At 38.8% G+C, this 72,089-nt stretch overlaps 2 protein-coding genes across 3 annotated transcripts; both read left to right on the top strand.

The window, feature by feature from the left end:
• The first annotated feature begins 20,170 nt into the window (after positions 1–20,170).
• LOC118856132 (myosin regulatory light polypeptide 9) lies at positions 20,171–31,793 on the top strand. Of its 2 annotated transcripts, none has more exons than XM_036766240.1 (4): positions 20,171–20,333; positions 27,999–28,197; positions 28,870–29,031; positions 30,075–31,793. In XM_036766240.1, exons 2-4 carry the CDS (start codon positions 28,014–28,016, stop codon positions 30,245–30,247), a joined length of 519 nt encoding a protein of 172 aa, XP_036622135.1. In that variant the 5' UTR covers positions 20,171–20,333; positions 27,999–28,013; the 3' UTR covers positions 30,248–31,793. The 2 variants fall into 2 exon arrangements, with proteins under 2 accessions (XP_036622135.1, XP_036622144.1); XM_036766249.1 differs by lacking the exon at positions 20,171–20,333 and adding an exon at positions 26,161–26,315.
• Positions 31,794–40,498: 8,705 nt separating this feature from the next.
• On the top strand, positions 40,499–69,684 carry LOC118856125 (myosin regulatory light chain 12B). The gene is made up of 4 exons (XM_036766227.1): positions 40,499–40,649; positions 53,638–53,836; positions 57,695–57,856; positions 68,994–69,684. The coding sequence occupies exons 2-4, from the start codon at positions 53,653–53,655 to the stop codon at positions 69,164–69,166; spliced, it is 519 nt and encodes a 172-aa protein (XP_036622122.1). The 5' UTR covers positions 40,499–40,649; positions 53,638–53,652; the 3' UTR covers positions 69,167–69,684.
• Positions 69,685–72,089: the final 2,405 nt, after the last annotated feature.

Below are 72,089 nucleotides of genomic sequence, written 5' to 3'. Positions count from 1 at the left end.
ACCATAAGGAAATCCAAAAGGCTCAGAGCTGATGTTTTCAAATTGTGGTGCTGGAGAAGACTTTTGAGAGTCTATTGGACAGCAAAGAGATAAAATCAGTAAATACTAAAAGAAATTAATTTAGACTATTCTTTGGAAGGACACATATTGATGCTGAAGCTTACATACTTTGGCCACAGGAGAAGACAGGATTAATTGGAAAAGACTCTCATGTTGAGAAAGATTCAAGGCAAAAGAAGGGGGACGGCGGAGGATAAGATGGACAGATAGTGTCATGGAAGCAACAAATATGAGCTTGGATAGACTTCAGGAGGTAGTGAAGGATAGAAAGGCCTGGCATGCTATTGTCCATAGGGGTCATGAAGAGTTGTATGCTAAATGACTGGACAGCAACAATAGATTCCCTTGTTTGATTCAAGAACACTGTATACTTGCCTAATAGCCAACTCTGTGTGTGTGTCTCTGTGTGTGTCTCGCTGTCTGTCTCTCTCTCTCTCTCTGTGTGTGTGTGTGTGTGTGTGTGTGTGTGTGTGTGTGTGTGTGTGTGATCTTCATCTTCACATGTGTCTGGAGTACTTCCTCCCTGCAATCTCTGCTCTCCTCCAATCAATGCCTGTGCCTCGTGTCCATGATATGAGAAATCTATTCTTATCTATGGGGGTATATCTGCTTTTTCAAGTTGGGTTATATAGATTCTAAGTTCCTTAGGGGTTCAGAGAAATGAAAAATGGTAAATAAATATAAAATTGAGGAGTGGCCTCCTAAAGGCAGACATTTCACCAGAGTCTTGAAAGATGACTATGATCTGGAATGGCAGAAAGGAGAGAGAGAGAGAGAGAGACAGAGAGAGAGAGAGAGAGAGAGAGACAGACAGACAGAGAGAGACAGAGAGAGAGAGAGAGAGAGAGAGAGAGAGAGAGAGAGAGAGAGAATATGCCAAAGAGAGCAGAAGGAATAAATCCAAATAAATCCAAAAAATTTCAGGTGATAATATGACAATCAGGTAGAACTGAGGTATTACGTTGGGGATTAATGAAAAATAGCTCATATACATTAAGCGGGGCTGATTATAGAAGGACTTTGAAAATCAGGCTAGGGAGTTTGAACTTGATTTTATAGGCAAGACTGAATCACATTAGGTCTTTTAGTCTAAGGAAAATTAATTTAGCAATTTAGGTTAATAAAAAATCTTTTGTAATCAAAATAATAGCAAAAATATTTTTCAAAAAAATAGTATCAAAGGAGATTGGAAGAGAAAATATATGACACCTGTGCATTCCATTGGTGACACTTGAGATCTTATAGTAGTGACATGGTATTAGCTATTGGTGTATATGGAACCTTCCTTAAGTCTATAGATTATAACATGTTACTGTATTAATTATCTATGCAGGGAATGTGATATGTGAACTATCTACCTAATGTGTAAGTGCCAGCTAGTGGTGTTTCTCTTAAACCACCTGCCCGACAGCCATCTTAGTGCCTTTATGGTATAGGCACATCTCAGAGATATTGTGGGTTCAGTTCCAGACCACTGCAATAAAGCAAATATCACAATAAAGCAAGTTGAATGAATTTGGGGGCTTTCTCAGTGCATATAAAAGTTATGTTTGCGTTGTACTGTAGTCTATTAAGTGCGCAACAGTATTGTCTAAAAATATATACATGCCTTAATCAAAAAATACTTTACTGCTAAAAAAGTGCTAACCATCATCTGAGCCTTAAGTGAGTCATAATCTTTTTGCTGGTGGAGGTTCTTGCTTTGATTTTGATGGCTGCTGTCTCATCAGGGTGGTGGTTGCTGAAGGTTGGGATGGCTGTGGCAATTTCTTAAATTAGAGAAGTTTGCCACATTGACTCTTCTTTTCACAAAAGATTTCTCCATAATATGTAATGCTATTTGACAGTATTTTACCCATAGTAGAACTTCTTTGAGAATTGGAATCAATCCTCTCAAATCCTGCCACTGCTTTATCAACTAAGTTTATATAATATTCTTCAATATTGTTGTGTCTCAAAGAATAGGGAGGCCCCAGGAGAGGGAGACAGGAAACGACTGGTTGGTGGAGTAGTCAGAACATCCACAATATTTATCAATTAAGTTCACTGCTGTATATGGGTACTTTTGTGCTAAATCATTTACAAAAGTAACATTAAAGATCACTAATCACAAAAAAGTTTGAAATACTGTAAGAACTATCAAAATGTGACAGAGACATGACATGAGCACATGTTGTTGGAAAAAATGGCACTGATAGACTTGCTCAATACAGGCTTGCCACAAACCTTCAAGTTCTTAAAATTTTAAGAAAAAGCAATATCTGCAAAGTACAATAAAATCAGGCATGCCTGTGCACATGTGGGATAGCCTCCCAAAAGGCTGGTGTCTTCTTTGGCCGCCAGAGAATATGCCACATGTTGCCAGACACCAAGGTTGTTTTCTACCCTTCCCTTCCCATCCTTTGCTGGATATGTAACTTTAACTCAGTACTGGTCAAGTCCAAAATTTAGGTAGGTCATGATATGGAACACTGCTCAAATAATAGAAAATATGAAAGTTATAGCTTTTGGAACCCTGTCTCATATCTGGATTCTCCCCTCTATGGTCACAACTTCAGCATCCACAAGACTCAGACACCAAACATATTGTGGCTACAAAATGTATTGCAAATAATAAAAATGTTGGGAAGAAAAGTTAAGCTCTCCTATGTAGAGACATATGCTTATAGTTATCCACCCAAACCTATTCTTTCTTAACCTTTCAGTTTTTGAGGAAGGTGAGAATGACCAAACTACCCACACCTGCACCTTCTGGGAAAGGGAATAGGAGGGAAGTAGTTGTGTATAGGGCCTTAGCTCCAGGTATTTGACTATACCTGGGAGAGAATGATGAGAAAACAGTTCTCAGTTTCACTCTTTCAACGACATAATTCTCAACAATTGATGGTTTCAAAATAAGTTCCCCTTGAGTCCTTTTGCTCTGATTACCCCCCCTTTGTCCTGGGGTCTAGGTTGTCTCCACAGAGACATACCCAGACAGACTCAGCTAACAGGTAGTTCCTCCCTGCTCCCTTTCTCTCAGATGGTATACTTGAAATATGACTCACAAAGTCAATGGCTTCTCACTCACAGTAATCAATGCCTGCTCTAACAACAGCTGCTAATTGCTGCTATCCCTGTATGGTGGTCAAGAAATACAAAAATGTGATTCCATAAATACAAAGATATAAAAGATATAGTCTGTCCTTGCCCTCAAGGAGCTTTCAATGTAGAAAAACAGTTGTCTCCACAAACAAGTAAGATATAAAGTAGCTTTTGGTAGGTGCTTTTATTGGGGGAGGAAAGTGGGAATCAGGATCTATAATTTTTGGGGGGATTTTTTGGCAGGGCAATTGGGGTTAAGTGACTTGCCCAAGGTCACACAGCTAGTACATGTGTCAAGTGTCACCTCCGCTTCACCTCAGAGCATATATGCCCTATTTAGGGGCCTGGGGCTTAGCACCTACTTAGCAAAAAGGTGTAGGCTGAGGCTTAGTATCTACTTAGCAAAAGGGTGTGGGAAAAATCTTTAATCATGACTAGCTCCACATCATATGTATATATATAATATATATCTACATACACACACACACACAATATATCTATATCTATATCTATAGATATAGATATAGATATATATGTATAGTTTCCAATCAATGACTCTTGATTCAAAGGCAAGGCTTATCAAAGGAATTGATTGCCTTAGTGCTGAGAAGCACTCCAAAACAAAAGACAACAAAAAGTCCCACTTTGCTTGCCATTACAGAGAGTTGCCTGGTGGGCAGGGGAAGGGGAACGGAAAAGTTGTAACTAGCCCAAGAGCAAATATATGTCAGATATGGGACTTGAATCATAGGTTCCCAAAGTGGGCAATACTGCCCCCTGGGGGGTGCTGAAATGATCCAGGACAGGGTGGTAGTAGTTTGAAATAATGCAAATTTAAAAAACAAAAAAAACCCAAAATCATTAAAGAGTTAAAGAAAGTAGATTTCCAGGGAGGTTCTGAGTAATTTTTTTTTTTGAAAAGGGGATGGTAGGCCAAATAAGTTTGGAAATTGCTAGGCTTTCCTGACTTCAAGACTAGTTCTTTATCCACTATAAAACACTCCCATACTTGGGATAAAAATGATATTTTAGAGGTTACAATGGGAAGAGTTACTTCTGACCAAAATGATCAGGAGAGGCTCCAGCGAACAATTATTCCTGTTCTATATTTCATCTTCTAAATTCCATGCAATCTGTTTTTACCACACCTTTCCCCAACTTGTTCCCACCATCCACCAACTTCTAGGTCATTTTTTCAATTTTCTTAATTACCTGTCTTAGGCTTCCAATCCAGTCCAACCCCTGATATCATTCTTAGAATCATGATTTTGATGACAACTCTAAGAACCTGACCTCAATTCATCAAAATCTTCAATTCTAGTGATGTCCTTTTCCAACCCACTTTAATCATACACTAGCATGATAACACATTGGAAATTCTACTCTCTAACCCCCAACTTCATGCTCTCCTACTCTTTCTCTCACGTTAAACCACTTCTTCACCTTGATGACCTCTGGTCCTTTGACCCATATATATTATCCCAGTTTGTATTCTCAACTCTAGTATAGCTGGCCTCCACATCTAGGATCTCCAGATCCTTGATCTCTTCTATTTTAATTTTCTACTAGCTACTACACCTAGAATCACTTAACCCTTTAATCTTCCATTTCCAACCTGCAAAAATCCTCGTCACTGGACAATCCTCACAATTCAATTTCTCTGATTCTGCCCCAGAGCTACTAAGTGGTCACTGGACAAGATTGTAAAATCAAGTTCATTTCACCAACTTCAAATTTATGCTTCCCAACCTCAGCTGAGCCCTCTCTGTTGATGACAAATTTTCCAACTCCCTGTCTCATTACCCACAGCAACTGTTCCTAACCTGCTCCCTCTCCCCTTGATGCCAACTCTGCTCCCTTCTGCCATACACAGCAGATGACTTACTTTTCTACTTCATTAAGATAGAGAAACCATATGTCATGAGCTCCCCAGATTCATCTCTCCTATTCCTCAAAAATTTTCAGCAGTATCATCTACTTTTCCCTCCCATCTCCTCATATGATCAGTTATCCCAACTACTCACTAAGGGTAATCCCTCTACCTTGATTCTATCTCTTCCCATCGCTGCAAGTACTTCTCTCATGTATATTTAATTTCTTTTCACCTGCTGGTTCCTTTCCATCTTCATAGAAACTCTTCTCCTCAGTTCTAAAAAAGGCTTTTCCTGGCTCTTCCAGCCCACTTAGATATTGTTCTATCTCTTTCCTCCCCTTCACTGCTACACCCCTTGAAAAAGTTGTCTACTACCAAGCCCCTCACTTCCTCATTGACCACTCCTTTATATTTCCTTGCAGTTTGATTTGTTTCTTACAATCTTATTAAAGTTGTTCTATCAAAACTCAGATTCTAATCACCAAATTCACTCCTAATGCTCCTTGACCTCTGTGTAGGCTTAGACACTATTGACTACTCCATACTGTTGTATCTCTTTCTTCCCTTGGTTTCAAAGACATGACACTCTTTGTTTTATTCCTACCCCAAGACTCCTTTTGTTTACACTCTAAATGTAGATTTTTTTTTCTTAAGGATTTGTCTTCAGGCTTTCTTTTTATTTGCCTCTTTACCAATCTCATTCACTTTCATGGCTTTGATCTTCACCACTATGTGTATAACTCTCAAATTTTTATCTCTGGACCAGTTCTCTTCTCTGAATTTGTGCTTATATCTCTAGCTGCCTACAGGACTCCTTCAGTTGGATGTCTAACTGGCACTTCACACTCAACATGTCCAAAACTGAAATCATTATCTTTCACCCATAAACTCTGAATTCACTACTTCTACTTACAGCACCAACATATGCTATCTCTTATGTTCATAACTCCGAAGTTGACTTTTCTTACTCTCTCACCTCTGATAGTTGATCATTTATCAAATACAATTAATTCCAGCTGCACAACATTTTTCACATTTATCCCCTCTACTTTATTCTCACTGACACCACCCTGGTATAAGCTTTAATTATCATCCATCTGGATGATTTTAATAGTCTGTTTCCTGCCTCTCCCCTCTCCTCTTTCCAAACTCTCTTGCATCCTGAAGCTGGAATAATTTATCTAGTCAAGTCACTCCCCAACTCAAAAATCTTCACGTTTCATCCTGATTAAAGTCTAAACTCCTTTGCCTGACATTTAAGGCTCTATGCAATCTGGCATCACCCCACCTTTCCAGTCTAATCACATATTACTCTGTACATTTTATACTCCAATCAAACTGAACTAGTCACTTTTCAAATATACTCCATGTTTTCCCATATCTTCCTTCTGCTTGGAATAACTTCCCTTTACTTATCCCTTTTTTAATTCCTAGGTATTCTTTACAACCGAATATAAATGCCATCTTTTTCTTGAAACCTCTCCTTGTCCCCTCAGTAGAATCCCCTGTGACCTTTAATAGCTTCCTCCCCCCCATTAACCAATGCACTTATAATGTTATGTTGCTAATTATAGCCATCTATGTTGGCATCGTATTTGCCTGATAAACTAGAGCCAGAAAAGTAGAGATTGTGTTTTATCTCAATTTCATATTTCTCCCAGAGCCAGCACATAATAGGCACATAATAAATGTTTCTTGGATGTTGAGCATTGAAAGAATAAGGTGAATTTGATTTGGGATCTTGAAATATTAATGTGATTTCAAGACAGAGATGAGAGGAAAGACAAGGAAACAAAAGGAGGGAACTTAAGGTATTCTAAGAATGAAAACTTATGAGGAATAGCAAATGGGTTAAACTGTTTTGTCTAGGTTTATATATGGAAGTAATAAGTAGTAAAGCCAATATAACCTGGCTTCCATCCAAGCCTGGAACAGTTTCGTGTATTGTCGCATATGTGGAGGGAGACATGATTTCTGATTAGTAGAGAGAATGTTGAATGTGACACTATGTAAGGGACTTCCTGAGTTGGTTCTTCATATTCTATGAAAAGGGTGAATATACTTCTAATGAAAATGAAGCCAAAGCAATTATAAGGAATTATTTTGCCCAATTATATGCCAATAAATTTAACAATTTAAGTGAAACAGAAGAAAATTTACAAAAAATAAACTGCCTGTATTAGCAGAAGAGGAAATAGATTATCTAAACAGACCATTTTAGAAAAAAGAAATTGAACAGGCCATAAATGAATTTCCCAAGAAAAAAGTACCAGGACCAGATGGATTTACAAGTGAATTCTATCAAACATTTAAAGACCAATGCCTTAAACCCAAATCACTCTGGCTCTCATTGATTGACCAACAATAGGTCCCAGGCCACGCCCTGCTTGGTCATCTTTGGGCCTTGATTGGCTCAGAGTGAATGTAAATAGCAATTGTTTCTGTTTTGGCCAGAAATCCTGTGGGTCTTCCCCTCCCAGGTTGATTTTTTTTTTTTTGACTAGGTAAGGAGGCCATTCTCTGCTTCGTTTCTTATCTAGCCTTAATTATTGAATGGGCATAGCCTCAGTCTAACTGAGACCTGTCAAAGATCTTAGCTTAACAGGCCAACGTTTCCCACTGCATCCAGAGCCATCTCCAGTCGTCCTGATCTATATCTTGACACTGGACCCAGATGGCTCTGGAGGAGAAAGTGAGGCTGGTGATTTTTCACAGCCCTGTCTCACTTAAATCCAATTCACTTGCATGTCATGGCATCACCTCCTTGACGTCATGGTCCTCTATGAGAATGAAGGACAAACAACGAAACAACAAACTCCTTAGAGGTGAACCAGACCTCAGATCATATCTATCCATTGTACCTATAAGCTGCAATGACTTATTTAGAAAACTCATGTGGGCACTTATATGAAACAAAAAAAGTAAGTATGGACCAGATTGGGGAGGTCCTTTAATGCTAGACTAAATAGTGTCTACTTTATAGGCAATGTTGTACAATGGAATGGATGCTAGATCTTGAGTTAGGAGAAATATAGATTCAAATCTTACCTCCAAAACTTATACTCAGGGTATAATTTTTCTCTATGCTTCCATTTCCTTATCCCCAAAATGAAAACAACAATTCCTGTCCTAGATCTCTTTTAGAATTGTAAGCATCAAATGAGGTAATATAAGGCTTTACAAACCCCAAGATGCTACGTAAATGTTATCTATCATTATTAGTATATTATTTACTTGTAACACAAACTACCCTGGCCCCCTCTACCTGAAGGCCAGGTAGATTAGATTTCTTTGCTCCCCAAGGGTTCTTCAGTACCCTTAAGGGGATTGGGGCATATCTAGGCTCTCAGCAAATGGTTCCAGCTCCCACTGATGGTGTTACACCAAGTTTAGACCATGAGTCCCCTGTACCCCAGTTCCATTTAGCTACTAACCTTCATAGCTTTTACACAGATATATTTACTTCAGAAGGTATGGTCACAAATATACAAACTTAATCTTTCCAATACATGGGAGGCAAAATCCTTCTCTGCCTCAGCACCAGTTTAGTTTCTGCAGAGGGGAAGGTTCACAGTTTAGCTCAGTTCCCATATTGTACAGTCCCAGTTTCAAGTTCAAAACCCACCTTAGAGATCCTGGTTTCTCAGTACTTTGTTGTCAGGCTGCTTGGTGCAGCACCACCCCACCCCCTCATCCAGACTCCAAGATCATCATGGTCAAACTCCTAGTTCCATGAAGATCACTTCCAGCACATAAAACTGAAGACAACACAAATATAAACAAATACCCCCAGACCTATTTCTCAGTGCCTGGTAAAAGAGAGTAAGAGGGTGGAAGAGAAGAGCAGAGCCAAAAAGATATTGAACAGCTTAGTCTCACTAGTTTTAAAGACAAAGGCAGCTATTCAACCACATGGCAGGTGATGAAGAGACCTCCATTTTAGGCAATATAGACATGCTCCAAAGGCCCCTCAAGGGCACCTACCTCCATGAGTTGATCTTGGCATGCCCAGATTGGCTCAGGTTATATATGTCATGTGGAATGAGGGAGACTTTGAAAAGCTTTTCAGTTGGAAAGTGTCTTGTTCAAAGAAAACTAATTCAGGAAAACTAATCTGGTGGCACTCTGTAGGATGGATTGGAGTGAGAAAGAGTCTGAAGACAGGGAACCTAGCTAGAGGGCTACTTAAATTTAATCTTCATGGGTATTCAATATATACTAAAAATAGTTTTTATAATTATGTGTTTTATAAGTTATTTAACAAAACTAATTTCAACATGGTAGAATGCTTACCTGTTTGATGAGAATTTCTCTTATCTGATTAAAAGAAAGCAAGGAGTCTCTCCTGCTATCCTCTTGATGTTAGTTGTTATATTATGTTTCATATATAATACAGTAAAACTCGATTTGTTTATCCAAACATAGCACAATTATAATGACCTATGATTGCCTTCATGTAGGTACGCTTTCATTGATGCAGATCACAAGAAGAAAGACAGAACTCCTAGGCAAGATGGCTCTCTGAATAAAGGGCAAGCTGCATAGTTCTCTCTGAAAAAAAACCTTAAATTCCCACCAGACCAAATAATGATTTTTAAAAATCCCAAAGCAAACTAAAATAAGTTACTTATTTCACCCCAGAACTGCACAGTCAGTCAGAAGCTGGACAGCAATAGGAAAGGGAGTCACCAGCAAAGACAATATCAGCTCAAGGCAGCCTCCCAGCATGACTGAATCTGCAGAGCTCTGTGTCCAAAGGCAGCAACAGTGGAGGATCCCTCAAGAAATCCCCAAAGGGTCAGAAGGACTTATAACAACTAAAGGCAAAGATTAAAAAAAAAAAGGACTTTCCAAGAACTATATAAATTCATAGGAAAAATTAAGTAAACGATAAAAAAATGAAATAAATGCCCTGAAGTAAAGAATTAGGAGAAAAAATAGCTTAGAAGAGAAAGTGGTAACAAACTCTGAAAATCAAAATAGACAAAACAAAAATCAGTGGCTCAATGAGACATCAAGAAATATTAGAACAAAATCAAAGACTGAAAAATAGAGGAAAAGTAGGCTCTCTGCTATTAGAAAGAACTGACCTGGAAAATAAGTTATGGAGAAATAATTCAAGAATCATTAAATTCCCTGAAAACTATAATTTTTTAAAAACCCAAGATACCATATTTTAATAAATCTTAAAAGAACACCATCCATATTTATAAGAATAATAGAGAAAAAGTGGTAATAAAAGGAACACACTGATCACTTCCTGAAAGATGCACCAAAAGGAAAAGTCCTAGGAATATCATAGCCAGAGCTCCCACATTAAAGTTAAAACTCTGCAAGCATTCAGACGTAAGAAGTTCAAGTATCAAGGGACTATAGTCAAGATCATAAAAGATTTGTAAGTTTTTACTATACTGAGAAGAGTTTTTGAAATACAGTTTTCTAAAAGGCAAAGGATAATAGGCTTAAAACCAAGAATATTTTGCCCTGCAAGGATGCATATAATTCAAGAAAGAAAGGAGGGGAGGAAGAATGGAAATGGACCTTTAATGGAATGAAACACTTTCAAGCATTTCTGATGAAATGACTGAAATACAGATATATGAATATAATTAATTAAATATAAATAATATCATTTATATTATATAATAAATATAACAGTATATGATAAATTTAAATTATATGAAACCTAGAAAAATAAGTTTATTTGGGCAGTTGGGAAGAGCTATATAATTTTAGGGCTAACATTAGTAGGACTAACATTCCAGTAAGAGGAAAAGAAATGTGTCCATTCTGAACTTTAATATCTACAAAGGGCATTTAGGGAGTTTTATAAGAAAACAGAGGTCCTGGGAGTAGATTGGTTCTGTTCTTAAAGCCTGAAGAGGGGAAAGAAAAGGGAGGGCAAAAGGAACACACTCGTGTAGAAAGGATAAAGATGTGATTAGATCTCATAATTGGGATGAATGAGAAGAATATTTAAATGTAGAGGAAGGGGTAGGGGAATGGAGAGCCAATGAATCTTACTCTTACCTGAAACAAGACAGTTCAACATGCACACATACATACATATACAAACCCAAAAAGTTTGGTATAGAACTACATCAAACTCAACAGGAAAATAAGTGAGGATGAGGTTTAGACAGATTAAAAAGGTGGATAATCCTGGAGAGGGAAGAGCTACAAGAAAACAAATTTCCCGGTCCTAAAGAGGTGAGTAAAAAGGGAAACAAAGGAATTAGAATTCAAGAAGAGGTCTGAGATTGGCTCTTAGATAATTAGGGAATGACAGAACAAATTCTAATATATGAAAGTAATGGAATATTATTGTACTGTATGAAATGACAAAAGATGATTTTAGAGGAATCCGAGTAGTAAGAACTGATTCAGAATTAAGTTGAACCAGGAGGACAGTTTATACAAGGTAAGAACATTGTAAAGAAAAACAACTTTGACAGACTTAAGAAATCTGATCAAAGCAATGACCATGTCTCCAAAGGACCTATGATAAAGCATGTAACCCACCTCTTAGATTTATTTTTTGCTTGACTGTTTATTTTAATAATTTTAAAAATCTAGTCCCTGGCTTTTGATGGGAGGAGGTTAAGGACCAGGGGTTAGCCATAGTGATGCCCTCCAAAAAGAGAAGACAATTGAAAAATTTTATAAAACATATAAAAGAGAACAGAAGGAAACACAGCCAAGAAGGATAGTTTTGAAAGTAATATATATGCATATCTATATGTATCTATATATATAATTTGTTATGTACTTAAAAAACCAAGCAGTATGAAAAAGAGATCACAATTTCATAGAGAATCTTCTTTATGTGTTCTGCTGTGTGCATGGAAATGTTCTTTTTTGTGTGTGTTTAAGTTCAGAATTAAAAAAAAAAATCCCAACCCTTCTGAGACTTCTTAGCCTCTGGTACTCTAATCTGTAGATCTTTCATGGAAGATCTATCCAATGTGCTGAAAGCTTTCCTCCATTCTTTTATAGCTTAAGACTTCCATTTACCATACCAGTGATCCACCTCTTCTCTCTCATTCTCAATCCAACTGCTTATCCATTCCTCAAGTGTCTTTTACCAGGTGTCTCACATGCGAATCATCACTGATAGTGTGCCTTAGCTCGCTCTTTTCCTTTGCCCCTTGAGCTGTCTGGATCTTAGTTCTTCTACATTCATTATGTTCCATGACTCACATTCATACAGTGTTCCCAGGAGAATGCTGGTGTTAAAGAGATGGGCTTTTGAGCAGCTTGGGAATATTAAAGGGATTGAATAATTTCCCAAAGGAAATCTAGCTGGACATCTTTCCACATATGCTTCTTCAAGATAACATATGTATTGATGAGCTAATTCAACAGGTTGCTCATCCAGTTGCCTGTCACAATCTAGATATGATATGTTCATTGTTACATGCACATCCACAAAAGCTGGTCTTGGATTCTTATCTACTCAAATTAATGCTCTGAACTCTTATTTCTTCTGTGTTTCTTCCCTATAAGCCACTAATAGCTGAGGCAGTTTGGGGTGGTCTTGGAGTCAGGAAGACCTGAGTTCAAATCCTGCCATAGACACTTATTAGCTGTGTGATCCCTGGGCAAACTTCACTTCTGTCTACCTCAGTTTCCTCAACTGTAAAATGGGGGTCATAATAGCACCTATTTCCTAGAATTGTTGTAAGGATTAAAAGAGATAATATTTGTAAAGCATTTAACAGAGAGCGTAGCACATATTAGGTGCTTAATAAAGGCCTGTTTTCTTCCTTCTATTATATTAATAATAGATATATTACACTGTAGTAATAAAAAAGAACAATCAATGAATAAATTTTTTCAAAAAATTATTCAGTGTGCCAAGCATTGTGCTAACTATTAGAGATATAAATGGAAAAACGGAAGTAGTCCCCAAAAGCTTATACTCTAATTGGAAGAGATAATACAGAAAAAGAAAGTTCAGCTGCAGGGCGAACGTTGTTGTTCAGTCACGTCTGATTCTTCATGATCCCATTTGGAGTTTTCTTGCAAAGGTACTGGAGTGGATTGCCATTTCCTTCTCCAGCTCATTTTACAGATGAGGAAACTGAGGCAAACAGCTAGGCAAATGGAAAGACCAAAAAGTTCCAAGGATACAGTGGCAGGAATGGCAATATCTTTATATAAGTAAGCTAGATGACAATGACCGGGGATTGTAAATCAAAGAAACAGGGCATATGGTAAGACCTGGTTGTCCTCCAACTCACTGGAAGAAATATAGTTGTTGATTCCATCTCATCCAAACTCAGTAAAAAGTGGGTTTTGGTGTGGGTTCACCTTCCAGCTCAGGCAAGAGAGAAAACAAAAGATATGGAACCCCAGTGGTGGCAAGTCTTCTAGCTTCCCACCAATCTGGAATGATTTCTTGGGCCTGGGGAGGGGAAGGCATATAGAAATCAAGGAAGGTTGCCCCAAATTTACATTTGCAGGATGAAATCAGGAATATGCATCAATGGCAAACATTCTCACTATTCTCTAGGGACAGAAGGTATCGAGTCTAGGTTTGTCCCTGGTCCGACTCTACTATCTGCCCAGTGCCCACTCTAGGAGAGCAGGACACAATAGGTTATTAATTTGTCCCTGGGATTAGCCATCGCTACTGTAACTCCTGCCCCAAAGCCCATCGGTATGAGTCTCTCTCCTTACTGGTGGAGTAGAAGACAGAGAGAAATGATTATTTATTTATTTAATAATTATTTAATAATAAACAACTGTTAATATTGGGGAGATCCAGGATTTTTTCCTTCCTATTTCCTCATTTGGGGAGTTCTCTGAAGGGCAAGGCTGATGATGAGATGAAATCTCAGGGGAGACTTACCCAATTGAGAAAGCTTAGAACTGATCAAAAGTTAAAGAGATTCTAGTCTAGGTGAATTCTGGCCCATTGTGTTCTAGTCAGACATGTCTGGGTGGAGGTGGACCCCCTTTGTCTAGATTGTCCTAGGCTGGGAAGGTCTAAGTAGAGATAAGTCTTTTTGTCTAAGACTGAGTGATCAGAGTCAAGTCCCCCAGCCCCTCATTAGAATAGGTCTACCTCTCATTATAATATTCATTCTCTCATTAATTGTTAACCAGAGTTAGTTGCCACATCTTGCCACATCTTCCAAGGGTATATAAGAGCCAAGAGGCCTCCAGGAGGGGTCTTTGATTTAGGAGAAAAGGCCAAATGATTATTTTTTATTAATTATTTACTAGCCATAATTAATAAAATGATTAATTACCCAGAAATTATGTCTCTCAAACTTTTCATACATCACAAGACCCTGCCCTGCATGAAACTTCAATGGTCTCTTTTGGAACTCTCCAAGTGAAAGTTCCCTTTGAGTCCCCCTTCAGGAATCTTCAGGGTCAGTCCTCCTTTGGAACTGGTGAAGCTTCAAGTTTCCTTTGAGCACTGAGTTGGCTTCCAGCTTCAAGAGAGAAGACAGAAGAAGCCAATCCCACTTCAGGTAACTGAAGGAAAAGACTCTGGGAAGCTATGAGAGGAGTAGGCAGTCTCTATCATGTCCCTATTCCCAGCTTGCTACTCTAGAGACTTTGGAGTTTTTCTTGGGTGAGATGTAGGATCCTCTCTCTTGTGCTGAGCTTCCTCAACCCCAATGGGAGAGGTCCTTCTTTCTGTATTGTCTAGTATATATTCTCCCATTTATAATTTCTCTGATTTCTGCCACAATTTGGAGAAATAGGTTTCTTTGCTATTTTCTATGTGCATTCATTATAAACTGTTATTACACAGGAAAGGGGTAAACTTTGGATATAGCGCTTAGGGTCTCCCTTAGCTCCAAAAATGACAAAGTGATCAGAAATTAGATAGAACCTGATCATGTCCCTTGGACTAATAATATTTAAGGGAGCAGACAGATATACTTCTAGTCTGGTACCTCCTCCCCCTCTGAGGAGGTAACCCTTGATCTCAGCCTCCTGCTTCCCTCTGGCAGAAATAAACATCTCCCTTGGAGAAAGGTAAGGAGAAAAGAGGCTAGAGATGTCTATTTTCCCTCACTTCTAGTGACACAAAGACAGACCACTTTTTACCCTTACACGACTTTCAAGAGGAATTCTGAGACTTTACAAATCTGTAACCAGTGGTCTTGGGTAAAAGCAGTAAAGGCAGGCAATATAGGTCCTCGTCATGTCTAAAATTGGGCTTAAGGAGAAAGATCAATGTCTACAAAAAAAAAAACTCCACCTATTGTTAATCAATTCCCCTATTTTCTTCCTTTCCTTGACTTGCCCAGTATTTCTTTGAAAAACTCCTTGCCTCAGAGATATCCCTAAGTTTCTTACTTATATTCCATCTCTATGCAGAATTCTTTCCAAGGAGTGAATCTCTTAACCTGAAGCACTGTGGGAATGAAGCTGTCCTCTTTCCTAGAGCTTCCCACTTCTAGTATCTGCCATCCCAGGATACTGCTTAATTTCTGTGCAGTTTGTGTCTACTTATCTAGGCACATGTTGTTTCCCATATTTCATTTTTGTCATTGTATCCTCAGCATCTGGCACAGAGCCTATAACAAAGTAGATAATTAGTAAATGTTTATTGATTGTGAGATATGATATCCTTCGACATAGATTATTTGCTTCACTTATCAACTTTATGTAAGCCCAAGCCCTCTGGGCTCACATGAACCAGGTCTGATTTTAGGGCTTGCCCTAAAAGATCACCACCGCTTTGGTTTATTATCCTCCCCTCACACATACACACCTCTCGCCTTCATTCTACTCTGAGAAAATTACAAAACAAAGCTCTACCCCTTTTTACTGGCTGTCCTTCATGCCTGAAGTGCTCCATCATCTCATCCTGTTGGTTTTCTTGGCTTCCTTCCTCTCTCAGCTCAAGTCCCACCTTCTGCAGGCAGCCTCTTCTTGTCTCCCCCTTGTGGTACCAATGTATCTACTCATTAAAGGTCTAAAGCATATCTCAAGAAAAGCTCTAACAAAAAACCACTATAATATAATCTGTTATTTCATTACACAAACATTTCTAGTAACTTCAGTGGTCCCTCAATCAAAAAGAGGTGAGGTGTTAACTAGAGATTCATTATAAATATACATTAAGAGAGTCCAATCTCATCCTACATATTAGGAACTTCTAATCCTAACTTCTCTATTCCAGGCTTGGAGCAATTTTAATTATGATAAACTCCCTAAAGCCAAAGGAGGGGGGAACAATTGGACCTTAGAAGTTATTATATCACCTCTTGGCTTAAAACAAGTTAATTATTGTAACAAGATGTTAACACCATATCATTCAGAAAGAGTATCTTGCTTATTAATTTTTAATATATTTACCTAAAATGTTTCTAAATAATCAAGATAAGGGAAGGACTGTACATAAGGGAAAGTTGTCCTCCTCTTCCCTGCCCATTTCCCCATATTTCAAAGCAATGGCTCTTAGGAAGATAAATAACATTTATGCTTTATTAACTTAAAGCTGCACTAAGACTTTTTAGGACACCCTGTACTGCTATTACTCTGTATTTAAATGCAATATTTGAATGTACATATATATGCATATAGATTATATATATGTGACATATATATACACCTATATATAGACATATTTATTAAACATCATTAGGGGTTTGGTTTTGTTTGAATTGGGATTAAAGTATATCGACTCTTATTACTTGGGTTGAGGGCTGTGATAGAATTAAATGTCCACCAAAGGTAGAGGGTGAGGCCAATAAATCAGTTCAAGGAAGAGATCTTTTAGGGTAGCAAAGTGAAGAGAGCTCAGGAAAAGCAGATGTTTGAGTAGAGACATGAGGCTTAGGTCTGGGACAGGGTAATGATGTGGCCTTATCATCACATGTCGGAGGTTTCCTGGATGTTGCAACCTGTGGGGCCAGCCTGAAAAATGACCTGAACATAAGGGTCAGGTTACCAACAACAATTGCTTCTCCTGGTACATTCTTAAAATAACTCACAGGAACCAAGGCACTCTATTAGCGTTTTTCCCTAGCTTTGGGCCAACAAGGGAGTTGTCCTGGGTTATGTATTACTGGGGTTGAAAAAGATTCTTTTTTTTTGTAGCCACCTTGGACTTTGTGAGGAAACCACACTCTTCCTTTTTAAAATGTATCTTACCATAGGTCCAGTCCCTATAGCAAGTTTGCCATTAGAGTACTCTGTAGTATGTCGCCACTCAGTGGAGACATACATGCATTGCATTGTTCAAATATTGCTTGTCCATCTCATCAAATTAAATTCCTAGAAAATGCTGCTTCCTCCTCCTCTGTTTTTAGCTTATTTTTGGATTATTATTTTTTTTACTAGGTAAAAGAGGCCATTCTTTCCCTCATTTCTTACCAAGACTTAATCACTGAATAGATGTTGCCTCAGTCAAACTGTGACCTGGGAAAGACTTTAACTTAAAGAGGCCAAGGTCGCCCACTGCATCTGGGGCCATCTCAAGTTTTCCTGATCTTGCCACTGACCCAAATGACCCAGAGGAGAGAGTGAGGCTGGTGACTTTGCACAGCCCTCCCTCACTTAAATCCAATTGCCTTGCAAGTCATGGTATCACCTTTCTGATGGCATGGTCCTCTCCGAGAAGGACAAGCAACATCTTTGTCTTATCAGTCATTTCTCAAGATTCCCCAAATTATAGTATAATTGTAGTCACTACAGGACAGTCAAGGGATGGCATTTGCTTTGTTCCTTTTGATCTTGGCCTGAATTTAAATATTATAATTTAAAATCAGAACATTTAGAAGGAAAGCTCCTGGGAGGAAGGTGTTGGATTTTGTTATATATTTTTCCCTATGGTGTCTAGCATAATGCCTTGGATTCGATTGCTTTTTTAACAGTGAGCATTTAAGCGCTTACTACAGCAAGGCATTGTGCTAAGTGCTAGGGATACAAAGAAAAAACAAAAAAAAAAAAGAGTAGGCCATCAAGACACTCACATTCTATTTGGAGGGGAGACAAGATGCAAACAACTGTTGAGGGTGAGATGAGATCCAGAAACCCCAAGACTGGAGTTCTCAGACAGGGTCATGGAGGGGGGGGTACCCCTCAAGAACCCCGAGTACTGGAGAGGGTCCCAGCTGTCTGGAATGAATTCACAATCTCAAGCATTCTTTAAGTCAAGGTGGCAAAGATTTATCACACTTTTCAGCGGGCAAGAGTTCTTAGGGAACCTGCAACCTTACAAGAGTGCAGGTAAAGTTTATATAAGTTAAACTTTACTAAAAACATGTGTCAAATATGTTAATTAGGTGATTCAGGGCGGGATTAGGGAGTAGTTAAAGTGGTCAGTTCTTAAAGGAACATGCACTTTTTGTATCTGCAGGTATCTTACCCAGAGTTCACTGGGAAATAGCCCAAAGGGGAAATACATGGAGGTGTGGTTTTAGGCCTGAAACCAACTAACCCATCAGGGCTAACTGGCAAATACCCAGGCTGCTTCCATTGTTAGACAAGATAAATGTAAGGGAGTATAAATATGTCTAGTTCTAGCATGCATATGATAGGTCAGTGAGTAGTAAATATTGTTATGACTCAGTATGTAGCCAGTTCTGCATGTATACAGCTGGTCGAACTAATAAATTCTATAGGTACAGCTGGCCACTGTATCAGGAAGAGAGATAAATGTTTTGCTAGGGCATGTTATCCTGTTTTGCTAGAGAGAAACTGCTAGGGACAGTGTTTTGAGGCTAGGGAGAGATGTGATTTTGGACTGGATGTGATTTTGGAACTGGGGTCCAAGCACAGGCACCCAGGCACCCCATCACAACTATGTACACCCAAGATATATACCTGGGAAACCCCTCTTGGAGAAGAAATTTGAGCTTTGTTTTGAAAGAAGCTAGGGAAAGCCAGGAGACAGGAGGTGAGGAGGGACAGTATCTTAGGCATTGGGATCAGCCTGTGCAAAGGCACCTAGAAAAGCCAAGCCAAGACAGAATTCTCAGTTATGCTTCAGACCTTAGCCTGGGCTATAGTCCCTAATCTTTGGATAAGGTGATAGATGCACAAAGATAAAAATCAGGTTCAACCCGTTTGACGCTGTTCTTGACAGGGAGTCTGGTGTGGTGAGAAGCACTGCTCCAAACTCTCACACTCACTGTGTAACCCTAAGGCAAACCACAACTCACCAGAGTTGAAAGAAAACGTGGAATTAGAAGCGACCTAAGGTCGTTAAACCAACCGACTAATTGAAGGGGAATTCTGCTTCTGGAAGCAAGCCTGACATCATTTAGTACGGGAGGTCTAGGGTGACTCAGAGGATGTAGGTGCGACGTTTCGTAGTTTTAGTGGGAAACATGGAGGGAGGGGGTTGGCAAAGGAGACGGCCTTCACCTGCCCAGCCAGCGGACTGCATTTCCTCCTTGTAAACGGAAGACTTCTAACTTTCTAAAAGCAGCGAGAACCAACAACTAAGAGGAAATTAAATTTTTCATGAGAACTCCCCTTTCTGCGATAGCTTTCCCTTTTCGAGGGAAAAGGAGGAGTAAACTATGGTTAGTAATTCATAAAGAAATATTATTATTAGCTGAGACGTACAATAGTGCTTTAAGGTTGGCAAAGGCTTCACATATATGAGCTCATTAGAGATAGAATAAACAAGTTTGACACACATTCCACAGTTACTAGCGCCTTTCTGCCCCAAGCAGCTAGTCACTAGGAGGCTTAAAAGAGGCGGGGGAGAAGGTGAGGAAAGCAAGACAGCTCTGCGCCTGCGCAAGACCACCTATGAGGTAACAGGACGAGACTTAGATGAGGATCACGTGTAGCCCTATGCAAACATTCTCTTCTATTTCCCTACAAGGACATAGACTGTGAGGCCCTGCCCTTTGTCGAGCTTTGGAATGTGAGGTAAGGCCAATGCCTGGGGCCAGACTCGACCATCTTCCTAAACGACAAGGGGAGAACAAGAACTAAATTATGACGACTAACCCCGAGTAACCAAAGAATTTCACTTAAAAGAAATGTCACCAAGCGTCGCCATTCATTGCTCTACATAATGTGCCAGGCCTGTTACTTTTCCTCAATCCACTGGCTCTCTTTTTAGCTCGATGCTGTCTGTCCATCCCCTTTCTTTTCTCATTAGAAGGGCTCCCACTATTCGGCAGAAAATGGAGCCCGGCCCAAGGGTCCTTCCGGTTTGTGCGTCGGAGCCGGAAGTGCCGGGCTCGGCGGCTGATTGTTGGGCGGTCGTGAGCTGGGTGTATTGTAGCGTAGGGTAGCTGCCGCCTCCTCCCTATCTCCAGCCGAGTTTGGGGCGCATCGTTGTCGGTCGCCACCGTTGTTCTCGGGTTCTCAGCCGCCGCAGGTGAGTGGTGCTAGCAGCACCTCCGTCCGGCCAGACCCCCTCCTAGAGATCAACTCCCGGAGGGTCGGCTGGGCTACCCCTCCACCACCCCCCACCTCTGACCCCGAGGGGTCCGGGGAAGGGGTTGACCGTGAGCCCCGTCCGGCACCTTTCTCTGGGAAGACGAGGGGCGTAGACAGCTGGAAGACTCCAACCGGAAGCCAGGGCCGTGTTGCCCCTTTGGAAACTTGTTGGTGAGGGGCCTCAAGTCCTGAGGGAGTGGATGGTACGAGAGGGCCCAGACAAGCCCGAGCCCCTTCCTCCGGGGCTAACCCTGTGGGACTCCTTGCAGTGGCCTGTCCCAGCTTCCTTCTCGGCTGCAGACCTGCATGAACTCGGCGGTTCTGAACCCGTCTGGGAACTTTTTAAAAACTTTGGATAGTTGCATATCAGTGTAGTTTTTACTTGGAGTTTTGTGTACTGTATTTTATGCATTTTGCACACATTCTGAGGAGGGGTCATTGGGCCAAAGCGGCAGAGAGAGGTCTGGTTCTTGAAACAAAAAAGGTTAAGAACCTTGAATAATTATTCCGCTTTCAGAAGTCTTGCCTTCAGTTCCAGAGCCCATTCCATAGTTGGCGTGCTTTTAGGGACATAGTAATTGAGGGCTTTCTGCAGGTTGTGACTTAGTACTTTTTTCTTGAGCAGTTTAAAAATATTATGGTTGCGTTTGGGATTTCTGGCAGAGCCAATATTCAACCAGTGTTTGTTATTGGCTAACTTGTTTGCTTTTAAAGATTAAGCTGGGAGTTAGTTACATTTTTTAAAAAAGCTTTTTTGTAGGAACCGAATTACAGAGAACGACTTGGTTTCTTTTTCTCATCTTTTGAATGCGTAAGGAACAGGGTACAACTGAAAGAGAATGGAGATTTTTCTTAAATTTACTAGTCTGTGTGAGATTTGTTTAAAAAACAGTCTTGGATATGGGCACATTTATTAGCGAACTCACTTTTTAAAGGTGATGTTGAAGTAATGCTTTTTGCTTTAGGAACTGTCCCTGTTCTGCAAACTGCCACCAAACTACTTTAGATAAACTTAACCACTGGTGGGGTGTGGCAGTCAAACTAATTCTGCTTTCAAAACAGGAAGTTAAATAGAGTAGCATTGTTGGAAACCAAGCAGGTATTTAACTTTTGGAAAATGGGACTTAAAAATACTTAGCACAGCGAAGTTGAAAACTAATCAGCAGTAAAGCAAGAACATATGTATAGTTTGAAACGTTACAGATAGTCTAAAAATAAAGTTTCAAAGTATATAAAGTTAATCATTTTCTAGCATATTTTTAAAGGTATATAACTTCTAGATTTTGTGTACAGTCATACTTACGGTGTAGCAAAAGAAAACACTGGTGGGTTTTTTTAAGGCTACAAAACTTTGGCTTTAGTAAAATGCGTTTTGTACTTTGGCAAAATAATGCTAGATATAGAAAATATAATTTTAAGCAGGCCATTTTCCATTTATATAATGCAGTTTGTAATCACTTCATAGTTCTTTGTGTTTACTTATGGCAAAATGAGGAAAAAGGTGGCTTAATGTTACTTTAGGTGTGAAATCACCTGTGATTACTTGAGCTGTTCAGGTAGATGCCCTGTAGCTTGTTAGACTCCAGGTTCTCTAACATCCTAAATAGTGTCACAAAACCTTTTGGATTTAGAGATTAGAGATCACTTGAGTCCAGATCCCTCATTTTATAGATGAAGGATCAGAGAGTTTTGTTCCCTTGCCCAAGAGTTTCACATGAGTAGAAAGTAGTAAGGGCTTTGATTCAGTCAAAGCTAGTGTTCTTACTACACAATGCCAACCTTTCTTAAAAAGTTTTTATCTTAGTGACTCCCAATTTTCTCATGTCAGATTTGAAAACTTAGATCAGTTGCCTCTTCTCAGTCTCTCTTGCACTCATTTTAAATCAGTTTGTGCTCTGGCTTTGTGGAGATTGATGTATTTCCACCAACATCTCTCCCCTTCTTTGAGGGCAACATGGAATCCTCTGGATAAGGGAGGAAGCTTGTAACGGTTCCCTTAATCTCAATCCCTTAGTCTAGTTATACCTAATCTAGAATGTCTCCATAAAAACGCTTTTAAAATGTTCAAAATTATCTTGTATGAATTGTACAAAAAGATTCTGAACTTTAGCTAAGAGTAGGACGGGGGAGCAGTGTGTTCAAAATTTGGGGAAACTAGGTGACACAGTGGATAGAGCACTGGACCTGGAGTCACGAACACCTGAGTTCAAATTGTACCTTAAAACACTTGATAATTGTGTGACCCTAGGCAAGTCACTTAACCTATTTTTACCTCACTTTCCTCACCTGTGAAATGGGCATAATAATAGCAGCTACCTCCCAGGGTTGTTAAGAGGATCAAATGAAATAATAATTTTAAAGGGCTTGCCTAGCACTGTGTCTGGCACATAGTAAGCATTATTTAAATGTTAGCGGTTGCTATTATTCAACTTTCTGGTTATTTTTAATTAGCCTTTCATTATTTATGACTTTTTTTAAGCCAAGGTATGGCTAATACCCAAGCAATCCTTTGTATGATAGCTGTGGCTTTTGAACGTCCCCAATCCCATTCTGCCAGAAAAGGAATGCTAATTATATGAGGCCTTTAAAGCTATGTATACCAATGATAGGGAAGCTAGGTGGCATAGTGGACAAAACATCGGGCCTGGAGTCAGGAAGACTTGGGTTCAGACCCATTCTCAGATACTAATTGGCTCTGACTTTGAGCAAGTCACTTCATCTGTTTCTCAGGCTCTTCATCTGTAAAATGGGAATAGTAATAGTACCTGTCTTAAAAGGGATATTATGAATATCAGATGAGATAATATTTAGCACATTGTCTAGCATGTAGTGCTATATAAATGTTAGCTATTATTAATAACTCACTCTAGCCAAACTTATACTTGCTTGTTGAAAAGTTTAATTAGTTTAACTTGCACAGAGTTATGCCTATGAAAGAATGGCAGGAAGAGGCCAGAGAGTATACATTGGATTTTAAAATAAAATCCAGAGGGAGAGGCAATTGATCTGAGCTTTTCAACTTGATATAAGAGGCATCTATGAGCCATTTACTTTGTTGAAGGTAAATATGGGGCTCTGATTGGGACCGGGCGACTAGATATGGCAAGGGACAACAAACTAAAGCCAGTTGTCTCTTTTTTTTTTTCCCTTCACACATGAACACCACTCAAGTACCATTGGATAAAAATGTTTGTTTATTGATATATATGATTGCAGAATTTTTTCTTACATTTTTGCTTGGAGCTTCAAAAAGTTAAACTGAAGTTGTTTCAAATTTCATTATTAAGTGTACTTATTTGATGTGGGCATAAAAAATACATTTCAATTAATGTACAGATAGCTTTTTCTGAATTTTTAAAATTTTGGCTTAGCCATACAACTCTGTCTTAATATGATAAGAGAAAATTTATTCTCCTTTATGACACCAGTAGAAATCCTTGCTAACCTTTCAGGTCTACACAAGAAAGAAGTTTGTAACTATACTTGTATGATAGAAGCATTCTGCTTTGTGAAATTATTCGTTATTGAATATAGTCAAGCATTGGCTAAAGGGATTTTAGAGCAAGAAAGAGATGTTAGCAATCTACCCCCTTTAGTTTACAGAAGAGATGGCGTTCAAAGACATTAGGTAACTTAATGAAAGTCTAAGTAGTTTGTAGTAAAGCAGGAACTATGACTAAGAACTTTTCACTATACCACAATAGATACAAAGTACTCTCTTCCAACTCTGAAATATTTTGTATCTGAATTAAGGACCAATTGAAAGCCCCTCTACCATAAGGCTTTCCAGGTTCAAGATGACTTCTCTGTCCTCCAAACTAAATACCTTTCATTTGAAAATAAAGCATGTGGTATCTCTTGTGTTTTTGTCACCTTTAAATTTTTCACATAATTGGCATGATTATAAAGTAATGCAAAAATAATATTCTTTTATAATTACATCCAAATTTACGTGTGTGTTTCAGTAGCTGTTGGGTAAATTTCTTGATTATAAGACCATGACTTATATTTGTTAATTACATATAGTTTGTGAATTCAATGGGAAGTCAAGAAAAGCCTTTTCATGTGAAACTTGCTCAGTTTCGATAGTTTTCAAACCACTAAAGTTTCTTTATCACTTGTTCTTGGAGTAGCAGACTAAAATAGAGGAATAAAGTAAAAACTTAATTACTATTCCATCTTCAAGAGGTAGCAAGTTGAATTCCACCAAATTTGTCTGTATCTAGACTTATATACAAAAGATCACTGTTTTGAGAAGTCTTTTGGTTTTAGTTTTTCATAATTTTTATCGTTATTTTAAAATAATTTTTAGTTTTAAAACAGGCAGCTAAGTGGCACAGTGGATAGAGTGCCTGAGCAAGTCAGTCAGCCTGTTTCCTCATCTGTAAAATGGGTAATAATAGCACCTACTTTCCAGGATTGTTATGAGGGTCAAATGAAATAATTGTAAAGTGTTTTTATCACAGTGTCTGGTGCTATATAAATGTTAGCTATATTGATACTTTGTGTTTTTACAATACCTACATTTCCCAATATAGCTCTCCCTCAAACCTCAAATAATCTTTTTTAACAAGAAAGAAAGGGGGGGGGGGGGGATTTAATAGTTCAGGAAAACTAAGCAAATATAGAAAGTCTGACATTACATGTGGTACATTCCCTTACTTTTAAGTCCCACTTCAGCATTTCATCATGTGGAAGTAACCCTTATGCCAGAAGAGCAGAAATGTATGTCTAGAAACACCCTAGTTAATTTAATGTCTCCAAAAAAAACGGTATGGCAACACTTTCTGATCTAGAACAGAGGTGGGGAACCTTCGGCCTGGAGGCCACATATGGCCGTCCAGGTCCTCAAGTGCAGTGCTTTGACTGATTCCAAACTTCACAGAACAAATCCCCTTAAAAAGGATTTGTTCTGTAAAACTTGGACTCAGTCAAAAGGCCAAGGGATGGGGCAGCTAGGGGGCGCAGTGAGTAGAGCACTGGCCCTGGAGTCAAGGAGGACCTGAGTTCAAATGCCACCTCAGACACTTGACACATGTACTAGCTGTGTGACCTTGGGCAAGTCACTTAACCCCAATTGCCCTGCCCCCCCCCCCAAAAAAAGGCCAAGGGTTCCCTACCCCTGGTCTAGAAAGAATGCTGTGCATTTTCTTTTAAAAGCATGCTGGTTATGAATTAAATAAACAGACAAATCTTGGAATATTGGCACCCCTTAAGGCTTCAAATAAGCAAAATTAAGATAGATAATACTGATCTAGTACAGAGGAAGAGTAAAAACATACTGGCTGAAAATTCCAGCTTCAATTATAGATAAATTCTTTGAACACATTAGGGACAACTAGAGGTCTGGGGATGAGTAATGGATAAATTTAGCACTTAACTTTTCAGCCTGTCATACCATATTTTACCACAACATTGGCCCTTGGTATGTATGGTGTTTTGTTTTATGGCATTTTTGTGTTAAGACTGAAATGAGAATCTAAGAAAACAGTGAGGGTCATACTTTTATGAATGCAGCGAGGCAACTGTAATAGGGAATGTAAGTAACCAAAAAGAGGAATAATTGATGTGAGTCAGTCATGGGAGCCATCTGTTCAAAGCTAATATAATAAATAAAAATTTTTCACTGCTATGCTAAACACTTCATTTATAGAAGGAAATTTATGGCACAGAGATCTAGGTGATAGTTCATTCTTTGGAGTCCATGGGATTTATTTTTAGTACAGAGGATGGTGTTTTTCAGTGTCATAGATGAATGTTGTATATGGAACGTAAGTTTTAAAATTGTTATGCTGGTCAGCGGATGATATCAGTAGTGGCTATTTGTAGATGTAACTAGAAGAATATAACTCCTCACAGAGTCCCATTCTTTTTAGCTGGAACTTTTGCAGATTACTAGCCGGATCTCAGCTCAGCCATGGTATAGTAAAATATTTTATTGTGAAATGTTTATGGGGCTTGTAATAATTATGTAAGCCAATTTTAGGTCTTTGAGAGGCAGAATATTTTAAAGGAATTATTGCTTTTGTTGCTAAAGGACAAACATTTGTCAATTTTTTTTATTCCTAGACACTTAAATTTTAGTTCCAATATTTTACAGTGTATTTCAGTTAAGAATGGTCATTATCTTCATATCTATCTATCAACAAGTTGTATAAAATTTCTTTTACCATGTGTGCATTTGTTTTATTTCTAAAAAATCAACTACTTAGCATTTCCTATACTAGGAATAGAAATCTATAGGCAATTCAGGCTTGAGGGTATTTGGCAGTAGAAAACACTAGATGAAAAACCTATTCCCATAATTCTATTTCACAGCTACTCTAATCCCTTACATTTCTGCCTGCCATATAAAACAGCAGGTAGATGAGAGTAAGAGAAGGCTATGAAGAGATGGAAAGAATACCTTATGTTAATTAACGTAATTACTATTACTCTGTATCCTGTGAAAGCCTAACTTTCAAAGTGTAAATGGGCATTGATTCCCTGGCAGTTAGGTAACAGATTTCTCTACGTTCATTATACACAATTTATTTATTGATTTTATCAATTTGGTGGCTTGTTAAATGTTTGGTGGGTTTTTTTTTAATTCAGGAAATTGGGATGTCGTTGCTGTTAAAAGTCCACAGTAGTGCTGTGCATGTCATGTATGTCATCAGTTTGGTGTCCTTTGAATTTGTCAGTTTGGTGGTTATGAATTACATAGTACAGGCCTTTTGGAACCTACCCTAGAAGCCCAGTACAAAAAAAAAACCCAAAATTGTTTTTCAATTCTTAAACACTTTTATTTAAAGCTTTGTTCCAAATTCTCTCTCCCTTCCCTCCTCCCTCCCTGAGATGGTAAGCAATCAGAATAAGTTATAGATGTACAATTATGTAAGATATTTCCAGATTATTCATTAGAAAACTTTCTTAAAAACTGTCTTGTTAATCAAGGCATGAATATGATGGCATAGTCTCCATATCCTTTTATTTTTTTGGAAGTTCTTTATTTGTCATATGTTGCGACCTCTTCACCTCTACAGCTTCTTCATTGCCCTTTCCATGATTGGTAGAATAGTGGTGTTAAAGAAGGTCATAGGAACATAAATTTAGAACTGGAAGGGGCCAGAAGCCATCTAGTCCAACTCCTCTCTTCCCATCCTCCCCTTCTGAGTTATTAAAGGGGCTTTGCAATGAGTTGAAGGTAATCCAGTCTGCTAACCCTCCTATTTAGTTCCAAAGCCAACAGTGTACTTGTTCATTTACATAGGAGAACATATTATAATATATGTGAATTTTTAAAAAATTGACAGGTTATGTGGTGAGGGATTACAGGTGGGCCACTCATACTCATCTGATTTTAGGAAGGCCTTTCTCCCTTTCCTTCCCCAGCCCTCCCCCCTCTCAATTTATGGGAGAACATGGACAAAAGTCACATAAAATAGGTAAGTATGGATAGGTTACAATCCTTGTCACTGGAGAAAATATCCAAATCAATGAGATCACAGAGCCATTTGAGTCTATACGAATTTACCAGTAAAGTGGCTCAACTTTGAAATTCTCTTAAGGGTTGTGTTCTTGTATTTTTAATTTTTTTTTTTAATTTCTCTTTCCTCACTAGGACTTAACAGTCAACATGTCGAGCAAAAGGGCAAAGACAAAGACCACCAAGAAGCGCCCTCAGCGCGCAACTTCAAATGTATTTGCTATGTTTGATCAATCACAGATTCAGGAATTCAAAGAAGCCTTCAATATGATTGATCAAAACAGAGATGGTTTCATTGACAAGGAAGACTTACATGATATGCTTGCTTCCTTAGGTAACCATAGATTTTTTGGTTTTTTTTACCATTTTACATGCACATATTATAGAGTGTCTTAGAAGATTTTATTATAACAAGTTTTAAAATACTAAAACCATTTCAGTACGGTAATAGCCACTGAGGGTCAAACCAGGGTTTGGAAGCTTGGAACAACTAAAAGCAGCTTTTGGAACTGTTCTCTAGAACCTCATGATTGAGGTAAGAGTATTTAGCAAAATTTTAAGATGGACCTAGCCACTAACTTATTACCTTATTTGAGATACACATTTCATATTCTAAAATTGCATTTGTTGACTTTTAAAAATTATTAAGCACCTGCTTAGTTTAAGTGTTCAATAAATGCTATCTATATACTAAATGCTAGGAGTACAAAGATACTGTAGGAGGATAAGACACATACATAAACTATAAATTGGAATGTGATAAATGCAGAGGTTTAACTTGAGGGTGGTAGATGAGGCAGTAGCTAGGAAGACTAGATAAACCCTAGATAAAAGACCTGAGGTATTTAATAAAGAGCTGAGATTCAACCCATGTCTAAATTTATAATCAAATGTTCAGTACACTCAGAATACCAACTATTAGAAATTTTAGGCATTTTTAAACCAAAGATTTAAAAGGGCCTCATATATGTGAGTTAATTCTTTGTAAATGTGGACATTCTTATAGGAAAGAATCCAACTGATGAGTACCTAGATGCCATGATGAATGAAGCTCCAGGTCCTATAAATTTTACTATGTTCCTCACAATGTTTGGGGAAAAGTTAAATGGAACAGATCCAGAAGATGTCATCAGAAATGCTTTTGCTTGCTTCGATGAAGAAGCTACAGGTGAGAGATTCCTTTTAAATATTTTAAAAGCTATCTATTTAAAAGCTATGCAGAAGTCTACATTGTAATCCTTTTATAGAATACCTTTCTAGTGGATACTTCTTGAATAACTGTTTATTTCCCAGTAATTATGGCAAGACAATATAAAGTGCTCTAAATTCTGACACATTCTCTGTTTCTACAGTAAATCTAGCTCACTTATTTTTAAAATTATAAAGCAGTCATTGGTATCTCTATGTATAACAAGCAACAGAAAAACATACCATATTGTATGGCTTAGTGATCGTCATTAGACAAAAGTGTGCTTGTAACTATTAGCCACCAGATGAAGAGTGTGTATATTTACGAGAGCAATTTAAACTGTTGGTGGCTTTTATTATTAATAAACAAAGTATCACTATATGAACTATCATTTTCATTTTGATATGAAAACCCTTCAATTTTTACTCTCTTGAATTCTTTATGTGTAATGATAGGGAACTCAGTTTCCAGTGGAAATTTTTTTAAATTTCTTTTACTACATAACATATTTCTTGGCTTCCTTACTCATACTTGGCTGGCTTTTGGGGTCACGCAAAATAATCTGCCCCCAAATTTAATCATCTCAAGCCATTGTAGGAAGTTATTTTTTGGATTATCCTTACTATTCATTGACTTTAGTATTAAAACACACACACACACACCCCCCACACACACACACCCACCACCCCGCCTCCCCATTTAGCCAAAGAAGGGGAAGTTTAGAGCATGCCTACAGAAATAGGTTAGTAAGCTGGATTATTCCGAGGACAGAGAGAACATTGGAAACAGAAGTGATGTTAGGCAGCTCTAAATCTTCTAAGTATCACAAACCTAATACAATTTGACCATCTTTGATGTATTGTAAAGGTGTCTTAAATTTCTAGAAACAGAGTTCCAGAAGTATATATCTCTTTGTGTTTAGTAAGACATGTTTTTTTAACCCTTCATAGAAATTTTGTTTGTTAAAAGATTCTCAGAATGGCCTTTTTTCCCCGCTAATCTTTTTGTCTTGTATTTCACAGGCACCATTCAGGAAGATTACTTGAGAGAATTACTGACCACAATGGGAGACAGGTTCACAGATGAAGAAGTAGATGAGCTGTATAGAGAAGCACCTATTGACAAAAAGGGAAATTTCAATTATATAGAGTTCACACGTATTCTTAAACATGGAGCAAAAGACAAAGATGACTAAAAGGAAATGTCAAATTCATGCCAACAGTTCTTATTTTCACTTTGTTTATTTCTGAGACTTTCTGATACTGTTTGCATGCACTCAGCTTTACAGCTTTTGCCTCTCATGTATTTATTCCAAGCCATTTGGGGTACATTTGCACCTCTGTAATCAGACTGGAAAAAAGGGGTTATCACTTTTTTAAATAGAATTGGAGAAATTATCATTGACATGTGAAAGCCTAAAAGAAAAAAAATCTCAAATTTCTGGTTTAGCTGGATTTTTTACACTTTTTGTAATAAATACTTTTAAAATAAAGGTTGTGAACAACGTATTTCCACAAAGTACAGGTATTAGGTGTATTTAAGTAATTTCTGAAAATAAAAAAATCTTCTGTTTTAAAATCTCAGTGGCCAAACACTAAGTTATAGCTTATGTATGAATCAGAAATTTCTTCCTCAGGAAGAGGTGTTAGCTCCTCTATTCTTTATTCTTGTGCCAGATTAAAAACATTTCTGAGATGAAGTACTTGTTCAAAACCTTTAGCTCATTGAAAACTAATCAGTGGATGGCAGCATTTATTTTAGTACTGTTCACTGTTTCCACAGAATATATGAAGTAAACTGTAGAAAAAATGGGAGTTATCTACTAGTTTTCTCACCATCTCCAGCCTTCTGTCTACCTCCACCATCCTTGTATTCCCAGTGCCTCTAACATCCTGGACACTGAATAACTGTGTTGAACCAAAAGTTAAACGAGTGCCAGAGCGCCATAATCTCGTTTGTATGAGGTTTCCTTTGCTCTCTTCTAATTTTGATTTACATTTGCATTGTTAATTTGTAGTGCTTAGGTAGCTTTAATCCTAACCAAGCTATACCTTCCATTATCTATTTTGAACATTTGAGCACTGCTTAAGTTCATGAAACAAGATTTTTCCATGTTTAATTCCAAATTTATAAGAATTTTTGTTAGAATAGTTGCCTAAATTTATAAAATTGTTTCAATAGAGAGGTGATTCTAAGTGCCTTAAATTTGGAGTTTTGTCTTTTTAAATTGTTTGTGGCCGTTAGATTTCTTAAGAGGAATTTCCATATATATATATATATCTATTGAAGTATCTGTGCCTTTTGAATACAAAGCCTTTAAAGGTGTATTACATTTTATCTAATACTGCACAAGACATTGCACTGAATTATATAATGAATCCTAGGCCTTACATGGTCCCTTCTTCATCTCTACTGCACTGAGCAAAATACATATCCCTTAGGAAAAAGTTATATAAAAGTTATTTTTAGCTCTAGCGTATTGCAAGGTATAGCATAATCCTGCATAAGTGTTGCTTAAAGTAAACCATAGTTTGTTTTTAGGGATATTGCTTCATAATTGAATTGGGCATGTTATATATACCACAGGTATGTTCTATTTAAGCACAAATATTTGTATTTTGATAAAATAAGGATTCTTTAAAGCCAGTGAGTTTGAAGCAAAAGGTCTGTGTGTCTACTCATAAGTTTTGCTTTAAACTTTTGAAATCATGAAATAAATTTTATCCATTAGAAGAAATGGGCCTGGGTGTTGTGGTGCACTCCTGTAATCCCTGCTCCTGAAGGAGAGAAAGATAGGTGAACCCTTTGAGCTCAGAAGTTCTGAGCTACAGTAGTGTGGAAATGGATGGATCAGGCAGTCCTATGTTCATTGCCAACGTGGTGAGCCCTCTGGGAGCACACCAGGGTGCCTAAAAAGAAGTGAACCAGCACAGATCATAAAAAACAGCTGGTTAACATTTATATGCCAATCATTAATGCCCACGAGTGGCCACTATGGTTCTAGCCCATTGAAATCAAAATAGGCAATTCCTAGTTCTTCCCCCCCAAAAAACAAAAATACCATTCCCACCTCAGAGTATCAAGATCATGTGTGAACTGGCTAATTTTTTCTATCTGTATTCTAGTCTGATGGAAGTAGGGCCCTTTATTTGCTTCAGTATCCTTAATGTTTTGCACTCAATTTGAAAGTGGAGTCCTAAAACCAAATATATCAAGCAGAAGTTGGATAAAAACAATGGAATTCTAGACGAGACTAATCACATTTGGACAAGTTCATAATTTCTTCAGATTACAGATGTGTATTTTTGAGCCGTATCACCATCCCTTGGTGATCACTCGGTTGTGCAAAGCAGGAAGCTGAAAGACTGGCAAGGACTAATTTGCAAGATTCTGCTGTCAGTATCTGTATACTCACTGTTCTGCTTAGTATAAGTTTGATGCTTAATAAACATTCCTTGAATTCTCTGCTCACAAAATCCAAAACCAATAAAGTGTGTTTAAGTGGAGGATGTTAAGAATGCTATCAAATGAAAAAAAAAATGTCCTCCCTTAAAACCAGTGGCACCTGCTTTGGTAAATCTCCTGAAAGACCAGTAGCAGAATTATTAGTCTATAAGGAGGAAGGAGGGATGGGAGGGTTGGGTGGTGTACCAGCTTTATCTACAACAGTTATCTATAGCAAAAGCTCCTTTGCCTCCATCAGTCATCTCCATTTCAGAAAGCATTCTCCATTAAAGAACTACCTTTGGCTTAGCAATAGTGATCACTGATGAAACAGCAGCTCCAAATTTAGCAACCACAATCACTACAGAGAAATCAATTTGACTGACAACCAGCAGCTTCCATGGTAAATTCCAAACCCTGTTTAGTAACATTCTCCAGTGGAAAATCAGCAGCAGCTTAAAAAAATTACATTGGAATTGACAGGCTTTCTTAGTCTAATGAAGCATCCAACATAATAAAGCTTTAGGGTATTGGCCTTATGTGCCTGGCTACAAATATAACAGCTTAGGTTCTGTTTAGGAATCAACTTTTCCCTAATAAGTAGCCTGATAAATCCTTGATGCCAGAAATTGAGTGGGATTAAGGAGATGAAAGCCAGCTAAGTGGCTCAGGGGATAGAGCACTGGGCCTGAAGTCAGGAAGTTGAGTCTTTTCAGTTATTTCTGACTTCATAACCCCATCTGGGGTTTTCTTGGCAAAGATGATACTGTAGAGTGGTTTGCCATTTCCTTCTCCAGCTCATTTTACAGATGAGGAAACTGAGGCAAACAGTGTCAAGTGACTTGCCCAGGGTCAGCAGCTAGAACTGAGGCATTTGTCCTCCAGACTCCAGGCTGGTGTTCCAACTATTGTGCCACCTAGCTGTCACAAGGACTCGGGTCAAGAAGACATAAATTCAAATAAACTGGAGAAGGAAATGACAAACTTGCATTACCTTAGCCAAGAAAAGGTTTGAGTGAAGGCTTAGGAGGGAGTAAAATCCTATGAGTTCTCTACACAGAAAAGGCAAAAGCCATGGAGTCTGACAAATTTGGAAAGACAACAAATGGGATGTGGGTGGGAAGAGGGAAGAAAAGGAAGATAAAATGAGAAATGGAGTCAGCTGTGGTAGGTCTTTTGTCATCTTGGAAAGAAATCTGGGAAGACTGTCAAATGAGCAATGATGTTAAATATGTTATGCAAGATGAGAAGCAGAAAAGCTTTAAGACAAATCATAAGACTCATTTTGGACATGTATTCCTCACATATTTTCATTAACCCTCACATACTCATTTATGGACTCATGAATTCATCCTAGTTCATTCACTTCCCTAAATGGTCACTAGAAATGAACAGGCAGTTCTCTGAGGCAGAAACCCATGCTATCAATAACCACATTAAAAAAAAAAACCCATTCCCAATCACTAAAAATAGTTGTTTAGTTGAGTCAGACTCTTCATGACCCCCTGGACCGTACTGTCCATGGGACTGTCTTGGCACATGCTGGAGTGGTTTACCATTTACTTCTCCAGTGATTTGAGGCAAACAGGTTAAGTGTTTTGCCTAGGGTCACACAGCTACTGATTTCGTCTGAGGCCACATCTGAACTCAGGCCTTCTTGACTCCAGGCTCAGTACAATATCCACTGAGCTACCTAGCTCCCTCCTCACTAAAAATAAGAAAACTGCAAGGTCAGAGTGGCCAAATAAACTGGGATAGATTAATGTTAATGGAAACAATGAAAGGGATGGATTCAGAGAAACACAGGAATTATATGAACTGATGCAGAATGAAAATAAGCAGATAGCTCTGCTAGCAGAGAACAACCTATATGCCCAGACATCATTGTAAAGAAAAACAATTTTGCAAGATGAAAGAACTCAATGGCCAATTTTGACTCCAGAGGAACAATGAAGCACTCTACAGATAAAGAAGAAGAAACACACTTCTGGATGTGTGGAATTGTTTTGCTTTATGAAGTTATTTGACAAAAGGATGTTTTTGGTTTTTTTAATTGTAGGAGGGATCTAGAGGTAGAGAGATGGACAAATGATAATGATGAGACATTTTTTAAAAACAAAAGGAGGCTCCTAAGGAGGCAAACAAGGAGGACAGTTTTGAAACTAACTTGTAAAGTCCATTCTATTTTTTTTAAAAGGTCAGTTGTTTTGGTGGAGATTCAGTTTAACATATAATCCCCTCTGTTCTTTTCTTTGTATGCAGAAAAAAAGCTCATGTTAATTGGTGTCTCAATACGAAATAACAAAAAAGATTTTTTAATTATTTAAAATTTAAAAAATTTTTAATTCTTCATTTACCATCAATGGTGATAATAGAATCTGTGCCCTCCTCCCCTAACCAGTTCCTCTTTCTGTGTCTTAGCTTCCAAGCTAATATCTAGGCTCTCCTCAGGTGCTTGGGACTCCTGACTAATGTATATTCCCAGGCATTTCTTCCTACCCCATTTACTCTAAGCTCTAGGTGTTAACATGGCAGAGACAAATATCTGGCACAGGCACAAGAAGGTACCAGCCTGTTCCCCTATTCTTACAAGTTCAACCACTGAGTTTTTTCTCAGAGTTGATTAAAGTTACTTGCAAGCCTCACTTGCTTTCAGTTAGTAGGTTTCTTTTCCCTACAAAAAAGGTAGCTAGGATTCTGCTGTGTTCCCTCCAAACAACCTCCTTCCCTCCCTCCCATTACCTGTAGGTTCTCTGCTATGACAAGATTGATTTCTGGCCTTCTGTTTCTAATTCTGCCATTTCCAAATCCAAAAGAGCTGTGGAATCTGTCCCTGAACCAAGTAGTGCTATGCCAGCCCACACAATGTCCATGACTACTACTGGTAACACCCAGAGTCAACTGGAGTAATACCAAGCCACCCCCTTAAGGCAGAGTCCTAGTGATGCTGAGAGCAGCTTTTTCCCCCAGGAGGGAGCCTGAGAATTAAGTATCCCAATTATTGTTGCATATCAGATTCAATGGATTCTGTCCAGGTTTCTACTGGAACCAGTTTGGAAAATGGCTTTTAGTGATAGTTCCAGAGTTGAAGTCACAAATGAATGGGACTATTGGTCATAGGGACACAAATTATGACAGCTCAAGTTCATATATTGTGGCAGTTCTTGAGTTCATGCTACCTGAAATCAAGGTGAGAGACACATACTTCAGTACTGGAATAACATGAATCATTTCAAGGGGCCAATCAATGTCAAATTGAGAAGGCAGATTCCAGGTTTCCTATTCTTGCCTTCTCCACAGTATGTGACAGTTGATGATTCCCCTCTGGAGAGACTACTCTCTCCTCTGTGGATTTTCATGATTACTCTTTCCTGTTTCTCCTACCCATCTGATTACTTTTGAGTCTCCTTTATAGGAGTACGAACTGTGTCCCAACCCTTCTGTGTGGGTGTATTCCAACTCTTTGTACTGGGCTCTCCCCTCTTCTCTACATTCTTTCAGTGAGTTCATCAGCTTCTATGAGTCAACAATCATCTCCATACAGATGACTCAAAGTTTCATATCCAGTCCTCACCTCTTTCCTAAACTTCCATCCCAATTCAGAATCGCCAACCACTTGCTGGAGTCTCTACCCAGATGTCCCATAGGCATCTACAATTCATATCCAAAACAGTACTCACTATTTTTCGTCTTAAGCTCACCCCTTTTCCAAACTTCTCTACATTTAGGACATTAGCAGCCTTCCAATCACACAGGTTTGGGAACTCCTCAACTCTTTATTCTCTCTCAACTCCATTATCAAATCATTGGCCAAGTCTACATACACATCTCTCCCATTCATCCCTTTCCACCATTACCCTAGGTCAGGCCCTCATCACTTCTTTGCCTAGACTACTCTGTTCAAGAATCTGTAATGGCTCCCAGTAATTTTTAGGATAAAATACCAACTTCTTTGTTTGACATTTAAAGCCTTTCATAACCTGGCTCCAACGGATCTTCTCAGGATGATTTTATACTACTCCCACTTGCATTCTCCACTCCAACCAAACTGGCAGCCATTCTGACTTTCATGCCCTTGCACAGGCTGACCCTTTCCATTATCCCATTAGAATGTAAGCTCATTTCCAGTAGGGATTGTTTCAGTCTATGATCTTGTATCCTCAGCTCTCAGCTAAGTGCCTGGCACACAGTAAGCACATAAGAAATGCTTGTTGGCCGAAGATATACATATGCTGGTATCTCTCTTGGAATATTCTCCCTCACCTTTGCTTCTTGGGTCCCTATTTCCATTCACAGCCTAGCTGATGTCCTTTCCTGATGTCCTTGGTTGTCAGCATCCCAGAAATCACTTTATGTTTACTTCTCTTTGCATATATATAGCACAGTGGAAAGAGCTAAAGTTGGAGTACTTCAAGCCGGTTTGAAATTCCTACTCTGCCACTTATCAATTACTCAACAAGTATTTATTAAGGGCCTGCTATGTGCCAGGCACTAGGAATACAAGTACAAAGAATGAAACAATCCCAACTCAAAATCTGTTAAGATGTTTTTCAGTCATGTCCAACTTTTTGTGACCCCATTTGGAGTTTTCCTGACAAAGATACTGGAGTGGTTTGACATCTCCTTCTCCAGATCATTTTACAGATGAGGAAACTGAGGCAAACAGGATTAAAAGACTTGCCCAGGCTTATACTGCTAGTAAATGCCTGAGGCTAGATTTGAACTCAGGAAAATGAGTCTTCCTGTCTCCAGGGCTGGCACTCTGAACTGCTTGAAACATATCCTAATGGAGGAGATAAGCACATATAAAATGATTTCAACACAATACAAAGTTAATAAACAGATACTGCACAAAGTGGTTGAATACAAGGTAGTTTGGAAGGGAAGGCACTAGCAGTTGGGGGAAGGTGTATATCAGGAAAGGTTTCATGCAGAACATGGTGCCTGAACTGCACCTGCAAGGAAAAGGACTCTGAGTTCTTAGTAAAGAAGGAAGGAAAAGAAGAGAGTAGATTAAAGCCATGGGGGGGTGGCCAGTACAAATGCACAGAGACAAAGTGTCAGGAAGAATAGTATTATGACACTGGACAAGTCACAACCTCTCTGGACTTTAGCTTCCTACCTGTATAAGTGAGAGGCTTGGATCAGATGATTTCTAGATCTATGATCTTATTTTGCCAGCTAACTGTGATTACAGAGGTGGTTTTTTTTCTCTCTTCACATAGCTAATTACCTAGTACAATGCCTGACAGGAAGCAGATACTTAACAAATGCTTGCTGAACTGAACTGAATTATATTTGCTAAAGATGACTACTGTAAATATAAACAAAGTTCAGCCATGGAGAGGTAAGTGTACAGTGTTTGGACTCTAGCCTACTCTGTGAGCTGTTCAAGAGTTGCTTCCAAGCTGAAGTTCCCTGGATCTGTTTCCTCAGAGACCCTCCCATAATAACTGATGCCACAAGGCACTCACTCCATGTGCTCAGTGTATAATCTTCTGGATTGAACAAAAGGAGCTGGCAGGGCCACTGATGCATTAAAGCAGCCTCTGTGGGAGTTTTTCTTATTTGTCCAATTTTCCTTCTGGGTCACAGCCAGGATGATAGAGATGGTCAGCATCACAAATAGGGGAATGAATTATTGTGCCAGCTTCATATATGGTTTTGAAGTTGATCATGAACTGTGTCAATGAGAGAGAATATTCAATTAAACATTCATTAAGTGCCTATTATATACAAGGCATTGTGCTAGGGATGTTTTTGGACCCAGAACCACAATTTCATAGCTATAGGGAACGCCCAGTGAGGAAACTCCTCTCTATCAATGCAGAGTGGCATCTACTTGGCAACTGAGTCTGCCCTGAATCACACAGCCAGCATGTCTAAGAAGCAGTACTAGAATCCAGATCTTCCTGACTTCAAGGCCAGTTCTCTACCCACTACTCTTCACTGCTCCTCTGCGCTAGGAATATGCAGACAAATGGAAAAAAAATCTCTGACTTAAAGGAGTGTACCTTCTTTTGGGGAACTAAAACACATAAATTGCATAATAAACACAAAGTAATTGGAGAGGGAGAGAGAGCATAAATAAGTTGAGGGGGATCAAGGGCTTCCCAGTGGAGATGGCACCTTTGGAGAACCCTGAAATAAGATAAGGGGAAGGGCAATAGAATGGGGACAGATTAATTTTTTGTTTTAAAGACTGATGGCCAAACAAGTTGTGGTATATGATTGTGATAGAATACTATTGTGCTGTAAGAAATGATGAACTGGCTGATTTTAGAAAGAACATGGAAAGACTTCTATGAAATAATGAAGTGAAATGAACAGAACCAAGAGAACCTCGTATACAGTAACAGCAATATTAATTTAAGAATAAGTCATTCTGAGTATCCTAACTACTCAAATCAACTACGAGGCACTTGTGAAGGATGATGCTATCCACTTCCAGAGAAAAAATGATAAATAGAAGCATGCATACTATGGCTTTATATATATATTTATATATCTGTGTCAAATGGCCTTTTCTAGTGTGGGGTAGGGAGGGAAGGAGGGAGATAGTTTGGAACTTAAAATGTAACCAAAAACTAAATTAAATTAAAAAAAGACTGACAGTAAAGTATGTCTTATAAGAGACGGGAGACCACAGGTGTGGAATGAGGTATACATTTTCAGAAATGACCAATGTGTTGATATGCTTGCTTTATTATATTTATTTGTTGGGAGGGTTGGGGGAGGTCTATGGAAGTGAAAGTGATGGAGCATCTAAAACATTAAAAACAATGTGTGAGAAATCAACACCATCTTAAGGCATTTATTATGCAGAGATACTGTAACAAAAAATTATGCATAGGTTTTATAAGATTCAATGCTAGAAACAACAACTTGCTCATTTTTCATATGAGGAAACTGAGGCCCAGAAAGGGAAAGTGATTTTTCGAAAATCATACAGATACTAGGCACCAGAACCTAATCATGAATCCAGATCTTCTGACTATTTTAGAGCACATGGTCCCTGTTCCTCATGAGCTAATCCATATTCTCTCTTTTCTGTACCCTGCATACTAAATTATTTTGACGAACAGTTGTCCTGTTATTATGGTTATAATCACAATAGTAACATACAAAAAGGAAAATGTCAACTTTTAAAAATTTTAGTTTTAACTAAAAGTTTCATATTAAAAATAAAATTAAGGGGCCATGTGTTCTTTAGGAATTCTCTTTCATCAATGCCTGAAATCGTTGTCTGTGACATTATATATAATCCTCTAATCTCAAGGAGAAAAGGAAAGTTTGATTTTTTTTTAAAGTCAAAACCAGGCGGGTTCTGGGCGGAGAGATCAGTACGTAACTTTTTCTGTAAGGCTACCTACCGGACGAAGGTAAGACAACTAAGGGAAACCAGAGGAAGGCAGCGGGGGCCAGTGGGTGAAGGCGTCCGTGCACGGCCTGCAGTGTCCTAAGCAGCAGCTGTCCCGGCTGGCAGCTCGGACTCTTTACTTTCCCTGTGGCAATAGCAGCCAACCGCCTTCGAAGGCCAGACCAGGTGGAGGAAGGCGCCACTACCAGCGCCCAACGCCAGGGCGGGCCTACATTTTTCACCTCCATTTCAACAAGACGCAGTCTACAGAATTGAGGGCCGCTCAGGCCCCGCCCTGCCCAGGGTCCAAATTCCGCGCTCGGTTTGACCCAGCCCGGCCAAGCTCCACACTCCCCTTTCCCTCTTTCCGGATTTGTGTTGGGGCCAAGATCTGTGCCAGGGCTTGGAATGCGGAACAGCCACTGGAATCTACCACCTTACGGAATCGAGGGGGTGGTTGTACAGAGAGTAGGAAAGGCGCCTGCCAAATCTAAAGTGAGAAAATGCCGCTAAAGAGTGGCCAAAAAGCACAGAAGAAGTTCTTCTCCTCTTTTCGGTGTATAAGCTTCCCTGATTTTATCCATCTACCCGGGGGGCGGAGAGACAATTTTCTTCCCCCCCCCCCACTCGCCCCAAGTTGGACGCTTTCACTTCCGGAAGTGGCGGAGCCGAGACACAGAGCGGCTTCTCCTGTACAGTGGTGCCCTGGTCGCTGTCACCTCGCAGCTGGTCGGCTCTGTACTCGCGCAGAAGGGGAAAGCCCTGAATTTCTCTTGGCTCTCCGTGGCTGCGGGTGAGTGGCGCCCGCGCCGTTAGAGCGTGACATCTTCCGCCTCTCGGTTCCCGAGCTCCCGGCACAGCTTCCGGGCGGACCCCGCCCCAGCCGGCGGCCGTTGTGGGGGAGGGAAAGCGGCCCTGGCTAGGGGCGCGCTTGGGACGGGCGGGGAGCCTTTTCCGAGTGACCCGGACGGGGGGAGTGTGGGGGGGAGCGAGTCTCTCCTGGAGAGGCTGAGGCAGGGAGTGGGTTCTGATGTCTTTGGGTCCCCTGTCCTTGATGGGCTTCCCTACGGATTCCGTCTCAGTCCCGGGGGGGGGGAAGGGGGATGGGGTGGGGTGGAGTGGATGGGGTGCCAACCCCTGAATGGGATGGAAAGTGGGCTGCTGCCTTCGGACCCACCCTGGAAACCTTGGCAGGGTGGGGCGGGGGATTGGGATAAGAGAAGGTAGAGAGACTAGGATGCCCAACCTCGGAGCCCCGGGATGACGCCCTGGAAGCCCGCGGGCCGCTTTGCCCCCTGAGACTCCCGCTCCGAACCAGCCGTGGCCGGCTTGTAAGGGCAGAATTCTCCCTCTGGGTCCAGAGACTGAGCAGCAGCTTCAGGTGTGCGTAACTTAGGGTAAAGGAAGTATTCATTGAGCATCACTGTGTACCCCAGGGTTTGGAAGCATGAGAATAGGTATGCGTAGGGATAGGAATCCCAAAAAACCAGTGTCTTGGCTTGGGGGGCGGGGAGGAAAAATAGTAAATGCAAATTATTTACATTTTTGTATATAAAAATAATAGATATAAAATATAAGAATAGTAAAAAAGAGAAAGATGCAAGTCTAACAGGGTTTTTGGATTTGACAAAAAGGAGTAAATAAGGTTGGGTAGAATGTGACTAGTTTATGGAAGGTTTTTTAGAGCTGAATTACAGGAGTTTAAATTTGATATAGAAAGCATTAAGGGGCCATTGTAAGTTACCGAACATAGGAGTACTACGAGAAAAGCCCGTTTTAAGATGGTTAGTCTGGCAGCATTTATGTAGGGTATATTGGAGGGAGGGGAAAGATAAAGATCAGCCAGTTATAATTACAGAATTTAGAGTGTAGAATTTAAGAGCTGCAAAGGACCTAGTCCACCCCACCCCAATTTTATAGATGAAGAAACTGGAGCATAGAGAGTGACATGACTTTGGCAACATAACCCAGCTACCAAGTAGTAAAGCAAGGTGCCCTGTGTCTAGGTTCTAGTACTGTATTCTAGTCTGCCTTAGTTTGTCTATCGCAGTCCTCTTGTTTTAACAGGTAAGGCATCTGACACTTAAGCAACTTGCTTGTAGTCATGTAAAGAATTTTAGGGCCCTCAAATATTTCACCAAGTTGAATAGCTTTTGATTGTCTAGGAAAAGTATGTGGGCAGCAAAATTGTGAAGTGAACAAAATTTTAGTGATCTCAGTCTCCTTTTTTCAATACCTTTTCCCAGTAGTTTAAATTTTAGTGTAAATGCTTTTCCAAGATGGCAATAATATCCAGACAAATGGAAAAAATTTCTTCCTTAAAAGAGTTTACCTTCTATTGGGGAACTAAAACACATTATCTAATAAACACAGAGTAACTGGAAGGGGGAGGGAGAGCACAAATGAGTTGAGGGGGATCAAGGGCTTCCCAGAGGAGTACCAGAGTATAAGTATCAGAGGCTAAGTGTGAGGAGATATTGGGGAGAAATAGCGCTGCCTCTGAGTTACAATTTCATGTGAGACCAGCTTTCTCCCTTTGCCCTCCATTTCCCATCTCTAATGAACCACAGAATCTGTTTTATCCTTTTTCCCCCCACCTCAATTCCTAGAGGCTAGAATTCAGTCTAAAGTAAAGTAATAGCTGATATATTTTATAGCGCTTTAAGGTTTGCCATGGTCATTAGTTGGAGTCTCTCCTTTAGCTTTCTCCTTGCAATGTAATGATCATGCTTTTTGTCCCTTGGGTCATCCGTCTCTTCACAATTTTGCCTAGGAATAAAATAGCTGTTACTGAGACACAAAACTTACAGATCTGTGCCTTTTCAGTGGCTGTCCTCCATGATTGGAATGTACTCATTTCTGTCTCTTCTAATCCCTAATTTCCTTAAAGATGCAACTTAAACATCACTTCTGGGAAAGCCTGCCCTTCCTCCCTAAACTACTTTCTATCCATTATGTTACAGAGAACTTTCAAAACCAGAGGAGTTTGTATTTGATCCTTTAGGCAATAGGGAACCCCTGGAGTTTATTGAGTAGGGGAGTTACATGGTCAAGACTAGTCATTTAGGATAACTGTATCATAAATAGCTAATTTTTCTGAGATCGAAGAACAATTATGTGTATCATTAAATCTGTTAGATTTGCTTTGTTGTAAGTCTTATTTGATTATAACACTAAATTCTGTTTGTGTGCAGTATTCATAGTTTATTGCTCACTTAATGTGATCATCTGCTGGTAACTTTTAAAATGTAGAGAAAACATTGGTCTTGACTGTAGTAAGGGGTGGATATGAGAAATAAGGAATATGTGGGAAACATTTCAAAGAATTGACAAGAAAATTGACATTCATTCAAAGGTTTTAGGTGAGGTCATTATTCCTCTTGGCTCTCTTTATGTTGCTGTCTAGGAAACCTCATTCTTTTAAGTGGAGTCAGCCGGTCATTTCTTTGCTGATCTGAACTCATACCCCATGTTTACAAACCACCTTTACTTAAATGAGAGACGTTGTGAGGTTATGGAAAGAGCGCTAGATTTGGGAGTTAGAGGACCTAGGTTTAAATTCTTTCTTTATTCCCTATGCTGATCGCCTTTGAGCAGGCATTTCATTTTTCTGGCTTCGTTTGTTTCCTTTACAAAATGAAGAAATTGATGTGGATGCTCTCAAAGGTCTTTTTCATATTTTAGTTCTATGATCCTATGTGCCATTGTTGCCTCAGATTTATCAAGTTTAAAATAATTGGTTTTCCCAAGTCTCTTCTCTCCCTACCTCACTTCTAACTCCCCTCCACCAAGAAAAAATAAACACATTTTTTTTTATAACTGTCTCATTTCTTTCAGAATATCACTGTTCTTTCAGCAACTAACACAGGTTTATTTCCATCTCAGACCTTACATGTGCAAAGCACATAAAATATGGGTAATAAATATTTGAATTGAATTGGATCATTCAAGAACAAAAGACCAAGAAGAGTCTTCAATTTAATTAAACAAGCATTTATTAAACATCTATATTCTGCAAGACACTGTGTAACTGGGGGATACAAATGTATACCTAAGTAAATAAAAAGTTTGGACAAAGAAAATTCCTAAGTGGTAAATTGCAGGAGCAGGAGTAAGCAATATTTAGCTGAGCCTTGAAAGGGGCCAAGTATTCCAAAGGTGCAGGTAAGAAAAAAGATTCTATAAATGAAGGACAACCTGTGTAAAAGTATGGAGGTGAGAGAATATCATGTATGGGGTGCAGCAAGTTGTAAATCATCAGAGGGAGAATATCATGAAGCCATTTTGGAAAGCTAGATTAGAGCCGTATTATGAAGGATTTTTAGATACTGGGCAAAAGAGTTTGTATTTTATCCTTTGGGCAATGGGTAGTCGGTGAGATAGCCAAACCTGTGCTTTAGTAATATCAATTCGACAGCTGTATTTAGGATGGAGTGCAAAGGGGAAAGACTGGAAGTACTTAGCTCAGAGGTTCCCAAACTTATTTGGCCTACTGCCCCCTTTTAAAAAAAATTACTCAGTACCCCACTGGAAATCTTTAACCCTTTAACGGTTTTCTGAAATTTGTGTCATTTAAAAACATATGTACATATGTATGTTTTTAAATGACACATCTTAAAGTTAATAATTTATTGTAAATTTATGGGTTTTTTCCTGCATTAAATTTTGATGAGACAGTATTGCATCATGTAACCATATAGTATAGTATCATATTGTAAACAAGTAAACCAGTGCAAACATGCACCTATTCCTGCCTATGTATGCTGGACTTCCTGATGATGCACTACAAGCAGGCCTGCCAGCCCTTTGCTTGTTAAGACCTGTCGCAGGACTTGGATCAGTTATAACTTGCATTTTGTGTTTATTTGGAAATTATCTTTTTTCCTTATGTTTCTACCACCTCCTTATTTGCCCCTTATTTTATTCAAACCCCCTCCCCCCACCCATTGCACCCGAGGCTGCTACCACCCCTGGTGGTGGGAGGGGGGCAGGCAATTAGACGGATTCAGAGGCTATTGTAGTGTAGGTAGGTGTGATGAGGACTTGAATTGGGGCAGAGAAAGTGAGTAAATAGAAGAAATGTTAAAGAAATTGAATTGACAACACTTGGCAGTTGATTAGATATAAAGATTGAGGGAAAGTATGATATTGAGGATGAATCTGAGGTTTCAAACATGGGTGATTGGACAGAAATGGAATTAGGAAGAGGATTGGATTGGGGGAAAGATAAGGAGTTCTGTTTGGTCTTGTTGGTGGAGATGCCTGTGGGGCATTCAGGTAGTTGATGTTTGGGACTGGAGCTCTGGAGAGAAAAAAGGTCTGGTTATGGAATAAACTGATGAGATCACCAAGGGGGAAGTTATAGAGAGAGAAAGGGCCATAGGACATAGACCTGGGAGATACCATTACTTAGAGGTGGCTAGACTTAGATGATGAGTCAGCAGAGGAGATTTAAGAATGAATGGTCTGGAGGTACACCAAGATTGAGCAGTGTCAGAAAAACAGAAACAAAACCATCTTCCTTGGTGGAAACCCATTTATTGCAGATGGGGAGAGCCAACAAAGGAAGGCAGAATCATTCATCAGCAATCAGGTAGAAGGAAGGAAAGGGTATAGTAAACTTGAGACACATTGTGAAATAAAAAGGTATAGGAAGGGTTGAAAATTTGTAGAAAGTGATATAGAGGGGAGGAATCAAAAATGACTCCAAGATTTCTAGGTAACAAAAGGAAAATTGCTTTCCACATTAAGCCAGTTGGTACTTGGCAAGGGAACAAAATATCTTGTATCTAGTTTTAGCTACTAGTGTTAATAAAGCATCGGCAATTCCTTTTTTCAGTTGTGTCCTACTTTTTTGTGACCCCATTTGGGGTTTCGTTGGCAAAAACACTTGTGTGGTTTTCTGTTTCTTTCTCCAGCTCATTTTACAGATGAGGAAACTGAGGCAAAGAGGGGTAAGGGACTTGCCCAGAGTCACGCACCTAGTAAGTGTCTGAGGCTAGATATGAACTCACAAAAAGGAGTGTTCTTGACTCTAGGCCCAGTACCACGAAGCTACCCTGTAATTCCACTGACTTAAAAATCAAAGTAGAGTGGATGTTTAACTAGCTGACAACCTTAACTAAGTGACTGCTTTGTATGGAAGCACTAGAATTGCTTGCAAGATGGATTGAAGGGACTTAATAACTTAAAAACCATCCCCCAACTAGGGGAGGTTAGGAAAAAGAAGCATTGGCATTGTTTATTCTGTGGTCACCTTTCCCAGGGACCATAGAGTCACACAAGCCAGATTCAACTCACAATCTACAACTTGACATATGAAAGATCTGCCTTTGCAACAGATCTACATGAATATACAGCAAGTCACTTAATAAATGTTAAAGTATGCAGTTTGATATTCCACTGGATTAAAAATGTATGCCAGACTGTCATACTCTTTTGAGAGTATTAGACTAGGTCTAGAATTCATGGTTAAAACTAGCAAAAAATGTGGCCACCTGATTAAATAGTATTACCAAGAGAACATATCATATGATTTCCCCTTCTGCACCTGGCCTTTGTACATTATTTGAAATCTATTTGGTTACCTTCACCCTGAATTAAGTGGTATTTGGTTACTCCAATATCAGCATACCAATTTACTGGTAGCATTTTTTTCTTAAAATTCAAAGGGCCTGGGAGAAACATCTATACAAAGGTATAGAACTGGTGACAGAGCAGGAATAGAATAAAAGAAGTTAAGAGGCTCTTGGATTTGCTTCTTATACAAGTCTGTCTTGGCTCCAGTTAAAATCCCTGAATTAAAAAGTCTTTAGGACTAATTACAATGCTGTTCAACCTGATTTTTCTTTTTTTTCCTTTTAAGTTTATTTAGTTTTAGTTTACAACATTCAGTTCCACAAGTTTTTTGAGTTCCAAAATTTCTCCCCCTCCCTCTCCTCCTCTGTCCCCCCACAGAAAGCATGCAGTCTGATATAGGTTCTACATAGACCTTCACATTAAACATATTTTTACATTAGTCATGTTGTAAAGAAGAATTATAACCAATGGAATGAACCACGAGAAAGAAGAAACAAACAAAAAAAGAGAGAGAGCAAATAGTTTGCTTCAATCTGCATTCAGACTGTAATTACTTCTCTGGATGTAGATAGTTTTTCCATCATGAGTCTTTTGGAGTTGTCTTAGAGCCTTGCATTGCAGAGAAGAACCAAGTCTATCAAAGTTACTCATTACAGAATATGTCTGTAATCAGGTACCATGCGTCTGTAATCATGTATAATGTTTTTCTGATTCTGCTCCCCTCACTCAGTGTCAGGTCACGTAAGTCTTTCCAGGTTATTCTGAAGTCCATCTTCTCCTCATTTCTTATAGCACAATAGTATTCCATTACATTCATATAACACAGCTTGTTTAGCCATTCCCCAATTGATAGGCATCCCCTTGATTTCCAATCCTTTGCCACCACAAAAAGAGCTGCTATAAATATTCTTGTACATATGGGTCCCTTTCCTACTTGTGTGATCTCTTTGGGATACAGCCCTAGAAGTGGTATTGCTGAGTCAAAGGGTATACACATTTTTACAGCCCTTTGGGTATAGTTCCAAATTGCTCTCTAGAATGGCTGAATCGGTTCACAACTCCACCAACAATTTAACAGTGTTCCTATTTTCCCACATCTTCTCCAGCATTTATCATTTTCCTGTTTTGTCATGTTAGCTAATCTGACAGGTGAGATGTGATACCTAAGAGTTGTTTTGATTTGCATTTCCCTAATCAACAGTGATTTAGAGCATTTTTTCGTATGACTGTAGATATCTTTAAATTCTTCCTCTGAAAACTTCCTGTTCATATCCTTTGACCATTTCTCAATTGGGGAATGACTTGTATTCCTATAAGTTTGACTCGGTTCCCTGTATGTTTTAGAGATGAGGCCTTTATCAGAGACACTGGTTGTAAAAATTCTTTCCCAATTTTCTACTTCCCTCCTAATCTTTGTTGCATTTGCTTTGTTTGTACAAAAACTTTTCAATTTAATGTAATCAAAATTATCCATTTTGTATTTCATAACGCTCTCTGTCTCTTGTTCGGTCATAAATTCTTCCCTTCTCCATAAATCTGACAGGTAAACTATTCTTTGCTCTTCTGATTGCTTATAGTATCAGTCTTTATATCTAAATTGTGAACCCATTTTGACTTTATTTTGGTATATGGTGTAAGATACTGGTCCATGCCCAGTTTCTGCCATACTGTTTTCCAGTTTACCCAGCAGTTTTTGTGAAATATTGAGTTCTTATCCCAGAAGCTGGATTCTTTGACTTTGGCTCTCTTGGATTCTATCAAACAGTAGATAACTATAGTCATTGACTACTGTGTCTTGTATACCTAACCTATTCCACTTGTCCACCACTGTTTCTTAGCCAATACCAAGTAGTTTTGATGATTGCTGCTTTATAATACAGTTTAAGATCTGGTATGACTAGGCTACCTTCCCTAGCATTTCTTTTCATTAATTCCCTTGATATTCTGGACCTTTTGTTCTTCTAGATGAACTTTGTTATTTTTTCTAGCTCCCTAAAATAATTTTTTGGTAGTTTGATTGATATGGCACTAAATAAGTAAATCAATTTAGGTAAAATTGTCATTTTTATTATATTAGCTTGGCCTACCCACGAGCAACTGATGTTTTTCCTATGATTTAGATCTGACTTTATTGTTGTCAAAAGCGTTTTATAATTGTGTTCATATCGTTCCTGAGTTTGTTTTGGCAGGTAGACTCCCAAATATTTTATAATGTACCCTGTAACTTTAAATGGAATTTCTCTTTCTATCTCTTGCTTTTGGGCTTTGTTTTTTTTATTATTATTTATTTAATATTTTTAGTTTTCAGCATTGATTTCTACAAGAGTTTCAATTACAGATTTTCTCCCCATTTCTACCCCCCTCCCACTTCAAGATGGCATATATTCTGATTGCCCCATTCCCCAGTCAGCCCTCCCTTCTGTCACTCCACTCCCCCCCATCTCCTTTTCCCTTACTTTCTTGTAGGGTAAGATAGGTTTCTATGCCCCCTTGCCTGTATGTTGTATTTCCTAGTTGCATGCAAAAACTTTCTTTTTGAAGATCTGCTTTTAAAACTTTTGAGTTCCAGATTCTCTCCCCTCTTCCCTCCCCACCCACCCTCCCTAAGAAGGCAGGCAATTCAACATAGGCCACATGTGTTTCATTATGCAAAACCTTTCCACAATACTCGTGTTGTGAAAGACTATATTTTGCTCCTTCCTATCCTATCCCTCTTTATTCAGTTTTCTCTCTTGACCCTGTCCCTTTTCAAAAGTGTTTGCTTTAGATTACCTCCTCCCCCATCTGCCCTCCCTTCTATCATTCCCCCTTTTTTATCTCCTTCCTCCTTCTTTTCCTGTGGGGTAAGATACCCAACTGAGTGTGTATGTTATTCCCTCCTCAGATCAAATCCGATGAGAGCAAGATTCACTCATTCCGCTCACCTGCCCCCTCTTCCCTTCCAACAGAACTGCTTTTTCTTGACTCTTTTATGCGAGATAATTTACGCCATTCTATCTCTCCCTTTCTCCCTCTCTCAATATATTCCTCTCTCATCCCTTAATTTGATTTTATTTTTTTAGATATCATCCCTTCATATTCAATTCACCCTGTGCCCTCTGTCTATATACATATATGTATATTCCCTTCAGCTACCCTAATATTGAGGTCTCATGAATTATACACATCATCTTTCCATGTAGGAATGTAAACAAAGCAGTTCAACTTTAGTAAGTCCCTTATGGTTTCTCTTTCTTGTTTATCTTTTCATGCTTCTCTTGATTCCTGTGTTTGAAAGTCAGATTTTCTATTCAGCTCTGGTCTTTTCACTGAGAAAGCTTTAAAGTCCTCTATTTTATTGAAAATCCATATTTTGCCTTGGAGCATTATACTCAGTTTTCCTGGGTATGTGATTCTTGGTTTTAATCCCTTTGATCCCTTAATGTAGAAACTGCTAGATCTTGTGTTATTGCTGCCTTTTTATGTTCCCAGCCAACTACTTGACCCTTGAGCTTTTTGTGAGGTTATGACTGCTTGTAGAGTAGAGAGTACTTTGTCCCAAGCTTGAGCAAGCTCTGCCACACCAGTGCTCCTCCTCCCCCAAGAACTGCCAACCTGGACCTCTGCTGAGATCTAAGCAGGCTCTGCACTCTTGCTCTGATCCACCACTTAATTCCTCCCACCAGCTGGGTGAGGGGCTGGAAGCAACTGCAGCTGTAGCTCTGTAAGCAGCCTCAGAGCTCCACTACCTCTACCACCCCCTCTTTTCACTCTGTCCCCACAGTTTTTCCCACTAACCTTCTTTGTTGTCTTTGGTGTTTGTGGGTTGAGAAGTCTGGTAACTGTCACAACTCACTGATTCAGGGTGCTAGGGCCTGTTCTGCCCTGCTCCTGGGTCTGGTTGGTCCTGGCATGGCCCACATTGGGCTCTGTTCCACTCCACTCCCAGCATGGTGTGATAGACCTTATGTAGTGACCATCCAGGCTGTCCTAGGCTGGAGCCCTGCTTCCTTCTGCTATTTCGTGGGTTCTGCAGTTCTAGAATTTGTTCAGAGCCATTTTTATAGGTAATTGGAGGGTCCTGGGGGAGAGCTTTAGGCAAATCCCTGCTTTCCAGCCCAGGCTTTGTTAGTAACATATAGGAATGCCAAGGATTTATGTGGGTTTATTTTATATCCTGCAACTTTGCTGAAGTTATTTATTATTTCAAATAGTTTTTTACTTGATCAACCTGATTTTTCTTCTTCTCTTTACTATTTCTGATCGGAAAATATTCATCTTAAACTCTCTCTAGTCTTTGGCAGAATGCTTTCCCACTTTTCAGCTAATAACATAAATATCCCTGATAATTTTATAGCAAAACTTACCAAATTTTATTTAACCTGACATTTAAAATATTTAGTAAGTTAGATGGAGTGGGACAGTTCTTCATCTAAAACAAAATTGAAAAGATTGAACTTTTTTTAAACTTTTTTTTCCTGAAAGAAATAAGGATATTAACCACATCATCAATTTCTGCCCTTGAAAACAATACATTGTCTAAAAACCTACTAATGAACTTTTCTTGGTTCTCTTATATATGTACTTTAAAAGTATACTTCTTCATTATTTCAGTGGATCTTTGATCTCATCTATGTTTTTAATCCTGGTGACAAATAGAAAACTCTATATACCTTCTGGTCCTATGCAGCTCTTGGTCATGTCCTTCTGTAATTATAGGTTATCTATCCTACGTGTGAATCTGGGGGAATCATGGGAATACCCCTGGATTCATATTAAATGTAGGTAATTGTTAATTTGTGATAGCCAGACTGAGAACGGAAAGAACAATAAGAGGCGCAAGAAAACATAGAAATAGAATCTTTGAATTGGAATGGACTTCAGAGGTCATTAAGTCCAAAGTTCCTCATTTTAAAGATGATGAAATAGAATCCAGAAAAAAAAATTAAATGACTTGCTCAAGGTCACATGGATAGTGGCAGAGTCAGGAGCAGAATTCAGTTCTCCCCAGTGAGCTAGAAGCCTTCTTCTGGATCTTTTGACCAGTGCCACTCTTGGGTTATCCATTTGTTATCCTTCTTGCTTACCTGACTAGCCCACTTCTTTGTCATATTTTTCATAATATCTTCCAATTTAATAACATTCAGTGTAAATTATTTGTATTTCTAAATTTGATTGTTTTGTGGGTTTGTGCCCTCAATAAAAGAAAACTAGCAATTTTTTTCCGCCATTTAATCATCTCAGATAGTCTTAGAGACTTGCTAGAGTTGTTGTTCAGTTGTCCAACTCTGTCCAATCCCATTTCGAGTTTTCTTGGCAGAGATACTGGACTGGTTTACTATTTCCTTCTCTAGTTTATTTTACAGATGAGGAAACTGAGGCAAACAGGGTAAAGTAACCTGTCCAGGGTCCCACAGCTAATAAATGTCTGAGGCCAGATTTGAACTCATGAAGATAAATCTTCTGACTCCAGGCCCACCACTCAGTCCGCCAAGTCACTTAGCTCCCCCTTTCCAGAGTTCCAAAAGGTGAAGTGAGTTGGCTGGGGCTTACACAGCCAGTTTGTGTTAAGAGACAGGACTTGAACCCAGGTTTTCCTGGGTCTGAGGCAGGCTCTCTATCCATTGGGCCAGGCTGCCTCTCAGCCCTGTAATACCGTAAGTCAAATTGAGTGACTCTCATCTAACCTCAGCTGTAATAATTACATGTGATAAAAAACTGTTGTGACATTGGTATTATTCCATGATGTTATCATTAAGAAGTTGTTTATAGTTTATGATTTTTAGATCATTTAATTGAAAAGAATGGAAAACCTTTGTTTGCAGGGTTTTTTTTTTTTAAGTTAAGTTATACTATATCAAATTTCCATAGGAATAATAAGTTTTTGGAGCTGGGTGGGGCCTAGGGAATGTTACTGCTGTGAATGCTAGGGATTTGTGCAGGAGCAAGGAGAGGCACAGTCTAAATGAGACAGGGTCTCTGCTCTCCTGGATATATAATAAAGTCTCTGTTTCACAGATAAGGAGTCAGGCCCAAAGAAGGTAAGTTGTTTGCCTGATGATAGCTACAAGCATTTATTAAGCATTTACTATGTGCTGGCCCTGTACTAAGTGCTGGGGATAGAAAGAAAAGCAAAAAATAGTCCCTGCCCTCATGGGATAGGAATTGGGGAAAGAACATGTGGATAACAAGGTACATACAAGGTATATAAAAAGTAGATGGAACAGTAATCTGAAATGGGAGTTGTTAGCATCTGGGGAGACCAGGAAAGGCCCATTGAACTGAATCTTATAGGTGAAGGTGAGGGAGCGGAGCATTTAGGGCATAAAGTACAACCAGTGCAAAGGCCAGGAAAAGAGAAATGGAGGAATTGCAAGTAGGGCAGTATAGCTGCATCATAAAGCTCATGTAGGAGCAAGAGTAAAATAAAATATAGGAAGGGGCCAGTTATAAAGACCTGAAGATGCAAGAGCAGTGGGTAAGAAATAGGAAACCACTGAAACTCACTAGAGGAATGACATAGGCAGACCAGCACTTAAGGAAAATCACCTTGTCAGCCCGCTCTCTGAAAGATGGATTGGTTTGGAGAGACTTGAGACAGGAAGACCAATTAAAAAGCATTTGCAGTAGTCAAGATAAGTGGTGATGAGGGCATGAACTAAGGTTGTGGCTCTGTGAGGGGAAAGAAGGGAAAATATATGAGGGATGTTGTGAAGGTAGAAACAAAAAGATTTGGCAATAGATTGGATATGTGGGGTGAGTGAGAGTTAAGGAGTTCGAACATGACACTGAGGTTGTTAACATAGGTAATTGGGGGGTTGGTAGTGACCTTGATGGTAATAGGGAAATTCAGAGGGTCGTAGATCTTGTTAGATTTCATGTACTTTCTTCTAGAACATTCTACCTCTAGGGTATGACCTATGATATGATCAACTCTATACAATAAGTCATGATGGGATTACGCTGAATTTTTGAAATGATTTCATACTTACTAAAATTTCATCCAGCATAAGTTAAAAGAAGAAGAAATAAAAACATCTATTTCTTAATCTTAAATTGTATGTATTTCTTTGGAGTTACTTTATTTTCTTCTTACAGTTATGGTTTATTTTATAATTACTTTTACCTAGTATAAATAGCAACTCTTCAATGAGGTTTTTCTGTTCACTAATTTTAGATGCACTAAATTTTGTTTTAGTCAATAATTTTTCTTTCCCTTCTAGAATCAACTATCCAACATGTCGAGCAAAAAGGCAAAGACGAAGACCACAAAGAAGCGTCCTCAACGAGCAACTTCCAATGTATTTGCTATGTTTGACCAGTCACAGATTCAAGAATTCAAGGAGGCTTTTAACATGATTGATCAGAACAGAGATGGTTTCATCGACAAAGAAGATTTGCATGATATGCTTGCTTCCTTAGGTAAATTTTAGGATCTCTTTTTTTTTTTTCTGAAAAAAAATTATCTTGTGAATCAGGGAGATCACAAGAGTACTCCCCTTAACCAGGTTAAATGTAGATGCTTGTAATTGCTAATTTATGATGACCTAACTGAGAACAGAACAATAAGAGAGGCTAGAGAACATAGAAATATTGAATCTTTGAGTTGGAATGGACCTCAGAAGTCATTAAGTCCAACCTCCTCATTTTAAAGATGATGAAATAGAATCCAGGAAATTAAAAGACTTATCTAAGATCACATGGATAATGTTAGAGCCAGCGTTAAAATTCAGAGTCCAGTGCTTTCTACTATACCATGATAAGGAAAAGCAATGAAAGCAGGTAACTCTAAGTTCATAGGGGAAAGGATTGAATTAATTCAGCAGGAACTAACAACTATTTGAGAAATTGAATCTGGCTTAAGCCTAATGCAAACAGATTTCTAGGTGTGGAAATAAGAATGATTTCATACCTAGACTTGAGCGGCAGAAGAGCAGGGCAAATGTGAAAAGGCCACAGGAGTTCACCTAGCTCAGAGGTTCTTTTTGTGTGTGTCATAGATCCTTTTTATAGTCTGATTGAAGCCTCTGCACACCTTAGAATAATGTTTTAAATAAATATGTAGGATTGCAAAAGAAACATTGTATTAAAATAGTTTTCACAGTACTTAATTTAAAAAAAAAATTCATAGATCCTAACTTAAGAGCCACTGAGCTAGATAGAAGGGACTAAATTAAGGCAAAGAGTAGTAGGTTGGTAACCTAGCTTAAGAAAAGCAAGGAATGAAGCAGGATCTAGTTATTCTAGTACCTAGTCAGAGACTGGGCATTAAAGGGTCAAGATTTATACGACATAAGTAACAGGTAAGGGAAGTATCAGCAAGACTGGAGTTTGATGCTAATCCTAATGCTATATGATTCAGAGTTATGGGTACTCCTCTCTTGCCCACAGCCAAAACTGGTGTCATCATATGGGCAAGTTTAAGCCCAGTCAAGTTGACAGCTGCATGGATGCAGAGGCAGGGTGCAGTTTCTGGGAGCAAGGCAGATTCTAACAGAAAGAACTGCTAGCTGGGCATGGAAGAGCAATTTAGATCAGAACCCTGGGCTTGTGCCAGGAGAACAAGGCATAGAGGATCTAATTTTTTGAAGGACAGAAAGGCAAAGCTTGGAGCTAGAAATGTGGTAGAGCACGAAAACGAGAAACCAGGATATGTTATTCTGGACTCTGTAGCTAATCCTGTATTCTGTATGTCTAATGAATTTTCCAGTAGAAAATAAACATACGGACAGACGTCAAGGGGATCGTGTAAATAACACTAGTCTGTTAAAAGCCTTATGTTTGTGTATTTAGGGGTTTTTGTTTGGTTTTTGTTGTTAAACAAACATAATAGTCAATGTTCATATCATAGTGCTAGTTCAATGTAATAATTTTTTGAATTCTAAATGGCTGGAAAATTCTAGTATTTTAGATGACTTGCTTCAGAAAAGAGGCGCTGAGGAGAGTTAAGGGGTAAGCCTGCATTTCCAAGGCTGACCTCTTCTAAAATAAAAAAAAGAATGCCTGTTTTATTTCTTAATGAGGATAAGACTAGGGCAGACTCAGCAAACTTTTCAGATGATTTATGTTATACAGTTTCATTTACTTCCATACCTAGCCTGAACACTTGGATCTCTATAAATGGAGGCTGTGGCATGACCCAAGAGGTACATGATCAGCTAGTCAAAGGGTGACTTGCACCCTTAAGTAGTAATGGCCTATGGGAAGAGCTTCCTTCTCATTTTTGTTTTAGACTGGAAGGAGTATCATAGTTATATATATATTTATAATTAGGGGTATTTGCTTAAAAAAAAAAAACTTGCTCCCAATAGAGATGTGCAATCAAAAAAGCTTGGAGATAACTGATCTAATAATGCCCACAGTCAGCCATCCCCACTATATGCCAACTACCTGCCACCCACAGGGTAGGTAAACCAGCTTTGCTGGTACTCAAAGGGAGAGACAAGAGGCAATATGTGCCTGGCAAGTCAAAACACTATTAATCATTTTCTCCTCCCAGATCCTGATGGAGACTGCCCAGGACCCTGAACCTAAGAGCCTTGGGGTTGACATTGTCCCCCCCAGCCACCAGACCTGCTTCTAGTTCAGCCCCAAAACCATCATCGAGGGTCCATTTGCATTGGCTGGCCAGTTGCCCCTAGTGGATGGGCAGATAGGCACAAGAAACCTAGAAGTAGCAGAACCCAGTAGATCATTGATTCTGCTCACAACCGCCCACCCTTACAGCCTTTATCTGGAAAGCACAGGACCCTCAACCCAAGAGCCTTTGGAAAAACATATATATGCTTTCTTCCAGCCCACTACACTCAGCGCTCATCCTGGAATCTAACCAGGAAAAGATGTAGAAAAAGATGTAGCCTTGCAACTACCTGCTGTTGCAAGACCCAGAAAAGAAAGTTCTTGGCACTATTGAATGCTTAGGCATCAGAAACTGATGATTTTATCAATGTGAAAATACATTTTAAAAGATACATTACCATCTATTTTGCTGCTGAACCCTGAGGACCATGGTACCTTTCCATATATGTTGTCTCCCCCATTAGAAGTTATCTTTTCTCCTTGTATCCCTAGCACTTAGCCCAGTGCTTTGCATGTAATAAACACTTAATAAATACTTTATTCTTTCATCAATCATCCCTTCTTTGCCTTATAGCTTTCATTTCTACCTCCCCGTTGCCTACTTTTCTTCTATAAAAATACTTGTCTCTCCTTAGTCTTTCAGACCTGCTACCCTCCCATATTTCTTCTTTTTACTGCCAAATTTCTAGAAAAAGTAATCTATGCTCACAGCCTTCATTTCCTTACTACCCAACTAATCCTTAACCCCTTGTGATAATGGCTTCTTTCCCTTCCACTCTATCTAAACTGCTTTCTCTAAGATTACTGGTAACCCTCCAGTTGCAAAATGAGTCCTCGGGTTTTGAACATTCTGAGAACTGAATCACTTTTTGCTTTCAACATTGCATTCATAGCGTCAAGGGACTCCTATCTCAAGTGGTGGTTGATGAGACAGAAGCCTCCTTTTATCTCCAGAGCCAGAGCAGGAAAGGTTCCTCAAAACTATGTGACTTGAAGAGAGAGATCCCACTTGGAACTCAAAATGCATTTTCCCATAGAAATAATGAGAAACTAAAATATGATCATATTATTCAGACCCTTTTATGGGTGAAACTAAGAATCTAAACAGTACTTTTAATCTTTTTGCCTGAGAAAATGTGTTTTCTAGTAATTGATTTATTAGCAAACTTGGAAAACAATCCATTTGTAAGGTGGAGAGTAACCATATAAAATAATGATAGTAACTTACATAATATTTTATGGTTACAGAGCACTTAAACATGCATCATCTCACTTGATCTTTCCAACAACTTTATAAAGTAAATTGTGCCAGTAATATTCTCCCTAATTTAGAGATGAAGGAGCTCATCCCCAGAGAGAGATTTGTGACTTTCTAGGGTCAAATGGTCAATCAGTGATAGAGCTGAGACTGGAACTCAGATTTTCTGATTCTCAAACCAATTATTTTCCTACTACTTTACCTTCCATATGCAAATGGGTATACAGCAATTCTAGATTTAAACATGCTCTCTTGTTGGTGGCTACTATTGTTTTTTTACTCAAAGTAACTTTTGGTTTAATCTACATTCTAAGCTTTAATGTTACAATATTGCATATTGAGTAATAATTAGTATGTAGTAAGGTAATGATTATTATTATTATACTAGAAATAACTGCATCACAGTTATCAACCTTAAATTTTTTTCATGTGAATTCTTTTAGGGAAGAATCCAACTGATGCATACCTAGATGCTATGATGAATGAGGCTCCAGGTCCAATAAACTTCACCATGTTTCTTACTATGTTTGGTGAGAAATTAAATGGAACAGATCCAGAAGATGTGATTCGAAATGCTTTTGCTTGCTTTGATGAAGAAGCAACAGGTGGGTGCTAATCTTGAAATAGTATCACATAGTTTTCAAATCAGCTGCAAAATTAAGATGTGTCTAGCTAACTATGTTAGTATGAAGTTTACCTAGATCTTCGAGTACAGTAAAACTAAAGATTCTCGTCACAGAAGTAGCCTTCTCAGATAGTTAATAGCAGGAATTAAAATCTTTGATTTTGTAAAACTTGTCAAAAAGATATTTTTAACTCTTCGTTCACATCCATATCTGTTATTTTATTGATACAGGTACAACTTCCACCAATACAGAGTGTAACACCTCTTACAATTTAGTAGATAGTCTTGGAGAGTTAATGGTGCCCCAGAAAAAATCACTACTCTGATGCTAGTCTGGTGATGAGCCTCTGATTAATGACAGTTTCTCCTGGGGTTTTATCTAATTCTGCCTCTTGTTGACCTCATTAGCTCCCATAGGCGTCATTGTTTTCTCTGTGCCAATGACTCACAGAACTATGCAGTGTATTCCAAGCATTAATAGCTTAAAAGTGTAATAAGACTTTTGAAACACCTGTATATCCAAGCCTACCCTCTCCCCTGAGCTCTAGTCCCTCATCACCAGCTGCCTAGTGGACCTTTCAAACTAGATATCCCATAGGTATCACAGATGTATCTGAAAAGAACTCTATCTTTCTCAAATCCACTCCCTTTTGTGAAGTTCTTATTTTTAGTTGAGAACACCACCATCTTTTTAATCCTTGAAGTTTACGACCTTGGAGCCAACCTAACTCCACAGTCTCTCTTATCCCATGTATCTAGCCACTCACCAAGTCTTGGCTTTTCTGCTTCTGCGACATCTCTCCCTATTTGGCTTCTCCTCACACGAACACCACCCTAGTGCAGATTAGCTTCCTAATCTCTCTGTCTTTTGGTTCTTCCCACTCCATCACCCATGTAGCTGCCAAAGTGATACTCCTAAAGCACAGGTCTCACCATGTCACTCTTCTACTCAGTAAAGTCCACTGGCCTATCTGCCCATCCACTAGTGGCAACTGGCCAGCCGATGCCCATGGACCCTCACTGATGGTTTTGGGACTGAACTAGAAGCAGGTCTGGTGGTTGGGGGGGACAATGTCAGTCCCAAGGCTCTTAGATTCAGGGTCCTGGATGGTCTCCATCAGGATCTGGGAGGAGAAAATGATCAATAGTGTTTTGACTTGCCAGGCACATATTGCCTCCTGTCTCTTCCTTTGAGTTGCCAGCAAAGCTGGTTTACCTACCCTGTGGGTGGCAGGTAGTTTGCATATAGTGCGGATGGCTGACTGTGGGCATTATTTAGATCAGTGATCTCCAAACTTTTTTGATTGCACATCTCTGTTGGGAAAAAGTTTTTTTGTAAGCAGATACCCCTAATTATAAATATATTTTTAGGATCAAATACAAACTCTTCTCTTAGACATTTAAAACCCTTTACAACATTACCCCCAAACTACCTTTCCAGCTTTAATAGACTTTCCTTGCCCTCATGCACTCTGTGATCCAGTCACACCGGCCTTTTGGTTGTTCTTTACACACAACATTACATTTCTTTGCCTTTGATTGGGTGTCCCCCATGGTTTCTATATACTCATTTGTACATGTTGCCTTTACCTTCAGAGCATAAGTTCCTTGAGGTCCAGGACCGTTTCATTTTCATTTTTGTATTCCTAGCTGCCTAGCACAGTGCCTGGAACATAGTAGGTGCTTAATAAATGCTTGTTGATTGTTGGTTGATTGAATGGTCTTTGGACTATAGACAGGTATCAGTTGGCCCATGCTGGAAGCCTTTCAAATTTAGAAGGAATTGCTAAAAATTATCCTTTTTCTGGCATAGCTTCTGGGAACCCAGAGTCACTAATGCCACAAGGAGGGATCAGGAGAGACCTTAATGAATTCCTTATTAAAAGTTACATAAGATCCTATTTAGCATAAAACAGAGAATTGTTGAACTGAGTAAACTTCATGAGTCTGGTCCCTGTCTGTCCATATTTTTAGTTGTAGTCCCCTCTCATCTAAACATAACTTCTGTTTTCTCCTTTCTGCCTTTGTTTAAGCTGTTATCTCTCAACCACTCTCCTCTTTATTTTCCATCTTCTCCAGGTGAAGAACTGTTGTATGATTTTTAGGCAGGCATTTAATAAGCCCTTCTATGTTCTCTGTACTTTGCTAAGTTCTAGGGATAAAAAAATAAAAATGAAACAGTCCCCTTTCAGAAAACTTACATACTATCAAGGAAGATGTAAGTATATGCAAAAAATAAATATGAGGTAATTTTACAAGGGAAACCACTCGCAGCTGGGAGGATTCCTGAAAAGCCTCATACAGAAGGTAATGTATAAGCTGAATTTTAAAGGAAGCAAGGGATTCTGAGAAGTAGATATGGGGAGAGTATGTAGTCCAGGCAGAGGGACAACTAATGCAGAGTCACAGAGGTAGGAGAACAAATGTTATGAAAGGCTTGTTTGGTCAGACCATAGAGTATGTAAAAGAGGAGTATCACATAGACTGCAAAGTGGCTCAGAGCCAGCTGGGAAGGGCTTCAACTGTTAAACAGAGGAGTTTGTATTTGATCCTAAAAATAATAGGGGAAAGCTGGAGTTTGGTAAGCAGGGAAATGATGTAGTTAGACTTTTGTTTAGGAAGATCACTTTGATAGCCATGTGGGAGATGGATTGGAGAGGGGAGAGACTTGAAGCAGAGACGCTTACATTACATTATGGGGCATTACGGGAGTTTAGGTATCAAGTGAATAAAGCCTGTACTAAGGTGTAGTCTTGTGAATAGCAAAAGGGAGATGAATCTGAGAGATGTGGAAGTAAAATGGGCAAGATTTGGCAACTGATTGGATATATGAGGTGATTGAGAGTGAGGAGTAGAGGTTGGCACAGTGGGTATGATCTAAGTGACTGGAAGGATGGTAGTTTCCTTGCCAAAAATAAGAAAAGTCAGAAGTGGGTTTGAAGGGGGGAAGATAAAGTTCTTTTTTTAAAATCATCTTTAGTTTAGGATGCCTATGGAGCATCCAGTTTGAAATATCCAAAAGGCAGCTGGTGATGGACTGGAGTTCAGGGTTTTATGAGATGTGTGTGTGTGTGTGTGTATAGGTAGATATAGATATGGATATAGGGAGATGACAGAGAGAGAGAGAGTTCTGTGAGTCATTGCATAGAGATGATAACTAAACCAACAGTAACTAATGAGATCACCAAGAATGAGCGTATAGATTGAAGAAAGGAGGCTCCAGGACAGAGTGTTGGGAACCAGTCAGTCAGCAGTCATCAAGCATTTATTAAGCACATTTAATGTGAGCCAGGTACTGTGTTAAGTGCTAGAGATAAAATGAAAGGTAAAACAGTACCTGTCCTTGAGCTTGCATTCTAATGGGGGAAACAACATATAAATATTGGGTACGTGCAAGGTAAATATAGAGTAAATGGAAGGCAATCTCAAGGTACCCAGTACCTTGGATTGGAAAAGGCCTCCTGCAGAAGATGGGACTTAAGCTGAATCTTAAAGGAGGCCAGAAAGCCTATGTGAGGAAGGAGGAAATTGCAGGCATGGGGAACAGCCAGTGAAAAGGCATGGATGGAGGCAGGAGATACAGAGTTGTGTTTGAGGAACAGCAAGAGGGTCTTTGTGGTTAGATTGTAGCGACAATGGAGGAGAGTGAGGGGTAACAAGACTGGAAATGCAGAAAAGGGCCAGATTAAGAGCTTAAAGTGCCAAAGAGGATTTTTATTTTTATTCTGGAGGTGATGGGAAGCCACTGGAGTTTATTGAGCCGGGAGGTGACATAGGGGCATGAGGTACATGATGATAAAAAACCATATGGGAAAAAGGTCAAGAAGTATGGTTCAGAAAAGATCATCAGATTTAGGATTTAAGAGATTATTGGTAATTTTAGAGAGAGCAGTTTAAGTTGCATTAGGTTAGAAGCCAGAGTGCAGAGAGTTTAGAAGAGTGGGAAAGGAGAGGTGATAAAGTGAATTAGCAAGTGTAAGCAAGTTTTTTCTAGGAGTGTGGCAGAGAAGGGGAGAAGATATAGGATCATAGGGTCTAGTTAAAGTTGTTTTTTAAGGATGGAGAAGACTTGGACATGTTTAAAGTCAGTAGGAAAAGAATCAGTAGATAGGGTGAAGTTAAAGATTAGAGAAAGAGTGGGGGTGATTGTCATTCTTCTAGAGAAAATGAAAGGATATGGGATCAAAGGCCTGTGTAGACAGTTGACTTTGGCAAAGGAAAAGGGTCACCTCACTATCAGAGATTTGAAAAGGAAGAGAGAGAGTTAAGGGTTAAAAAAGAGAGAAGAAAGTGCTCAAGTTAAATGCCAGTTTTCTTTGTTAAGTTAAAAACAAGTTCCATCTGCTGAGAATGCTGGGAGGATGAGGAGATGCAGGACACTTTGAGAAGAGAAGAGGAGGTTTGGAATAGCTTCTGTGAGTAGGGAGAGAGGAAAATAGGAAGGAATGAAAGAATTACCTTGTTCTGGTGAGGTGGCAAGTGAAAGTAATGAGAGTGTTGATGAATGACCAGGGACACACCATCTGGGAGAAAGCAAGTGTTGGATCCCACTAAATGGAAGGCATATGAGAGAGGAAGGATCCAGAATGAAGGCATGTTTGTTCATTATGGAACAGGAATTCCATTGGGTACAGTGGAGGGTGAGTGGAGTTGAAGTAGGGCATGAGTAATGTGGCATTGAGAGTGTGGATAAAAGAAAGAGTAATGGGTTTGGAGGTATTTTATTCCTAGGCTGCTATGATTCAGTAATGCAGGGATAAGAAGAGTAAGAATTAGTGCAAATTTGCTAGCCATGAGGTAGAAGTTATCCTCGCATGTGACTGCTCAGTCAGCTTTTCTGGATCTTCATCTCAGTCATACCCACTAATCATCTTGCACCCCTGGGTCTTCTCCTTCTATTCGTTTTTATGTGGCAATCTTATCAGGTCCCATGGATTCAATTATTTTCTCTGTGCTCATGATTCTCAAATCTGTTTACCCAGACCTAACCTCGCTGCTGACCTCCAGTCTTGTGTCTCCCGTTACCTATTGGCCATCTTGATCTGAAGGCCTCGTGGGAATGTTCAACTCAACGTGTTTAAAACTGAACCCATTATGTTTCCTCCCCAAACCTCCCCCTTCCTAACTTTCTGATTACTGTTGAGGTTATTACCAGTGACCCAGGCTCAAAAACCTAGGTGTCATCCTTTGTTCCTCACTATCTCTCACCCCTTCTCCTTCCCGTATTCAGTCTGTTGCTACACCCTGTTGATTTTATCTTTGTAATATCTCTTGAATATGCCCACGCCTCTCTTCTTACATGGCCACCACCCTGGTAAAAGCTGTCTTCGCATCATACCTGAACTAGATCAATAGCCTACTGATTTATTTCCCTGCCACAGGTCTCTTCTTACCCCAGTATAGTCTCCATTTAGCTTTCAAAGTGATCTTTCTAAAGTATAGGTCTTACCATGGCACCCTTCTCCCCAATCCCACTCCCCCACCCCATCAGTAACCTTCTATTTACTTCCAGTCAAATATAAAATCCTGTTTGGCATTCAAGCCTTTCATCACCTGTCCCCCTTTCTCAGTCTTCTTACATCCCCACATATTCTTTAATCCAGTAAAGAAGTCACTTCATCTCCCAATTCTGGGGATTTTCATTAACTGTCTTGGAATTCTCTCCCTCATCATCTCCACAGAGCTTCCTGGCTTCTCTGGCTTACTTCAAGTCCAAGCTAAAATCCCACTGTCTATAGGAAGCTTTTCCCCATTTGTCTTAATTCTGTTGCCTTCCATCCAATAATTATTTCCTATTTGTCCTGTATATAGCCTGTTTGTATATAGTTGTTTGCCTGTTATCTCCTGAGTTAGACTGTGAGCTTCTTGAGAACAAGGGCTGTATTTCACCTTTCTTTGTATTCCGCAGTGCTTACCACAGTGCCTGGCACATAGTGGGGGCTTAATAAATGTTTATTGATATGAAATACAATTTTTAAATTTCACTTTTTAATTTTAAAAGTTATTTTATTACCTCCCTGCTCTTCTTTCCTCTAAAAGAAAAACAAAGACCTTGTAACAAAGTCAAGCAAAAGAAATTCCCCAATTTGCCACATATAATAAAAACTATGTTTTCGTTGGACCCTGAATCCATCACCTTTTTTATCAGGAGAGATGAGTATCATGCCTCATCACCAGTCTTCTGGAATCATGGTTGATCTTTGTGTTGATCAGAATTCTTGAGGCTTTCAGAGTTGTTTATTTTTTATAATGTTGTTGTTATATTGTTCTTGTTCTCCTCACTTCAGTACTGTCATTACAAGTCTTCCCAAGTTTCACGGAAAGTGTCTCATTCTTTCTTCACAAGCATTCTTCACATGCACAGTAATATTCCATCATTTGTTTACTTTGATTTGTTGCTTCAACAATTTGGCTAGCAGCTGTTGTAGGGGTGAAAGACCAACACAAGCCCAACAACAAGAACGCTGCCAGCACAGGTTCTTTTGATCTGCTTTACTAAGGAAAGCAACGTTAAGGAGTTAACAATCTTATTTCAATCCAGCATATACATATATCATTCACTTAGTTCAGGGGAAAAAGCCAGCACCCTGAACTTCAGAGCAAACACAAACAAATTACAAACATACATCATAAACAGACCAAATACAATTCATAGTTACCAAGAAACCATCAACATCTGGGTTGACAAGCCTGGAAGCTCTTAGAGTGGCTGCCCAGAGTCCCATACCAACACTCCTCCAGGAGAGAGAGCCTCCAGCAAATAGCTCTGTTTTCTCTTTTTATACAGTCTTTGCACATCATGAAATGTCATCTGAGCTACCAAAACTTAGGCGCATACTATTGGCTCTGGTCTTAGCAACTCCCCTTAGGGCCCTGGGGGCTTCACGCCCACATCAGCTTAGCACCTAGTAATTAGGGCTTTGGGCTGCTGGTAATAGCATTTTACAGGAGGGTGGTGGCAGTGAAAGGTGAAAGAACAATATTTGTGAGATGTTAGTGGAGTTCTCTGCTTCAGTCCATCCTGCACATAAGCTACCAAAGTAATTTTCCTTAGAAATGTAGCTGACCGTTTGCTCTCCCACTTATATGCACTCCTGGAGTTCCCTTATTGTCTCTAGGTTCAAATAAAATCTTGTCTTTGTTCGGCTTTAAAGACCTTTCACAACTTGCCCACAACCTCTATTTAGGTTCATTGTATGTTAGTACCTTTCCAATTCTCTGGTCCATCACCACTGACACTATCTCTGCCTTTGCCCTGGCTGTTACTTATGCATGAAATTCACTTTCTCCTTATCTCTGACTCTTAGAACTTTTCTGAAGATACAGCTCAAGCGCCACTTTCTATAGATAGTTGACTTTCCTGATTCCGTTACTGCTGTTTCTCTAACTTGAATGTATTCTGCACATACTTATGTATGTGTGTGTTGTCTATCTCAATAAAATGTATGCTCTTTGAGAGTGTTTTTCATTTTTGTCTTTGTAAAGGGCCTGACACATGGTAGACATTTAATAAATGCTTGTTGATTGATTGAACATAGTAACTGATTTCCTGACAAGTTTCTTCTAACTTGCTCTGTGATATGACTTCATTATTTTTATTTATGGCCCCATTAATCCTGTTTCCTATCTTCATAACACTGAAGTTACCTTTGACTCCTCTTCCTCACCTCTTATAGTCAGTCTCCTCTTCATGAGTTCGTATCTACCCTCAGACACTTACTAGCTGTGTGAGACCTTTGGCAAAACATTCCAGTACCTTTGCCAAGAAAAGCCCAAATGAGGTCACAGAGAGTCAGACATGGCTGAAAAATGACTCAACAGCAGGTGGAACATCCATATGGAGATGGCCTATAGGTAGCTGGAGATGGAAATCTGGACCTCAGAGAAGTGGTCAGAACCCAATTTAAAATTTTGGAAATCATCTGCTTAAAAGGTGGCAGTTGAATCTATGGGAGTGAATGGAATTAGCAAGGGAGACAGCAAAGAGGGAAAGCATATAGGGTCGTGGACCATTCCTGGGGAATACTTGGAAAAGGAGTTTAGAAGAGAATGAGAAGTATCATCACAGGACATAGAGGAATGGTTAAGAAAGCACCAGAAGAATGTGATGTCTTTGAAGGTTAAAGAAGGAGAAAATGATGCAGCAGAAAATAAAAGATGGTAGCGCTCACTGTGTGTCACAGGCTGCAGAGAGGTGAAGGAGTATGAGGACTGAAAAAAGGCTTATTAGATTTGCCAATTAGCAAAAGTGAGGGGTCAGGTAAGTAAGCAGAGGTGTACGTATAAGAGGAAGTGAAAGCACTGGGTATAGATCACTGCTAAATCCCTTGGCAGAGTTAAGGGGAAAAGGGAAATACAAATATTGCTAAATGAGGTAAATGGGTCCCTTGAATAGGTAGGAGTTTTGAGAGTTGAGATTTTGTTGAATACAGTTTGCTCAGACAATTCTTGTTCTCTTAAACATATTAACATTCCATTTATGGTTTTATCTCCTAATCCAACAGCTTCTTTTATAATGCTAAACAAATCCCCAGGATTTGTGTCATTGAGCTTAATTCTTTTGGCTCTTTCCATTGGGAAACTGTTACTTCCAAAAGCAGATATTCTTTTTTTTTTTTCCTCTCTCCCCTTCTCTAGAGACTTAGGGTATTATTCAATTCTTCCCCTAACTTCCTGAGAAGCCCTCTTCCTTACCCAAATGATTGATTTTCAGTTTCCTGTTTCTTTGAATGTTTTATAGTTTTCAGTTTAACAAAAATTTTTAACAGTTCATCTCTCATGGAAGGAAAAAATGTTTATCTATTAAATTGAATATTTTTTTTCTTTTGATCTTTTAGTTATAGTTACAGCTATGATAGCCTATATTCCTTACCTTAGCAACTTCGCTGTAAATTTTTGCTGTGTATCTACACGGCAGATACTTTTCAAAGGCCCACGATAAAATTAGTTGCTAGCTGCTCCCCAAAGGGAAATACTTTTTGAAACAGCTCAGAATGCAGTAAAAGTGAGACTAAAAATCTTACCTATTTGTAGTAGTTAAATTTTTTTACACAATTTATATTATAGCTTTAAAAATTCATTATAACATTTGGAACAAATATAACATTCACTAGCTAATGTCCAAGATTAAGAGAAGTATTATTGCCTGATGAAAATAGTATTTTTGCTCCTTAGGTCACTGTAAAAGCTAAGAACTTTTATTTCAGATTATTGTAATACTTAGGTCTTTTTATTTTACTTGGTGCTCCTAAGAAAATGCCTGTCATAGTATATAATTACCTTTAATATCTTATTATTTACAAAATTTTTTTAATTGCTGCTATATTACATTCAGTTCCAAATATCCCTCCCTTCCTCTCCTGCCTAGTCCATTACTACATATAACAGACTATGTAGTATTCCATACCCATAGTCTTCCACCTCTACAGCAGTCAGGGAAGATGCACTCAACGTTACATGAAAGCAAAAGTAAATAAACCTAATTTACAACTTTAAAATACAATTCAGCACACATTTAAGTGCCTCCTGTGTACCAGGCACTATATAGAAAAAGTAATTTCTACACGTGTATCCGTAAAAGTTTATTTGTGTCGCCCCTTCTGTTTTTTGTTCATGTCAGTATTTATTTCAAAATTATAGATTTAGGATTAAAAGGTACCTTAGAAGCCATTGAGTCCAACAACAGCCATCTCCCCTCCTTATTTTACAGATGAGGAAACTGAGATACAGAGATAAAGTGCTTGCTTAGAGTCACAAAGCCAGTAATTGAGGTGGGATTTGGAGCTTAGTCTTCCTGACTCCCAGGTCTGATGCCCAGTGCACCAAACCAGTTTACTTCTCTATGTACATGCTTTTCTTTTTATGCAGTCATAGTGTTTGGTAGGTTCTGTTTTCTTCTCTTCTCATCCCTTCAGGTAGACCTTTGCAAGTTTCTTTATATTCTGCATATTTATCATTTTTAATGGCATTTAGTGTCCCTAAATGCCAGAATTTTGTCCAGTTGTTCACCAACCATTTTATAGTTTTTCAGTTTTTTGCACTTACAGATAGTGTTGATATGTTTGTATGGACAAATTTTTTCCCCTTTACAATAACTATTAAAGTATAATTCTAACAGTGAGATTATCAAATTAAAACCTTTTTATGACTCTTGTTGTATGCTGCCAGATTATCCTCTAAAAATTTGGTACCACTTTTGCAATTCTATATGCTTGTTTCTTTACAACTCTACCCACTTTGAGTTTTGCCACAAGTTATTTTTTGTCAGTTTAATTGGGAGTAAAGCAGGATCCCAGTTTCCATTTGCATTTCTCTGTAAGGTGATTGAAGATTTTTCAACGTTGTTTACAGTTGTGTACCCTTTTGAAAATTTTTTGTTCATGTTCTTTGACCAATGTTCAGTCCATTGGTGGTTGAGTTTTTCCCCTCAATTTTCGTGTCAGTTCCTTATAGATCAGTATTGAAATTTTAATCTTACTACAATCCATTATTTCACTAAAATTTTATCATAATTTCATTTAATTGTCACCCAAATGGAATGTTTTCAGACGATAAACATTAGTGAAAAAAATAGAAGTCATTGAATTATTTCTGCAGAGATATTAACTTCAGAGGCCCAAAATAAAGTGGAGAATTGAGGTAATTTCTTGCTTCAGTTCTCCATTTTATATTTGTAGATGACAGCCTTATTTGTAGCTATATCTAAGTTTCCTCTTTTAGTTTCCTTATCTGTAAATGATGGGGTTGGACTAGATCAGGGGTGGGGAACCTGCAGCCTTGAGGCCACATGTGGGCTTCTAGGTCCCTGGGTGTGGCCTTTTGATTGAGTCCAAGTTTTACTGAACAAATCTTTTTATTAAGGGGATTTATTCTGTGAAGTTTGGATTCAGTCAGAGGGCTGTACTTGAGGACCTAGAGGGCCACTTGTGGCTTTGAGGCTGCAGGTTCCTATCCCTGAACTAGATAATCTCTGAAATTCCCTTCCAGATTCAACCTAGTGATCCTGTGGGTATTTGAAATACTTTGTGACGTGTGCCCTAGTTTAAGAAATTGACAGCTTCAGGAAGATTCTGGAAAATACTTGCTCCCTCAAACTCAGTATTTTTCCTTCTTTGTAGGCACCATTCAGGAAGATTACCTGAGAGAGCTGCTGACAACAATGGGGGACCGATTTACAGATGAAGAAGTAGATGAGCTGTATAGAGAAGCACCTATTGACAAAAAGGGAAATTTCAATTATATTGAGTTCACACGCATCCTTAAACATGGAGCAAAAGACAAAGATGACTGAAAGGAATCTCATATCTGTCAGTTACTCCTATTTCATTTATGTTTCATTCCCAAGACTCCTTTTTTTTTTCCTGATAGATCCTGTTGCATACACTTAGCTTCACAGCTTTGGCTTTTCCTTATGTATTTATTCTAGGCCCTTCTACCATAATGTGTTTGTGTAATCAGACTGGAAATGGGGGTGATGTAAATTGTTTTGAAAAGAGTTTGAGAATTTAAAAAAAAAAATCAATGAATGTGAAAGCCCAGAAAAAAAGAATCTCAATATTTCTGGTTTTGCTGGATTTTTACATTTTTATAATATAAATGCTATTTTGAAATAAAGATTATGTCAATTCAAAGTAAAATATCATGGTGAGTTAAAGAGATGTGTGGGGGTTTGGGGAATTTTGGGGGGAGATTTTCAACTTTACATGGTTCAAATCACGTGGTTAAGCTGGTTTGCCAATGTGAATATTGAATAGTGTGTATCTGGACTTTAAATATTTAACATTAATGTGAAGTAAAAACTTATGCCTACTTGGACTTTTGTCATGCTTTTAGTAAGCTCAGAATTTTAGATTATTACCTAATTAGTTAAATTCTTCAGAAGGTGTTTTTTTACTTAATATTTTATCATTTAAGTTTAATCCTAGAACATGAGAAACATCTGGAGCTCACTCCATTTGCGTACAGGCCCTAGATGACTAAAATTCATATACGCTGAAATGAGAGCTCTTTCAGGCCAGTATGGCCAATCCTAATTCAAGTGAAGAATGTATAGGTCATTATTTATGATACCACTGATTTATTCTTAAATATTTAGGAGCTGAAACAGCTTCAGATTATCCCACGTTTGATTAGAAATAATATTGGCTAGATTATGGCAAGAAAAGTAAGCTGCTTTTTAAGTGGCCTCTAAGGTTCTGAAAGTATGAGTTGAAATAATGTTATTTAAGGGGAAAACTGGAAAATCAAGACCAAAGAACTTGATTACTGACATTACTAACACCAAATAACCCTTGTGATATAATGAATTAAATTTTATTAACATTTCCTTATGAACTTGCAATCAGTACTGCTCAGCTTTCTCAGAGGATTATTTTATGTTTTAATTATGGGTATACACGATGCAACTGATAAATTAGATGTTGTTAAAGTAATTGCATTTATTCAAGGGAAGGGGCATCACACATTTTCATTGCCTTAGGCAGTAATATTGTAGCACTGCTTTTAGACCCAAGTGGCCTTGGCAATTCAAATAGGACTTAGGAAGAAACTTTGATTCAGCCCAGCAGAAGAGGCAAAGGATTCAAGACAATAGTACTGTCACTGGTTCTGATATATTCATTTGTAACTTGTAGAGAAATGTATACAGAGACTAAAAATTGCACAACATTCATGGCACATATCAAATACCTCTCAAGTCATAGGGCAATCATAACCACATAGTGCATTGATCAAGTCAGAGAGAGCCATCCAGAGGAAGGGAGTCACAGGCTATGAGAGTGTGACAGTGGGGACTTTTGCTAGTTCCCATACCTTTGTGTTTTACAATCTTTACTTCTTCCTAAGAATGTTATTACTTCTTTTTATTAAAGCCATAATTTTGTTTAGTTAACATCACCTTACAATTGTATCACTGTTTACAAATCACTTTTGTATATACTATTTCTTCCTTATAACTGAGGATAGGATAGACAGGTATTTCCAAGTCATCTTTTTCACGGAGTTATTTTTATTAAGCGGCAAACCACTTTCAGTTCAATATGTAATCGATTTCATTCTTGAAAATGCTTAGAATCCAGAGTGGCACTTACTAGCTGTGTGACTTGAGCAAGTCTTTTCACATACCTGGGTCTCAGTTTCTTCATCTGTCAAATGAATTGACTTGATTCCTACGTCTCATATGCAGTCACATTCTAATTCTATTAATGCTTAAGGAGGAAAAAACCCTTAACTACCCTTGACTTAAAGGGGAAACACCTTGCCTTCCTGTTAGCAGTTTGCCCCATCACCTTCCTCCTGCAGTTTTGACTTCCCTCTTGCCCTCTCCACAACTTGGAGTCAAATATAAAATAACTCAAAATGTAAAAAATCAGCAAAACCTGTTAACGTGAAATTTTACATTTAATTTGAAAATTAAAAAAAAAAACAGCAATCTGTCTTGTAATGCTTTATTACTGTGTTTGCTTCATTACCCTTGTAAGTAGCATATGGGGGGAGGTGTGAAGGAAGGGAAGCTGATTAAAATCAAACACTGTATATATTCATTACCTGCCACAGAATCTTGTGCATTTTAGCTGTGTAATAAATGTTACTGGCATGAGAGTAGGAGTGGTGCTTTAGTACTATGACCCTTTTGTGACAACCATACAGGCCTCTTTGTACCGTTGAATCCCCAGAGCAGTAACCCCCTTTGTTTCCCTTGATCACCTTCATCAGGGCATTCATTCTCAGTGCCTGATACTTGTGTAAAGTTATAGTTACAAAACTTACTGTGTTCAGAAGCACAGTAGTATATTGCATAGAGTACTGGACTTGGAATAAAGTTGTCCAGGATACCAATGCTTTCTTTGATAGTAGCTGTTTAACTAGACAGTCTTGGCCTCAGTTTCCTCATCTGCAAAAAACAGGCTGATAATCCCTGTATTACCTCTTAGTGCTAGACTAGACTGTTAAGAGGCTCAAGTGAGAGAAAGCACTTTGTAAACTTTAGGGAGCTATATTGACATTAGCTATTACGTTTTTATTCTCACAAAACCCCTTTGAGATGGTCAAGTATCATCTCCATTTAAAAAAAAAAAGAAACTCAGGTAATGTCTTGCTCAAGGTTCGTTTACACCCCTAATGGTGGAACCAGTTGGTCCAGTTGGTATTCAGCCTAGGCACAGTAGCTAACCATTTACGCCATCACTGCCAACCTTGGAAATATCTTGGGAGTC

Source organism: Trichosurus vulpecula, chromosome 1 (genome assembly GCF_011100635.1).
Source record: "Trichosurus vulpecula isolate mTriVul1 chromosome 1, mTriVul1.pri, whole genome shotgun sequence".
NCBI classification, from domain to species: Eukaryota; Metazoa; Chordata; class Mammalia; order Diprotodontia; family Phalangeridae; genus Trichosurus; species Trichosurus vulpecula.
This window is presented reverse-complemented; position numbering and strand designations above follow the sequence as displayed.

Coding starts and splice junctions, on each gene's coding strand:
- LOC118856132 (XM_036766249.1), top strand. Junction 28,198..28,869: donor TGATATGCTTGCTTCCTTAG/GTAACCATAGAT, acceptor ACATTCTTATAG/GAAAGAATCCAACTGATGAG. Junction 29,032..30,074: donor CTTCGATGAAGAAGCTACAG/GTGAGAGATTCC, acceptor TGTATTTCACAG/GCACCATTCAGGAAGATTAC.
- LOC118856125 (XM_036766227.1), top strand. CDS start 53,653: ATGTCGAGCAAAAAGGCAAAGACGAAGACCACAAAGAAGCGTCCTCAA. Junction 53,837..57,694: donor TGATATGCTTGCTTCCTTAG/GTAAATTTTAGG, acceptor GAATTCTTTTAG/GGAAGAATCCAACTGATGCA. Junction 57,857..68,993: donor CTTTGATGAAGAAGCAACAG/GTGGGTGCTAAT, acceptor CCTTCTTTGTAG/GCACCATTCAGGAAGATTAC.